The sequence below is a fragment of the Arvicanthis niloticus genome, chromosome X, assembly GCF_011762505.2.
Source record: "Arvicanthis niloticus isolate mArvNil1 chromosome X, mArvNil1.pat.X, whole genome shotgun sequence".
NCBI classification, from domain to species: Eukaryota; Metazoa; Chordata; class Mammalia; order Rodentia; family Muridae; genus Arvicanthis; species Arvicanthis niloticus.
Window position 1 is genome coordinate 15,500,086 of NC_047679.1, and position 72,089 is coordinate 15,572,174.

Genomic DNA, 72,089 nt, shown 5'->3' on the forward strand with positions numbered 1-72,089 from the left:
TCCTTTGCAAGTTCTGGTTTTTGTAGATTTCTGATTTTAGTAGAAATGCTTTGACTATTTCCCTATTATATGTTGTATCCCCATATAATATATCTCTATACAGTGTATATTATTTCATTTTCCAGTATGTGTTTATACTTATATTGTACCTTACTATAGGATCTATTTTAAATTGTTTCCCTAGACTGCTGAGATGGATAGAGTACTCTGTAGATGTTGTAAGTCTGTTTGATCTGTTATGTCATTTGACTCATGTTTTTCTCTATTTTTTATTTTTTGTTTTGTCATAAAGACCTTTCCATTGATGAAAGAAAGATATTGAAGCCACTTGGTATTATTGTGTTGGGACTAATCTTTTTTAAAAAACATTCAGTGATGGTTGTTTTTATGAATTTGGGTACACCAACGCATATTTAGAATTACAAGTTGTTCCTTTAATCAGTACGAAGTGACCTTTATTATTTCTTCTAGATAATTTTGGTTCCATGTTTATTTTGTCAAATATTAGAGCAGGAACTCCTGCTTACTTTCTATTTTCATTTGTTAGGAATGTCTTTTTCCATTTTTTCACCCTTTAGTTACATTTGTCTTTTTTCTTTCTTTTTTTCTTTCTTTCTTTCTTTTTTTGGTATGTGGGTACACTGTTGCTCTCTTCAGACACTCCAGAAGACAGCACTAGATCTTATTATGGATGCTTGTGAGCCACGATGCGGTTGCTGAGAATTGAACTCAGGACCTCTGGAAGATCAGTCAGCGCTCACAATTGTTGAGCCAGCTCTCCAGCCTCACATTTGTCTTTGTTAATACACTATTTCTCTGGTTTTTTAAATCAATCTGCTACTCTGTGACTTTTGGTTGGGAGAATTTAATTAACTAATATTCCAAGTTACTATTAGTAAGAGTGCATTAATTCTGTCACTGTGTTGATTTTGTAGTATTTGGTGTCTTTCTATTCTTCATTGGTTTATCTCTTGAAATGTGGCTTATTCTACCCTGATGTCTTCTAGATGTGTCTCTGTCTTCAATCTGAAGTATTCCTCTAAGTATCTACTCTACTGATGGTTTTGTGGTCATGAATTGCATTAGTTTGTTTCACTGATGAAAAATAATCTGTCTCTTTCGATCATAATGGATAGTTTTGCTCAGTATAGTAACCTGGGTCAGCCTAGGAATAAATATAGCCAAGGAAGACCAAGACACCTACAAGGAAACCTTGACATTTCTGAAGAAAGAGATTGAGAAAGAAAGGCACATAGAGAGTGGAACACCATCTCATGCTCGTGGATCAATAGAATTAATATTATGACAATGGCTATCCTACCAAAAGCAATTTACACACTCCATGTAATACCAATCAAACGCCCATGATATTCACAGAAATTGAAAAGAATCCTAAAATCAAATGTAAAGCCCAAATGATCTACATGTGTATTTATGTATTAGTACCACGATGTTTTTTAATACTATAGTTATATACTACAGCTTGAAATCTGGTATGGTAATCCCTCCAAAGCAGTCCTGAGCGAGAAAGGAAAAAAAAGGAAAGAAAAATTCTGGACGGATTACCATACCAGAGTTCAAGCTCTATTGTGTGGTACTAATACATAAATATACATGTAGATCGATAGAGAAAAAAACAAAACCATAAACAATTTTGTAACCACCTGAGATCTGACAAAGATATCAGAATTACACACTGGAAGAAATACTGTCTTCGACCACTGGAGCTGAGACAAATGAACTTCTACATGAAAGGATGGATTTAGACCCATATCTGCAACAGTGCACAAACATCAAATCCAAATCAATCAGAGAACTCAACATAAAGCCTGAAATGCTGAAACTGCTAGAAGAAAACCTAGGCAGTGCCCTTAGAGATATAGAGGTGCAGGAAAGGACTTTCCAAATAGGACATCTTTTACTCTGGAATTCAGGCCAACAATTGACAAATGGGAACTCATAAAACTAAAATGCCTCTGTACATCATAGGAAACAATCAACTGGCTGAAGAACAAGCCCAGCAAATGGGAGATAATATGTGCCAGCTATACATCTAGTAAGGGAATAATATTCACAATATACAAAGAACCCAAAAGAATTTAAAAATGATCAACTTTTAAAATGAGCTAAAGGAGGACACCAGGAGAACACAGTCACAGAATCAACTCACCAGGGCTCACAGGGGCTCACAGAGACTGGAGAGGCAATCACAGAGCCTGCATGGGTCTACATTAGGGATGACACAAAGCTGCTAGGGCAGCTCTATTGGGATTTGACGCTAGCATCCCACTCTGTGAAACTGGCACAATAACCCCAGTTCAACTATCTCTGTATCATATCCACTGATGAGAAGACGTGTATTTCTCTGACTACCTGGTCTAGAAGCAGCATCCTAAGGCAGAATGATGCAGGAGAGTGAGCAAATTGAGTCCTACTCTGAATCACAGGTGGACAAACTGAGACCCACAAAGGAGAAGGAGGTTGCTTGCATTGAGTAGAATCAGAGGAACTTTGATCTTGGAAATCCCTGCAGGAGCTACCTGTAGAAACCATGCCTAGGTGCTGTGATACATATACAATGGCTGGAATCCTCGCCATAACTCACCGCACTCCTAATCACAGACAACATCAAGAACCCTGCCTTGTCCTCTACCCCCATCAGCTCCTCACAACCTTATCATCCCATACTCAGCCGTGAGGCTGAGGCTTCCCAGCCCATGCTGACATAGCTGGGAAAGGGCAGCCCTGGGATCCTACTCCCATCGACACACTCAGTGCTCCTGACCCTGGTGCCCCATGAGCATTGTGCTGGTGTGGGAAGAAGTAAACCAGACCTCTGTCTTCAGGGAGCCCTCCAATCCTAACACTCTCAGCAAAAGGCCCGGAAATTGAAATGAGGGACACAGCCCTCCAGCAAAACAGATACTTTGTAGTAAGAGTAGTCGCTTGCTGCAACTTAGTCTTGAGGCTAAAACCTTTACCCAGCATAAGACAACTCACTTTCCTTTGTGTCGTTTGTTTGTTTAGAGCTTTACTGTCCACTGAGGTTTACGGACCATATACGGGTATGCTAACTTGACAGTGAAGTTTAAAAAATGGGGGTGGGGGGGAGTGAGATCTGAACTGAGAGTTCTCAAAAGGAAAAAAATAAAATGACTAAAATAAAATGACTAAGAGCAACAGTGAACACTTTTGGTGGGATAGCAAAATGGTGTAGCCGCTCTGGAAATCAGTGTGGAGAATTCTCTAACTGCTAACAATAGGTCCACCATATAAACAAGCTATGCCCCTCCTTGGCATATGTCAAAGGACTCCGCATCCTCCTCTGCAGACACTTGCTCACCTGTGTTCACTGTTGCTCTACTCACAAGAGCCAGAAAACTGTAAGCATGTTATTTCAGAAAGCAAAGTATAGCTGGCAATCTTCTCAAAATGTGTTGTAGGAAGCTTATATTTAATGGGTGCCATGGAGGCATTTTTTTTTTTTCTGTTTTAAAAATCGTGGGACAGTCTCCAAGAGTTAAGAAACCCAGTCTCCCGAGGAGAGCTTGCTGTGGGCCTGGCTCTGATTTTTAAGAGACCCATAGGCCTCAAGCAGGCATGATGTTCTGGAACTTTTTACTTACATCCTCTAAAGAGGATTTTGGAAAACTGTAATATCTGGTGTGTGTTCTAACTGCCATCTCGAATTCTTCCTGACATTTAATTAGTTGCATCTCATGGTAAACATTTCAAAACAGCTGCCACTTCTTGTAAACACCATCAGACATGTTATACCGTTTCTTCCTGAACTTGATTTACATTCCAATTTCCCCAAAGAATTTTATCTTCATGGATTTATTTGTGCACCATATAAAGTTGTCCCCTTATCATATTTTCTAAACAAGAAATATATATATATATAAAATGAAAGAGTCCAAATAACAAGGATTTTGTTAAGATTAGATAACTATTGGGGAAACTACCATGTAAAATTGATCAAAACAACATTTATTAATAATTTACAAAATATAGTATAAAACTACTATTGGAAATGTAACCCTTAATGAGAAAAATAGCCATTTTGAAAGAATAGTTAATGTGTCCATGGAGCAAAATATTTATCTACTATAAGAAGACAGCATTAAGTACCACTGATTTTCTGTCTTTGTGTATGTGTGTATATATATATATATATATATATATGCACTGAAAACAAAGAAGTACTTGAGAGTGAAAAGCATTGTGTTCTCACAGTATCATTCAGCTCTATGAACCCCTTCAAATTATCCTAAAATGCACATGCTTATCCATCATCAGAATTTTTTATAATGACATAAGCAGCTGCCAAACACACTGAGTTTCTTTTTATCGCTTTTCTTAAAAACAAAGATTTGGAAAGTCTGTGCATCCCAGAAGGCTTTCTTCCCTGGTAATAGAATCCCACACTTTCCCAACACGAAACCCAGTCTTTGGCATTTCTTCATCGTTGAACTTCTGGCTGGAGATTTTTGACACACAGAGGGCAGTGCACTCGTGTCAAATTTTGGATGGCTTGTAAGGTTTGCTTTTCTTTTACAAACAGATTGTGAAATGTGTGGTGGTGAAGTAGAACAGGTTTAGAAAAGAATAAACACAGAAGTTGAGAACATAAAAATTGATTTTCTTAAAATGAATCCCGTATGTCCATGAACTCCTTGTAAGGCTTTTCTGTCCCACCCATACACATACATACATCTTACATACATAAATACTCAATAGACTTAGTATAATGCCTAGATGAACAATATATTGGCACCAAAAGTATACTTGATCTTCCAGAATGTTCTCTCCTGCATTTCTTGCCATTATTCAGAGAACTAATCCTGGTGGCAAGACTGAGGGTCAGTGGCAGCTAAAAAACCTGTGACCAAGAAAATAGAAATAAGTGCTTTGTTGAAAACATTTCAACCAATAATACAGTTCCATTTGCAGGGTCAGAGATTATTGGGCCATTCAAATTTTCCCTTCAGTCAGCACCAGAACATGTCAAAAGTCAGTCACTCCCCTCAACCCAAGCATAGTGGCACATGCCTTTGATCCCAGCACTCAGGAAGCAAAAGGCAGGTGGATCTCTGAGTTCAAGGCCAGCCTGGGCTACAGAGTGAGTTCCAGAACAGCCAGAGCTACACAGAGAAACACTGTCTTGAAACAAAACAGAACAAAATGTCAGTCCCTCCATGCTCTGGCTTGTCAATGTCCATCAATTCCTTCTCAAAGCCTCCTAGAACCCTATGTTGTTGTAGAAGGTTGTCCGTTACAAGCACAGCTTTCCTTGCAGACAAACAGCACGTTTAATTTGTCTGTATCAGGCACCAAGATCAATTCACCAGTTCACAGCCCTTTCAAGAATCTCTATTTACAGTTAAGGGTTAAGATCTTTTTCATGATAAATGAGATGTCACCTCTCTCTCTCTCTCTCTCTCTCACAGAGAGAGAGAGAGAGAGAGAGAGAGAGAGAGAGAGAGAGAGAGAAATAGGTTAATTGTGTGGGGTAATGGATATACTGCTTTACTTCATAATACGGCTGTTGCTGTCTGTATGTATTATATGACATCGTGTTATAGACTTCACAATGAAAATTTTAATAAAAGAAGTATGTGCATTTTGTGAATGGTTAAGTGAAGCCAGTTTTCTTGCATATTGCACCCATCGTTCTGTAAGGAGAAGACTTAAAGTCTACTGTCTTAGGAATTTGCTTTTCATTTCATGTGATGGTTATTCCTTTTTCCTATTTTCATATATTTGAATCTTAAAATGTCAAAGCATAAAGTTAAATGTCATGATAGATGTTATCAATAGTCCACATTTCTTACATATGGAAACATTCTTTTAAGGATCTCAGTATAAAGAGCAATTGTTTATTTACTATGATAATGATAACAAAATAGACATAAACCAACTTATGTCTATTAAGTTGCTCAGTAGGAGATACAATGTCCCAAACTAGAACCAAAAAAAAATGATAAAATACCAAGTATTTGATTAATATAAACTCCAGTAATGATAACTCATCACAGCAGGAATTAATGATCATCTACCCTGGTTATCATCATCAGTTTTGAGTCTCAAATGACAACTTGAAAATATTGCTACCAGAATTCTTTTGTGATTCCAAAACTGAAAGTAATTTCCCAAGTGCAGTATGAAATCTACCCCAACAATGTACACCAATGGTTCTCAACCTCTCAACCTTCCTAATACTGAGACCCTCTAATACAGGTCCTCATGTAATGGTGCCCCCCAACCATGAAATTATTTTGTTGCTCTTTCATAACTGTAATGTTGCTACTGTCATGATTCATAATGTAAATATCTGATATGCAGGATATCTGATATGTGACCCCTGTGGGAGTTGTGACCTATAGGTTGAGAACCACTGATTTACAATGTAGCAGCTCCATTTGATATTAGAAGGACTGCCAAACATCTAAATATCTCAGGTCTTTCACAGAAAAACCCCATGATGCAGAAAACTTTGCCTTCACTTGTACAATCCTTTTCTTGGGATAAAGCCTATAAGGAAAGTCTCTTACACCCAGACTTCAGAACTAAGAACAAATCGGTGCATAGACTGTCTTATTCAGCTAGAATCAATGAGAAAAAGACTCTACTTTTAGCACAAATCATATAAATATAAACTTTGTCGATGTTTGTCTGAAGATGCAAAGCACGCACACTTCTCAGGAAGATGTCCTGCCTATATTCTACATAATAACCCTCAAATGGCATCTGAAACTCTCAAATAGTTCTTTCTGTTAATGTTGAACTTTCATGCAATTGTTCTCTTACTTTGGCATTTATGGTAGTTAAATTGAGCAATAAAAGGATTTTATATCTTGTGTTGGCATCTGGTACTATGCATTTTTTATGCATTCAAAAATCCACTGGCTCTTTTTAACAAATGAAGTTAAGAAAATCCTTAGTTTATCTGAAGCAGCTTGTTCCTTTAAATCTGAAACTGAGGACTCCAAAATTCTGGACTATTTTTAAAAATCCATTAAGCAAAGCCTACTTATTTCATGTTCTTGTCAATATCTCTTTAACAATAGAATTGCAAATGGAAGAAGACATGTCATTTAAGTAATTCTTGTCAGAAGGACTTGATCTCATTTTAAAAAAAACAATGAAAAATTTATTCATTTATGTGTCAAAGCTATTCTTGGAAGAAACATTTCTTACAAACAGGAAAAAAATGTGACTTAAAGTGAATAAGTATTTTGGCACTCGACATGATTATCATTTAAGGGAGACTTCATGTCTTGAAGAATGTGATACTTTTACATGGATATTACTAAATACTTTTGAACAAGTGGCATCATCATGTGCAATCATGAGAAAAGGCATAATTAGATGGTGCTGCTGTTCCATCAATGGGCAGCATATAAAAAATAAAAAGACATTGCTGGGTGGTGGTGGCACACACCTGTAATCCCAGCACTTGCAAAGCAGAGGCAGGTGGATCTCTGAGTTCAAGGCCAGTCTGGTGTATGGAGTGAGTTCCAGAACAACCAAGACTACACAGAGAAACCCTGTCTCAAATAAACAAATGAACACACACACAAACAAACAATGTTAATCAAGAAATGCAATGTAAGGGGCAGCCATGATGGTATATGCCTATAATCCCAAAACTCAGCAGGTGGAAGCAGGAGAATAGAGAACTTAAGGTAAGCCTGTGCTACATGAGACTCCGTCTCAAACAAGGGTTGGAGATGTAGCTCAGTGCATAGAGCGCTTACCTAGCATGCACAAAGTCCTGTATTTGATCCCCAGAACTGCTTACAACTGAGCATGGAGCACATACCTGTAATCTCAGAGTTGGAGACAGGAGGGTGAGAAAAGAAAAGCCATCCTTGGCTACACAGCAAGTTCCAAGCCAATGAACGACATGAAACCGCATCTCAAAGAGAAGGAGGGGAGAGAAAAAAAGAAAGAAGGAAGGGAGGGAAGAAGGACAGAAGGAAGAAAGAAAGGAAGGAAGGAAAGAAGGGAGGGAGGGAGGGAGGGAGAAGAAAAGAGTAATTTAATCTTGAAGAATAGAAAACAAATGAAGAATGCATATTAATAAATCAAAATTTATGAACAATTCTCAGGGTTGTTAACTTTATGGAAATTTGTGTTCAGTATAATAATCCATAATGCTACTAATAGCTAGTATGTTTTCTCACTCAAGAATGTCAATTGAATAAAACACCAAAATTAATTAGATGTGACTAGGGTAGCAGTTATTTTACAATGTGAATGAACACAGGCTACAACTCCAAAGACATTTTACAAGCAAATTCTTCAAATCTAAAACATTACAAACAAGCCATTGCATAAAATAAGTAAAGAATCATGCAATTTAGATGTATATAATTAACTTGGGCAATCAATGAATAATTTTTAATGTGAGTACATCCAGTACAAACATTTTCCTTTTGTATCAATACAGATATGCATATGCAGTAAGAATTCAAATTTCAGAGGGTAACTTGTATCTTTATTCAATAAATTCAACAATCCCATTCATATGGATAATAGATCCTAATCAAGCAGTCACATATAAAGCACACACTTGAAGAACTTTAGTATAAATGTAACTCTCAGAGAAGTTCCTTTCTTTGCCTCTCATGGAAACATGAAAGTGATTTAAGGTCACAATGCACAGATTGTACTAATGTAGTAGTCTTAACTTTATGGTATCAAGGAGTTTGCTTTAACTGAAAAGAAACACTCTGTGGAAACATGCTTGAATGAAATGTTGAGTAAACTCTAGTGTTGGCAAGGCCAAAGGAAACCACTAATTTGGGGAGGGCTAAGAAAGTCATTGTTTTCATGAAGAGCAAGGGAGGATGTAGAATAAAGGTAAAGAAACGCAGGATTTGAATTAGGAAAAAAATCTTTCTTCTGTCAAATTTAAAACGTATTTCAAACAGAGAGACATAGAAGGCAGTTGGGTATATAATATAGATTTGAAGCAAGAAAAGAGAAAGTCAATGTGTTATATGGTATCATAGTAATCAGTTGTGTCTGCAGTGCTATTGAAAACAGGACCCCTTCTCCCATGCTTCAACTCTCACTGTGTAACTATATACATTAGAGAAAAGCCCTTGTCTATGCCTGGCAGAATCCTACTGGCTTTCAAGGATGCTGGTATGGACCAAGATGAGTGGATTTGTTTATATCCTGTCTATAAAGCAATGGAGGGCTTGAGCCAAAGCAAGGGTGACCAGAAGTTTGAAATAGATAAGGGAAAGCCTGGGTTATGGATAGGAATTTCTGATTAAATAAGTGTAGAGTAACAAATTGAATTGCCATGGCCTGGTTCTACCAAGCAGGATCAGATTGATAGCTATCCTTGTTTGTACTGGGTAGAACAATGGCCTTGTTGTGGGTGAGGCCAGAACAAAAACTGTGTCTGTAGGTGTGACTTGAACAGTCACAAAAAAAAATGAGCTGAACAGAGAAGTAAAGGGCTCTTGAGACAAGTACGAGGTAGCCTTCTCACTACATGAGGGCAGCACTTCAGGGACATATTTGAGTTAGTGCAGGCTTGCTCAGGGATCAAGTTTCAAGGAAGATTTATTTTCTGTGATGTGCTTTTCTATGTAACTCAAACTAGTCTTGAATGTGTGGTAACTCCTGCCTCAGCATCATCACATATGCTGAGTTACAGACATGTGTCACCCCCTGCCTAGCTTAAGGAAGATGTTGTATGGGTTGTTAGAAATCTGGGTGTGTGCATTTCCGCAGAGACTTAGGACATCCAAGTCACAAGATATCACCAAGTCAAATGCTCTTGGTTTTCAGATGAAGAGCTAATAAGATGGCTCACCATCTCTTCAAATAGTTATTCATCAACATCAATTTGGTTTTAGGGGGCACTCCAGAAGTATAATGGGCACAGATAATTTAGTCAGGGTCCCTGCCTCTAAAAAAGTCACAGAGTTGAGGGTCAGACACAGGAGACAATTGCACTCATAGCTTGATTCTGGATCTCTAATTGGAGACTACATACGTAGGTCTTTCTCATCCATAAGCCATTTTCCCATATATCACAGCAACATATACATATGTGCGTGTATGCATACATATATAATAGGCATATGTCACCACATCCAGCTTTTTAAAAAACACCATTTTATCTATTCCATACTGAATAGAAATATAATCAGTGGGTGACAGACATTGTCTCATCTTTCGGACTCCTCGTTGATTTTGACATAGTACATTTGATTGCGAAGCTTGCACTCTTGTTCTCACAGAATATGGTCATCTTTGTGGCCACACTGGGCTTACTGTCAATGTCTCAAAGCAACGACAAAGTCAGTGTCAGCAGTTGTTAAGAGAACTCTTGTCCTCTGTTGGCCATCTGTGTACACACAAGATGAGAGAAGTGCTAAGTGGTGTAGAGGTTATTCCCAGTGCTCCCATCTCATTTTTATATTATTAGGTGGAAACTGAGGCTAGACTTCAAGGGAGCAAAGGTTTGCACCAAGATTGCACAAGCAAAGAAATTCATTCACTCTCATAGACTGAGAGAGACCAAGCCAGGACAATTACACGGCTGCTTCTAAGGAGTGATCGGTAAGGTAGTTGGAGGAGGGTGAGATATTTACAAGAAATTACCTAAAGAGCAGTTATGAAACTGATCTCAAGAATTTGAAAGGTATTTATGGGGCCAGCTCCAAGGAGTTATTCATAGGGCAGATACAAGGCTATCCCAAAAAAACAGTGGACAAAACAATTGAGTTTTCCTTATTTGTCCCTTATCTGGCTGAGCAGACAGATGTCACAGGGTGGACACAGTGTTTTTCCACTTAAGCTAAGACTCAAAGATGGGGTTAAAGTAAGAGGAAGGCATTTTACAGTTAACAAAGCTATTGTTTGGTTCTTTCAAACCCTCCTCTTGGAGTTTTAAAATGCACATTAACTGGAGAGTAAAGGCCAAAGATTAACTTTCTTTAGGCTGCTTCCTGATGATTAGGGATGTAGAGCTGCCCTTGCTGATCCTCACAGGGGAAATTTTGGAGAGAAGAGTTAATACTGGGCTGAGCTGCTGGAGTTTAGCTATCTATGCTGAAAGAGTTTGAGTTTTTACTTATGGAAGTCAAAAGGATAAAAGGCAGGATAAGGAGCAAGATAGAAATAAGACCTAGGAGGGGAGTTAATCAAGACTGAGTATTTGCCTTCCATTTGAACTAGTATGAGCCTCAAATTTTTGTAGTTTTCTAAATTATTGCCTTTTTTTTTTTTAATGATGACAGCAAGGCTTTATAGTACCTGCCCAGATTCACTGACATAAAAACCATTCTTCTTGTAGAACTTTACAGAACCCACCTTCACTGGATGTTATTAAATCTAGGGCCAGTCTCTTTGGAAGTACCATCCCTACCAAGGAGTGTATCTTCCATTGTGTTCCTTATGCCAAGAAAGTGGGCTTTCTTGCATGCTGGTTTGTACACAGGAAAAATGTTGTTTGGACTGAGTACCAAGACCCAAGCCAGACAGAACCTTTGAAAGAAAGAGTACTGAGACTTAGCTCATTTGCTACCAGGGACCATTAGGGATTGATTTTCCTCAAGTGTTTGTGAAGCCGCAATTGTACAGGGATGGTTGGGAAGGAAGTATTAGATAAACTAGTGTGCCGAGTCCCTGCCCAGTGGTGGAAAGATGCAAAATGCCTCCATTCCATAGAGAACATAGGCTCAGGAGGGTAAACCAAGACAAACAGAGATTAGCAGTACCCCTATCTATGCAAAGAGTGGTGGGAAAGGGTTTTGAATAGAAGGTAACATCCTCCTGTGGCCATAGCTCTCAGTGGAGGGACATAGGAGGGTGCTATGTCAGGTTTAAGCCTCTGGGTAGAAAAAGAGGTAAGAAAATCTCTAGGGAGATCTATTCCCAAGCATGAGCTAGTTTCTCTTCTATAGTATTTCTTACAGTTGATAGACTGTATTGTTTGGTTGGAAAAAGAAGTTAATTACCATAAAAACATAACAGACCTTGAGTTGTGGGACAATATGTTTTATGTTGTTCACAACACAAATGAGTTAAATTGTTGGTAAAGGTAACTAACCTTTACTGGGGTCATCTAGCCTTCTTATAGACTGGGGATGGCTTCAGAGTTTAAAGGGGATAATGAAAGGAACAACTAAAGATTCTATGGGACATGAGAAGAGGCCCAGAGTTGCATGTTTTAATACAAATGGGAACTGACTGGTTAATTTTAACCTGGGAGCATTGGTCCATATTCTAGTAGGGATTTATCAAAGTAGGTGAAGATTTGAACTTTTACATTAAAAAGTGGCATTTATATGCCTTTTGTCTGAATATGAAAGGTGGCATCTATATCAGGCTCCTGTCAACATGCATTTCCTGGCATCCACAACAGCGTCTGCCTTTGGTAACTGCACATGGGATGGATACCCAGATGGAATGGTCTCCAGACAGCCCCTCCTTCAGTTTCTGTCCCACACTTTATCTCCATATTTGCTCCTGTATTTTGTTACTCCTTCTAAGAAGGACCAAAGCATCCACACTTTGATCTTTCATCTTCATGAGCTTCATGTGGTCTATGAATTGTATCTTGGGTATTGCAAGCTTTTGGGCTAATATCTACTTATCACTGAGTGCATATCATATGTGCTCTTTTGTGATTGGGTTATGTCACTCAGGATGATATTTTCTAGTTCCATCCATTTACCTAGGAATTTCGTGAATTCATTTTTTAATAGCTGAGTAATACTCCATTGTGTAAATGTACCACATTTTCTGTATCCATTCCTCTGTTGAAGGACATCTGGGTTCTTTCCAACTTCTGGTTATTATAAATAAGGCTGCTATGAACATAGTAGAGCATATGTCCTTGTTATATGTTGGAGCATCTTCTGGGTATATGCCCAGAAGTTGTATAGCTGGGTCTTCAGGTAATACCATGTCCAATACCAGAGCCTGACATATACAGACGTGGATGCTCACAGCTAAACATTGAACTGATCACAGGGTTCCCAGTGGAGGAGTTAGTGAGAAGACTGAAGGAGCTGAAGAGGTTTGCTGCCCCATGGGGAGAGCAACAATATCAACCAACCAGAGCTCCCAGGGTCTAAACCACCAGTCTGGGAGCACATAGGGAGGGACCCATGACTCTAGCTGTATATGTAGGGGAGGATAGCCTTGTTGGGCATAGGTGGGAGAGGCAGTCCTTGGTCCAGTGAAGGCTGGATGCCCCAATGTGGGGGAGTTTGAGGGCGGGGAGGTGTGAGTGGGTGGGGGCACACTCTCATAGAAGCAGAAAGAGGGGGATGAGATGGGGGTTTCTTGGTGGGGGTATGGGGAAAGAAGATAACATCTGAAATGAAAGTTCTAAATCAAGAACCTATCCAAACAAATATAAGATGTCTTGTAATCTTTGGAGAAGGGCCATCCTTGAGCTGTTGGGGGCTATGGCTGTCAGGATTAGTCTGGGTGAGGGCAAAAATATCCAGAGACTCAAGAGACAGGACAATAGGGGATATGGGAAACAGCATCATTTTTGGTCTGACAGTGAAATAGGGTGTGGTGGAGAATGGTCCTGAGGAAAGGATATGGGATGGGGACAACCAGGTATAGAAGAAAATCTCATTAAGGATAGATCTTGAGCTAGATGAAAACAGCCATCAGAGTCCTTGACAGTGGGAATGGAAGGGTTTGCATTGGGAATTAGTGGGCATAAGGATGCTAGACTTTAAGAATCTGAAACAAGAAACAAGAGGGTTGTTGAGGAGGAAATAAGAGTGGTCTATTTAGTATATTGAAAATGGGAAGAATTTTAGAGGCACTGCCTGGAGTTTGTGTATACCAGACAGAAATAGAGTGCTATTATAATGGGGAGGATAACTGAAAGATAGAGAGGATTAGGAAGTCCTATTTGTTACAGTTAATAGGTCAAGGAAATGGGGATGAGGCAACACTCATGACCTAAATGTATTCTGCAGATTGGACATAATATCTCTTCATAACAAAAGAACTGAGCAGATGAGATGAGGAAGGACCATCAGAAAGCTGATCCTGCAGGGCCCAAGACAACAGATTAGCAAACATAGGTTGAGAGAAAACATCATTGACCCAAAGTATTGAGATAACACAGAAAAAGAAATTCAGGCAGGACAGAACAAGTGACCCTAATTTTCTAATAGAAAAAAAAAAAAAAAAAAACTCTTTACCTGCCATAGACAGAATTACCCTAGAATCAGCCAACCAGATGATGGGACCATGCTGGGGTATGAGTTTCTTATAGGAGGTCCAGCAGATAAATCACTGGAGAGTGAACCTCTTAACCAATGAAGTTTGGTCTTCATGTGTTTGATGGCTCTCCCCTTCTTTTGAGGGAGGTGCACTCATTCTTCTGACATGCATCTAATATTCCAAATGCTGTCTCCCTCTGAGTCCCTCCTCACAGAGACCCCACCCACCTCCCTTGTCTTCTCTGAGAGTGCCTTCCTCTGGGTATCTCCCCACCCTGGTGTATCAAGTCTCTGCCAGATTAGGTGCATCCTCTCCCACTGAGGCAAGATGAGAACCCCACAAGAAGACCAACAGAGTCAACTAACTTGGACCTCTGGGAGCTCTCAGAGACTGAGCCATGAACTAAAGAACATACGGAGGGCTGGCATATATGTAGCAGACATGCAGCTCAGTCTCCATGTGGACATACATCTAACTTATTGACTGGGCAAAGCATAAGAACAGGAAGCCTTGCACTGGGACAATTATTGTTCCAATGGTCATGCTAGTCATACATAAAACTGTAACCTGCAGATGTTCAGGATTGAACAAGGGCTGACATTTGTTCCTTGGGGTAACTGTCTTGCAGGAAGCAAGGGCAGAAATAGCAGAAGCAATAGGCCTAATTTTGGTCTTGGGTGTTCTTGTGGTCTCTCTGTTATCACCACTAAAAACAAGTATCCAGGATTGGAGGGATGACTAGTGGTTGAGAGGATCCAGGTTCAACTCCCAGCACCTACATGACAGCTCACCACTGTCTGGAACTCCAGTTCCAGGGGATCAAACGTCCTCTTCTGTCCTCTGTTGGCACCAGATATGCATATAGGCAAAACATCTGCACACATGCTTTTACTATAGACAGGTGTTGTGTGAAATGAAAATTATCTGCTGGAATTCCTTCAAAGTATGGCTTTTCTTCTAAGCTGTTAAAAAAAACTATGTTAAACTTTAAGGTAACTATATAAAAACTGATTTTTGAGGTATGGTTTTTATTTATATTTATTATAGTTGAAGTAGAGTGAGTTGTAGAGTGGGTAGAACTGACATTGCAAGTTCATTGCTTAAATGCTGGTTCCATGTATTTTAATGTGTCCTCCACCACCCATGGGACACAGAAGCTTACTGAATCCAGGCTCAGCCCAGCTGATGCTTCCTTTTATAGCATAGAAGGAAAGACAAAAGTTGTAAAATGGCTTTAATGGAAACACACACACACACACACACACACACACACCATCATGTGAGACAGGGTGGAAAGTCACCAGGGAACTGAACCTGTAGTTATTACCAAAATCTACACCTACTATCATCATTAAAAATAAACGTTACACTGACGCTCTTCCACAGGTATAAAATCATAATTTTTCACACTCTTGACTTGGTTCTTCATAGAACCTCTAAGTCCAGGGTCATCCTCCCTTGGAGACAGGCTAAATATAAAGTTGGGGGTTCCATCAGCCCTTCCATCTGGGCACAAGTCAGAGGTGGATAGAAACCAAACTTTGGTACAAACTTTGGAGGTGGACATGCCCTGACAGTTTCAAAGCTGTTTCTCCTGATAGGACAGGTAGAGGCTGTGGCAGTTTGAGTCCCACCTGTGAGTTGGTCACCAGGAAGGACGGGAAGAGCATAGGTGCATAGAGGTTAAGAGTACATGCATACCATTGTATCATGGTTATTAAAAAGTTACCTAAAACTACAAGCAAATGGGAAAAGTTCAGGATTCTACTGGAAATATTGCTAGGGATGATGAGTCACAAAAGGCTCTGCAGCCAAGGATGGCAAGAGCTCTCTGGTTTGGTTATCAACATATAAGAATCATGTCACTTGATTACATACAGAGTTAGAAGTGGCAGCCACTTGAGCTTAGTACAAGGAGATAAGAATGGATCGATTTGCATTCTTCTACATGCTGACCTCCAGTCAGCACCATTTGTTAAAAATGCTGTCCCTTTTTCCACTGGACAGTTTTAGCTCCTTTGTCAAAGATCAAGTAACCATATGTATGTGGGTTCATTTATGGGTCTTCAATTGGATTCCATTAATCTTCCTGCCTGTCTCTGTACGAATACCATGCAGTTTTTATCACTACTGCTCTGTAGTACAGCTTGAGATCAGGGATGGTGATTCCCCCAGAAGTTCTTTTATTGTTGAAAATAGTTTTGCTATCATGGGTTTTTTGTTATTCCAAATGAATTTGAGAATTTTTCTTTCTAACTCTGTGAAGAATTGAGTTGGGATTTTAATTGGGATTGCATTAAATCTGTAGATTGCTTTTAGCAAGATGGCCATTTTTACTATATTAATCTTGCCAATCCATGAACATGGGAGATCTTTCCATCTTCTGAGATCTTCTTCTATTTCTTTCTTCAGAGACTTGAAGTTCTTGTCATACAGATCTTTCACTTGCTTGGTTAGATTCACTCCAAGATATTTTATATTATTTGTGACTATTGTGAAGGGTGTCGTTTCCCTAATTTCTTTCTTAGCCTGTTTATCTTTAGAGTAGAAGAAGGGTACTGATTTGTTTGAGTTGATTTTATATCCAGCCACTTTGCTGAAGTTGTTTATCAGGTTTAGGAGTTCAAGTGGATAAAGGACCTTCACATAAAACCAGATACACTGAAACTAATAGAAGAAAAGGTGGGGAAGAACCTTGAATACTTGGGCACAGGGGGAAAGTTTTATGTTTAAACATAAGGGCTTATGTTTTAAGATCAAGAATTGGCAAATGGGACCTCATAAAATTGCGAAGTTTCTGTAAGGCAAAGGACACTGTCAATAGGACAAAATGGCAACCAACAGATTGGGAAAGATCTTTACCAATCCCACATCCAATAGAGGGTCAATATCCAATATATACAAAGAACTCAAGAAATTAGACTCCAGACAACCAAATAACTCTATTAAAAATGGTGAACAGAGCTAAACAAAGAATTCTCAACTGAGGAATCTCATATGGCCCAGAAGCACCTAAAGAAATGTTCAAAATCCTTAGTCATCAGGGAAATGCAAATCAAAACAACCCTAAGATTCCACCTCACACCAGTCAGAATGGCTAAGATCAAAAAATCAAGTGATAGTAGAAGCTGGTGAGGATGTGGAGAAAGAGGAACACTCCTCCATTTTTGGTGGGATTGCAAGTTGGTGCAACCACTCTGGAAATCAGTCTGGTGGTTCCTCAGAAAATTGGACATAGCATTACCTGAGGACCCAGCTATATCACTCCTGGGCATATACCCAGAAGATGCTCCAACATATAACAAGGACATATGCTCCACTATGTTCATAGCAGCCTTATTTATAATAGCCAGAAGCTGGAAAGAACCCAGAAGTCCTTCAACAGAGAAATAGATACAGAAAATGTGGTACATTTACACAATGGAATATTACTTGGCTATTAAAAACAATGAATTCGAGAAATTCTTAGATAAATAGCTGAAACTAGAAAATATCATCCTGAGTGAGGTAACCCAATCACAAAAGAACACATATGGTATTCACTCACTGATAATTGGATATGAGCCCAGAAGCTTGCAATACCCAAGATGCAACTCACAGACCACATGAAGGTCATGAAGAGGAAAGACCAAAGTGTGGGTGCTTTGGTCTTGCTTAGAAGAAGTAACAAAATACTGAAGGGAGCAAATATGGAGTCAAAGTGTGGAACAGAAACTGAAGGAGGGACCGTCTGGAGACCATTCCATCTGGGTATCCATCCCATATGCAGTCACCAAAGTTAGACACTGATGTGGATGTCAGGATGTGCATGCTGACAGGAGCCTGATATAGCTGTCTCCTTAGAGGTCTGCCAGAGTCTGACATATTCAGAGGCAGATGCTCACAGCTAACCATTGAACTGATCAAGGGGTTCCCAATGGAGGAGTTAGAGAGAAGCTGAAAAGGTTTGTGGCCTCATGGGGAAAGCAACAATACCAACCAACCAGAGCCCCCAGGGTCTAAACCACCAGCCTGGGAGCACATAAGGAGAGACCCATGGCTCCAGCTGTATATGTAGGGGAGGATGGCCTTGTCTGGCATAGGAGGGAGAGGAGGTCCTTGGTCCAGTGAAGGCTGGATGCCCCAGTGTGGAAGAATTTGAAAGCGGGGAGGTGGGAGTGAGGGGTAGGTGGGGGCACACCCTCATAGAAACAGGAGGAACAGGGCTAGAATAGGGGGTTCCTGGGCAGGGGGAAATGGGGTAAGGAGATAGCATCTGAAATGTAAATAAAATATTCAATTAAAAAATTAAATTAAAAAAAATGAAGTGGCAGCCACAGCTTTTGAACAGCCTAGGAATCCCATGGTGTAGTCCACCTCCCTCAGCTGGAGGTCAAAACAGACCCTGATGGCCTGAGTAGGTGAGTTGTGGGGTACTAGTGTATAAGGCCCAAGAAGGTAGCTGTGTTCTAGGGGCTGCTGAGACCTCACACCTGGGCCTTTCAAGGCACAGGCCCCTGTACAGACTGTAAAACGAACTAGATTTATTTTTTTTTATTTTTTATTATTTAATTTTATTTATTTTATTTTAATTTTGTGGATTTAAAAAAAACACAGGATTTCTCTGTGTAGCCCTTGGCTGTCCTGTAGTCCAGGCTAGTCTCAAACTCACAGAGATACACCTGCCTCTGCCTCCCTAGTGCTAGGACTAAAGATGCATGCCAACATGCCTAAGTTTTAATTTAAAAAAAAAAAAAACAGGTAAACTGATTCCCTCCTTCCAGCCTCTCCCAGGCACCCTCCCTCCAGGCTCTCCCCATCCAGCCCTTACTCTCAAGTTGATGGGCTATTTTTGTTATTATTGTTACATGCATATCTATGCATATATGTGAATGTATGATCCAAGATACTGAGTCCATTGTTGTTGTTTGAGTATATATATATGGTTTTTAGTCTGTCTGCCCAGTCTACATCAAACCACCAGTATATGGGCTTATCCTTGGGAGAGTCTAATTCTCCCAGAACTCTTTACTTGCCTATAGTTCTCTGTCTGGCGGTAGTATTTGGTGAAATTTTTTTTCTCCTGTGTTAAAATCTCCATTGATATTGGCATTGTTCTGGTTTTGTTTATACAGCTATCTCTAGAAGAAACTGTTTCACTGCAAGCTTCCAGGTATTCACACTTTTACAATCTTTCCACTCTCTTTTCCTCAATGTTTCCTGAGCCATAGATGCAAGAGCTGAGCTTTAGATGTGCCTGCTGGGCCTGAGCTCCCCCAGCCGCCAGTCTCTGAAGTGTGTCTAGTTGTGGTTTCCTGTGATGGTCTCCATTTGCAATAGAGAGAGGCTTCCTGATGGTAGCTACTTTTCTCTATGGGTATAAGGATAAGATTTAGAATGTATTAGGAAGGATGCTGGTCTAGCAAAGTGTCAGCAGTACATTCTTCTCTGTAGTCCATAATCTCACTAGCCTCATGAAGTTGACTAGGCTTCAAGTGCCAGGCATGATTTCCCTCCTATTGAGTGGGCTTTAAGTCTATGACAGAGCTGTTGGCTGCCACCAACATATGAGTGCCCGTTATTCTAGCTGCAGGTACATCTTTCATGACTGTAATTGTTCTGGTAATTGTTCATAGGTAAGACTAGGTAGGACTATGTAAGTGCTTCTCTTTTTGGCAGCTTCCATAGTATTTTCTGCAACAGTGGAAGCTAGACCCTAGGAAAGAGGTTTTCAGGTCACATCCAGTTCAAGATTGCATATCCTAAGTGTTTGGTGTCTTCAGCAATAGGAGTCTATCCTCAACCCCTGACAAGCAACCGAGGGCTACATGTATAAGCTATATTGTTTTCAGAGTCACTTGGACTACCCTAGCCAACCATTTGAACCAGGCTTGCTACTGGGCTATTTTTAATCAATGATTCTTTTGGGGAACATTGTCAGTCCAAGTGATATATATTCTGGAAGTCGGTATGGAGAATCCTCAAAAAGCTAAAAATAAGTCTACTAAATAATCCAGATAACACACACACACACACACACACACACACACACACACACACACACATTATATACATATACTTGTTCATATTATATATAATATTAGGTAAATATAAAATAATATAATTCTTTGAGGCTTTATCAAATAATATTTGTCTCACATTCTTTCTCTGTCTGTATTGACTTCCCTCTCTCCTCTCAAGTTGGACTCCTTCCCTATTTTTTTGTTGTTTCTCACTCCATATTACCTGTGTACTGCTTGCTATTCCCGTCTCAAGCCCAACACCCACCTACCCACTCCACCTATGGTTTATGTGATAGCTGTTCTTGACTGTCAATTTGACTATTTCTGGGATTAATTAAACTCAAGTGGCTATCCCTGTGAGAATTATTTTCTTAATTAAATAATTTGAAGTGAAAAAATCACTTTGAATTCAGATCTTTTGAGGCGTAAAGATCCACCTTTAATCTAGGCCACACCTTCTGTTGGCAGCCTATATAAAGGACATGGAAGGTGGCAGCTTGCTCTCTCTTTGCCTGCTCGCCCTCATCTTGTTAGCAAGCCCATGCCTTCACTAGCATTAGAGCCTACTTCGTCGGGTCTCTGGCATATACAGAAGACCAGCTGAGATATCCAACCTCTGGCACTAACAACTATTGGATTCTTAGACCTTCTGGAACCATATCTTCACTATTCATTTGTCAGTTGTCAGACATTTGATTTGTTTCCATTTCCTAGCTATAGAGCAATAGTGAACATGGCCGAGTAAGTATCTATGGAGCAGGATGCCCCTTGGGCATGTGCCAAAGGGGTAGAGCTGGGTTATTTAGTAGATTTATTTTTAGCTTTTTGAGGATTCTCCATACTGACTTCCAGAGTGGCTGCGCCAGTTTGCATTCCCACAGACATATCTACTGCAGCATTTGTTGCCAGTGGTCTTGTTAAGAATTGTCAGTGTTGGTTTACTTTACATTACCCTAATTACTAAGGAAGTTGAACATTATTTCTGAGTTATTTCTTAGCCCTTTCTATTTCTTCTGTTGAAACTGTCTACATCCCCAGCCCACTTTTTAATTGGGTTGTTTGTTTCCTTGACTCTTTGTCCTTTGAGTTCCTCATATACTGTGGATATTAGTCCTCTGACAGATGTGGAGCTGGCAACAATTCTCTCCCATTCTGTGGGCTTCCTCTTCACTTGATTATTTCCTTAGCCACACAGAAGCAGTTCAGTTTTATGAGGTCCCTGTTGTCAATTGGTGACCTTAATTCCTGAACAAATGTGATCCTATTGAGAAAGCCCTTTCCTTCATCTATTTCATGTAGGAAACTGCATATGTTTGCTTCTAGCAGCTTTGATGTTTCGAGTTTCAAAGTGAAGTCACTGGTACACTTGGATCTAATTTTTTGTGCAGGGTGACAAGTATAAGTCTAATCCATTCACCTGCACGTGGCCATACAGTCTTCACCTTTAACCACCACTTGTTAAAGATGCTCTGTCTTTTAACCAGGGTGTGTGTTTTGCCTCTTTATCAAATAGCAGATGGTTGCAGTTCCAAGTACTCATGTCTGGGTCCTCTATTTTGTCCCATTGACACACATGTTTGTTTGGTGCCAGTGTCATATTATCATTACTGTATTCTATAATATATGCTGAATTCTGAAGTAGCAAGCCCATTAGCATTGTTCTTTTTGTTCAGGGCTGCTTTGGTTGTGGATTTGAAGCTTAATTGGTGCCTGAACATCCTCCTCCTACAAACTCATCTGGATCAGAACCATTTCGTGGTCCTTCGAGAAGGGGTGATGGATGCGACAGAGAGCAATGAGTCAGGGCTTCAGTTCCTACAATTTTAAGCCCTTGGTCTTGCCCTTGTTGTTTGAGAAGAAATTCTTGAGGGACTCCTCTGACACCAAGGAAGGGATGTTGGCAAGGTACAGGGTGGTTGAGAGCAGGAAGAACTTCTGAAAAAACTTGGGGCCCAGCTTCTTGAAGCAGTGCAGTGGTGATCTGTCAGAGTCTTTGATGAAGCCCTGGTCTTCCTGGACCTCACGAGGCAGCAGTATACTTTGGTGCTTTGACATTGTAATGTACGTTGGTTTCCCATGCAGCTTGTTTGGGTGCCTCATGGCCAGCTGAGCCAAGCTGCTGTCTTCTCCTTGTTGAACAAGATCTGCATCTGCTTCATGTAACCATAGATACTGAAGAGAATAAAGGGGTTTGGCTGTGCAACTTCCAGGGTTCAAGTTGCTGACCAACAAGATGGAATCCCTGACACCATCAGACTAGAAATGGCGATGCAGCCTGCTACAGCTATAACTGCTGCTGATGGTATGCCTGGTGGAGGTTGGAGGGGAAGCAGACAGTAGACATTACAGTAAAAAAAGACAATGATGTCACCATAGCCCACTCTAAGAAGCTATCTGTTCCCCAAAGGCAGGTCTCAGAGAGCACAGTCATGACTCTTGTACTTGGTGTTGCAGACAGTTACGTGTCTGAGCTAGGATTCCAATGCTGTGATAAAGCATGACCAAGAGCAATGCGGGGAGGGAAGTTTACTTCAGCTTACACCTCTCAGGTCACCCTCTGCCACTACGGGAATCCAGGGCAGGAGCTCAAGGCAGGAAACTGGGAACAGGAACTAAAGTAGAGGTCATGGGCAAATGCTGTTTACTGAACTTGCATGTATGGCTTTCTCAGGCTGCTTTCTTGTATACACCAAGACCACCTGCCTACAAGTGGTACCACTCACAGTGGTCTGAGCCCTGCCACATGAATCATTAACACTGATTTACCTACAGGCTAAAGAGGCAGTTTTCAACTAAGATTCCCTCTTCCCAGATATAGGTCTAGGTTTATTGTCAAGTTGAGAAAAAAACCAATTGGCACTGTAAACTTGGAAAAGTTGACGTGTGGTGTGTAGCAAGCATTGTAGCTGTTCTGGCTGTCTAGAGACAGCCTAGCCTGCTAGATGCTCAAGTGGTGGGCATAGTTACAGCAGTACCTGAAACTGGTTGGTCTTAAGTGAAGATGATGGTACTGAGGTATAGCGACTGAGCTGCCGCACGTTGGGCGGCCAAACTGCAATGGCCCGCTCTGTTCCGCAGGTCCAGGTCTAGAGAGAGAGTGTGTGGGGCAAGCGACACGAAGAATGGAGACAAGACAGAGGATCTGATCAAGTCTCAAGTCTTGTTTATTGTGTCTCTCTCTCCTTTATTGTCTCTCTCATTGTCTCCCGTATATCTATTGAAGGGAAATCTGGGGTATTTATACACTTTGCCATCTGCCTCGTAGGCTCGTGGATATCACATGCCTTGCAGGTGTGGATATGACGTAAGCCTTACAGGGGTCTATAGCGTGGATAGCACGTGCACCATGCTCCTTGCAGGCTTGGATACCACGTGCGCCTTACAGGCATGTATGGCATGGACAGCACTTGGATAGCACATGAACCGCATGCCTTGCAGGCGTGGATACCACATGCGCCTTGCAGCTGGGGGCACTAAACAGCAAAACAAAATATGTGGGATATCAGAGTGTGCTTCAGCTGTTGTAGGCTGTTGCAAAACAAGTCTCATGCCAGGGTATATGGCTTGAGATGGCTTCAAAGCTGATAGCAGCTTTCTGCTAAAAGTCGGCTCCCAACACTGAGGACAGTGCCACACTTGGAGAAGGTCTGGTGCAGAGCATCCAGGATCACTGGGTAACAGGGATTTTCCCATGATGATCCTGAGTTTGGCATGCTGGTCAACCATCACCATCCTGGGTCTTCGGGCCACTGGAGACCATGAAGTCTAGGTTTCCCGGATGTTCTGACTTTACCACCTGCAAGGCACACACCTTGTTTGGGGAGCACCTTGTGCTTGGAGAACTAGATATAGTTGGGCTGGCAGCATGGCACTGATGCTGCTGACATGTGGTGTCCGCAACTTCCTGCATGTGCATCTCAATGAAGGCTTGGCTCTTCCCCTTCAGTCTGAGAAGGCTGGTGACCTTCCCAAACAGTAGTGACAGGTGTGGTGGTGCATAGCTACAATCCCAACACCTGGAAGGCAGAGGCAGAATGTTAAGATTTCAAAGCCATCCTTGATTACATCATTTCTCAAAAAAAGCAACAAACACAAAGAACAATTCAAGATTTAGACCAGGATAAGAATAGATTCTAAGGTTACACCATATGTAATTTTTAAATATTTGAGACAAGTTTCATGGATACACCTCAATTATTTGAGTCTTGATTTCATCATGATAGATCAGCTATTTCCTTGTTTAAAAGCTAATGGCTGAGCAAAATCCAGTTTTAGACACAAACCTGACCCGCAACATGTCCAGTAACAAGGTGAGATGAGATCCTCATGATCATCTATAACTCAGCATTATCAGGACCGTTTTCAGGAAACAGGTCTGAAAAGTAATTGTGTTTGAACTTATTTGCCAGTATTTTGTTAAAGAGTTCTATGGAGGGTTATTTTTAGCATACATACATAAAAATCGTTTTGCCTTAAATAACTAAATCATCTTAACAGCTGCCCTCGTTGTCTTATAGTTTGTTTCTCAAGGAAATGAAAACAAAGGTTTACTCAAGCTTGTAATAAAGATGACTAGGAATGTGATGGCAACAACGTCAGGGGTTCCAGGCCAGCCAGAGCTACATAGGAAGTTGGAGGCCAACCTGGACTACATGAGACCCTGTCTGAAATAAAAACAAAGATGCCTAAATCTACAGGGCTTTCCTGTCATTGTTGGTAGTGGTTCCTCAGGGTGGGGACATTGTTATTGCTCTGCTTATCTCAGGCCTTGTTACCTTTAGTTTGAAATGGGAAATAGCACAAAATATCTTCATGTGTTTTTTTCCTTTACACATTAGACTAAAGACAACGCCATGTGATGATATTCTTGACATTAACAATAAAATATCTTCTGAGGGAATCACTATCCCTGACCTCAAGCTGTACTACAGAGCAATAGTGATAAAAACTGCAAGGTATTGGTACAGAGACAGACTGGTAGATCAATGAAGTAGAATTGAAAACACAGAAATAAAACCAAACACTTACGGAAAGTTGATCTTTGACAAAGAAGCCAAAAATATACAATGGAAAAAAAAGACAGCATATTCAACAAATGGTGTTGGATCAAATCGTTGTCAGCATGTAGAAGAATGCAAATCTATCCATTCTTATCTCCTTGTACAAAGCTCAAGTCCAAGTGGATCAAGGACCTCCACATAAACCAGATACAGAGTCTAGTAGAAGAGAAAGTGGAGAAGAGCCTCGAAATCATTGGCACAGGGGGAAATTTCCTAAACAGAACTCCAATGTCTCAGGCTCTAAGATCAACAAGTGATAAAAAGGACCTCATGAAACTGAAAAGCTTCTATAAGGCAAAAGATACAGTCAATAGGACAAATCGGCAACCTACAGATTGGGAAAAAAATTCCTCACCAACCCCACATCCAATAGAGGGCTAATATCCAAAATATTTAAAGAATTCAAGAAGCTAACCTCCAAAAAACCAAATAACACAATTTAAAAATGGGATACAGAGCTAAACAGAGAATTCACAACTGAGGAATCTCAAATGGCTGAGAAGCACCTAAAGAAATGTTCAATACAATACATCAGGGAAATACAAATCAAAACAATCAGATGGCTAAGATCAAAACCTCAGGTAACAGCAAATGCTGGAGAGGATGTGGAGAAAGAGGAACACTTCTCCATTGCTTGTGAGATTGCAAGCTGATACAACCACTCTGGAAATCAATCTGGAGATCCCTCAAAAAAATTGGAAATAGTTCTACCTGAATATCCAAAAGAGCTGGGCGTATACCCAAAAGAGCTCCAACATATAAGGATGTGTGGTCCACTATGTTCATAGCAGCCTTATTTATAATAGCCAGAAGCTGGAAATAACTTAGATGTCCCTCAATAGAAGAATGGATACAGAAAATGTGCTACTTTACACAATGGAGTACTACTCAGTTATTAAAAACGACAACTTCACAAAATTGCAGGCAAATGAATAGAACTAGATAATATCATCTTGAGTGAGGTAACTCAGACCCAAAAGAACACACATGATATGTACTCACTGATAAGTGGATATTAGCCCAAAAGTTTAGAATACCCATGATACAACTCACATATCATATGAAGCTTAACAAGAAGGAAGGCCAAAGTGTGGGTGCTTCAATCCCACTTAGAAGGGGGAACAAAGCCGGGCGATGGTGGTGCACGCCTTTAATCCCAGCACTTGGGAGGCAGAGGCAGGGGGATTTCTGAGTTCAAGGCCAGCCTGGTCTACAGACTGAGTTCCAGGACAGCCAGGGCTACACAGAGAAACCCTGTTTCTAAAAACCAAAAAAAGTGGGGAGGGGAACAAAATAATCAAAGGAGGGAGGGAAAGTCCTGGTGGGAGAGGAGGAGGGGGTAAGGTGGGGCAGGTTCAGGTATGAGAAGAGACAGGAGAGAAGTCCAGAGATCCAGGAGAATGAATAGAAAGAAGTAGCAGTGGGGGACAGGGAACAAGGGAACCACTAGAATGTCCCAGACACCAGGGATGCAAGAGGCTCCCAGGACCCAATGGGGATGACATTAGCCGAAATACACAACAAAGGGGAGATAGAACCTGTAGAGACTGCCTCCAGTAGATAAACATGGCCCCCAATTGAAGAAAGGGACCACTCACCCATCTCAAAAAATTTTAACTCAGAATTGTTCCTGTCTAAAGGAAATACATGGACAAAAAAATGGAGCAGAGACTGAAGGAAAGGCCATTCAAAGACTGCCCCACCTGGGGATCCATCCCATCTGCAGACACCAAACCAGACACTATTGCTAATGCCAAGAAGTGCTTGCTGACAGGAGCCTGGTATGGCTGTCACCTGAGAGGCTCTGCCAGCACCTGATGAAAACAGATGTGGATACTCACAGCCAACCATTGGACTGAGCCTGGCGACCCCAATGGAGGAGTTAAGGGAAGGACTGAAGAAGCTGAAGGGATTTGCAACCCCATAGGAAGAACAACAATATTAACCAACCAGAACCCCCAGAGATCCCAGGGACTAAACCACCAACCAAAGAGTACACATGGAGAGACCCATGGCTCCAGCCACATATGTAGCAGAGGATTGCCTTGTTGGGCATCAATGGGAGGAGAGGTGCTTGGTCTTGTAAAGGCTCCATGTCCCAGCGAAGGGGGATGCTAGAGGGGTGAGGCTGGAGTAGGAGGGTGGGTGAGGGAGCACCCTCTTAGAGGCAAAGAGGAGGGGCATGGAATGAGGGGGTTGTGGAGGGGAGACTGGGAAGGGGGACATTTGAAATATAAATAAATAAAATAATAAAAAAGAAGATACAAGTACACATGAATTCAACATGTGGTTATGCAACAGGGATTCCTTATGCCTGCACTCTACTAAGTTGTCTGGAAGGAACTGTGTTTTCTGTCCCTCAGGAGTGTCAATGTAATATCCTCCATATTCTTTTACTTAATCATCCATAGACCTTTTTCTATTAGATGCATATTTTTTTCTGTGTGCTAATTGCATTTGATCAAATTGTGTCTTTGACCCTGCACACCAGCTTGACTTTGCTTTGGTTCCTGGGTTAATTAGTTGAAGTATGAATTTTCCATAGACTGTATTGTTCTTCTATGAAAACAATATGGTTTATCTGGTGGTGAGACAATAGGGTCTCTAAATATAAAAAGATCAATCTTACAGCAGGGGTCCCATACTTGGAGTTCTACCTGTAGGAGCTCAGGATAATTCTCACAACGATAATCAGGATTAAGTCCCCCTGCATTTCTGACAAGAAGATAGGAACAGGAGACATTTGGAATGTACAGGCACATTCTATTCTTATCAAGGATTTCCAGTAAGTCAAACTCTTCTCTCAGAGCCTAAGCTATTGATGTTTCAAGAGGGTCCAAGCGACCTGCAGGAAGGAAAATGTCGAACTGCTGTTCTGTTTATGAGGAGGTAAATCTTAAACTTCCAAGTTCAAAGACAGGCTCACAGAAAGACTGAATTCTAATCATAGAAGCTGATTACGTGTGACCTCCTTTCTCCATGCTTGACCCCCAAATCACTGAAGGACAGTTCACATAAGTTATAACCAGTTTTACAAGGTACACTGAAACAAAGAGACAAACACAGATTGAAGAGACGGGAAATGTAAGAAGCAGATGCAGATATGGCAATGACGTGGGTATTGTTAAAGCAGAATTTTTAAAACATTTATAAGTTTTAGTAATCAGTTTTGCATACCAACCTTGGGTGGAACAAGGGATGCCCAGAAATCTGATTATATCTTATTCTAAAAGGTGCTTTTTAAAGTGAAGCATATTTTCACAATCTTAATAGTGGGAACAGATTTTTATGAATACACACACACACACACACACACACACACACATATATATATATATATATATATGTTAAAACAGCACATTGTACACTTGAAAGATTGAAAGATGTGTAATTATTTATAAGCCAATTACACCTCAATAAGCAGCATAGTTGTTCTAGTAGAAGCAAGTTTCTTATGACCAAAGGATGAATTTACTGTATCTGTATTGCAATAGAATCATGGTTCAGAATTGTAGTTACTGGTATGACCCAGTGGAGAGAAAGACAGAAAGAAACAGATGTAGATGTGTACAAAAACATGGACATGGATTTTATTTATTAACTGAGAATGAAGCAATGTACCCCCAGAACACACCTAGTACTTGTGTATATATGTATATATATATATATATATATATATATATATATATATTTTTTTTTTTTTTTTGCTTGCTTTGTCTTGCTTCATTTAGTCCAGGCTGACCTAGAATTTGTTATGTGGTGATGCCTGGTCTTGAACACCTGATCCTCCTGTTTCCATCTCCCAAGTGCTGGGGCCACAGGAAGGTGTTCCCATACTTCCAAATATTCTTTAAGATTGCAACAAATGATAAGATTAAAAGTCTCAACAAATACATAGCAGATGCTTTAAAAACAAGTAGCAACTTTAAATATTTTTCACTTTAAAATTAAAATATTTCATTATTTCCCTCTTCCCTTTTCTTCCTCTACTCCTTCCCATATGCCCACCTTGCTCCATCTCTTTCATTTATCATCATTGTTACAGATGTATATAGATGCCTAAATATATAAATCCAACCTGCACAGTTGTGCTCTAAGATTCCCTGATATCGCTAGCTTCAAGTACTTAGCTAAGTATCCAATAGTAGGCATGACTTCCCTCCTATTGAGCTGGCCTTAATTTTCCAATCAGAGAGCTAATTGGTACCAACAGCATGGTACAATACACACCAGGGAATACAAAAACTCTCTTTGCCTGCTTTCTTCCATCCTCGCTAGCAAGTCTTCCTTGGGACTCTGACATATACTGAAGAGCAGCAGAGAGACCCAGCCTTGAGTAATGAACACCTACTTGAATCTTGGACCTTCCATACATAGGCAGCCATTGTTGGATTACTTGGACCACAGCCTGTAAATGAAATGCATAAAAACTCACAAAAATAAGAAAGGAACACCCACTTTTACAACTACTAGGCAACAAAACAGAAGTTCTAGGTAGTGAGATCTCTCCTCTCTCTCTCTCTCTCTCTCTCTCTCTCTCTCTCTCTCTCTCTCTCACACACACACACACACACACACACACACACACACACACACACATTATAGGATATTTGAACCTGTTTCTAGTTGTGTGGCTCAGCCTTAGCAGTCACCTTTAATCCCTCTGGCTGGAATACAAACACACCCTTAGTACGCGCCTTTAATCCCAAACAATTAATTTGTAGAAGGAAGCACTCACGTTTGAAAGTGTTGTCTAATTGAGTGGCAGACAAATCAGAGAAAGATTTGACAGAATAGTACATGCCTAACTCTCAGGAGACAAGAGAGAAAAGGGAAGCTACTTAAGTGAAAAAGGCAGACAGTACAAGAGAAGAAAGTACAGTCCAGGAATACAGCAGAGTTCATGGAGACCAGTGCAGTAGAGTTGAGAGGGAGGCTAGAGCATCGCAGAGAGGGAGGAGGAGGCAGGTGTATCAGGAGAGTTTTACAGAGACAGGTTGAAGAGAGAACAAGCTAGACACAGGTAAAGACAGAATGAGACAGAGAATGAGAGAGAGCCAGAGGATTTGAAAAACTTACTAGAGTTAGTATGAGGCCAAGTAGAGCAATTCAGGAGAAGCCAAGAGAAGCCAAGAGAAGCCAGATTGAATAAATCAGTTAGAAGAGGAGTTTGAGCCAAAACAGCTGAGTTGAACTAGCAAGCCACAATTCAGAAATAACTAGAAAAGGTGGGCTTATTCAGCAGTAAATATCAGAGTCTGAAAACACTCGAGGCCGAGATTACATTGTATGGAGTCTAGAAGCTTCCAGGACTAGGCCTAGGTTAGCAGATGGAGGCAGTAAGCCTGGGAAACAACAATTACAACAGGCAAATAAAAGTTACTTTTTATACACACACACACAAAATAAAATAAAAAATTAAATGCTAAACTTTCTTTTTAACTGGTGGCACACGCCTTTAATCCCCAGGACTTAGGATGCAGAGGCAGGCAGATCTCTTTGAGTCTAAGCCCATCCTGCTCTACATAGCAAGTTGCAGGCCAGCCAGGGCTAAACAGTGAGATAACTGTCTCAAAAGAAAGTCCAATTTAGAAATAAGAAAAATCACCTTTATTCTAGGCCAGTGTGACCCTTATTAAGAAAATTCCCAACAGTTTATCCAGGAAAAAAAAATCAGTCTATTAAAAAAAGAAGAAATTATTTCCCTGACTCTTATATAACACAATGTTATTGGAAATTCAAAATTTATTCTTAAAAACTAAAAATATAAATATTCAACTATTAAAATTTTATATTCAAGAAAAAGACATGAGACAGTGAGACAAGATAATCTATCTATCATAGTCTCAAAGCATGTATATTTCAAAGCTCTGTAAAAATCAGTTTTAAAATACTATAGAAAATCATAGACAAAACAGATGCTTAACAATAGGAGAAACTCAAATAATTGTCAAGGATTAAAACAAAAATTCATTGAAGTACAACACATTAACATTTAAGAAAAATTTCAAAAGTAATGTTTATTTTTGATAAATTTAAGAGCAAATGGACATAGCTATTGTTGAGTTATAATTTATATTTTTGTATAATTTATATTTTATAGTTTACTTTGAAGCTCTGAAATTATGTTGAAAGTGTCAATAATTTTTCTCACTAAACTTACCTTAAGTAATGAATTTTACTGATGTATTATTACTGATCAATAAGCTTATATATTATGGGGAATGTATATTGCAGCACACTTTTATAGCCAGAAATTTTAAGTAAAGTGTATTTATTTTTAAAAAGACCAGTAAATAAAGATGTGATGTAGTGTGAAAAAAAGATCAGTCTAATGAATGAATTTAAAAAGATGAAATGTTCAAAATGCAATTTGTAACAGCAGTGGATAGAACTCATCAAGGACTTAGTAGTGGTGGTGCACGCTTTTAATCCCAATACTTGGGAGACAGAGGCAGATCTCTGTGAGTTTGATGCCAGCCTGGTCTACAGAGCAAGTTCCAGAACAGCCAGGGCTACACAAAGAAACTCTGTCTCGAAAAAAAAAAAAAAGCAAAAAAAAAAAAAAAAGAGGAGGGGAGGAGGAAAGGAAGAAAGGAAAGGAAGAAAGGAAGGGAGAGGAAAGAAAGAAAGAAAGAAAGAAAGAAAGAAAGAAAGAAAGAAAGAAAGAAAGAAAGAAAGAAAGCATCAAGGATCTATAGAAAATGAAGGTGGACCACAACTTACCATTTTTCTCTGACTCTAATTCAGATCTTTAGAACAGTCAGTCCACTTGACATCAGAGTACAAATTCTTTCTAATTGTGCAAGAAACACTAGTCCAGTAAAACCATATCCTAGGTTATTAAATAATCCTTAACAAATCTAAAAGACTAGAAATCACACAAGGTAGCTTTTCAACAACTGAAGTACAAAGAAATAATAGAAAACATGAAATTTTGCAAATACTTATAAACAAAATACTTCTAAATAACTCATAGGTCAAAGAGCAATTTCTAATTCAAAGATTAATTAGAAAATATTTTGACCCTTATAAAAATGAAAATGCAGCATATTGCAACTTTTGTGGTGCCACTTACTAGGCAGAGCTGAAAGGCAAAAAAGAAAGAAACAATGCATCCAAATCAAGCTAGAGGGTAAGAAATAAAGCTAAGAAAAAAATTAAGTAAAATTTCAAACCAGAAGAATACTGAATAAAACCAGTAACAGGAAACAGTGATTTTCTGAAAAGATTAAAAATATTGATAAAGCTGACAAGAGTGACCAGTTTATCAAAATTCTGAGCGATGAGGGGCACATAATAGCATTACAGAGCCTGAGGATATTATATGTATAATTAGAGAATACTTCAAATATATTTTGCCCTTAAATTTGAAACTGAAATGAAATGGACTAAACTCTCAAATACCATAAATCACAAAAACTCAGCCAAGTGAAAATAAGTAACTTAAATCATTCTACTCTCTAAGTAGATAAAGAGGGTATAATGCCAATTCTTAACAGTCTCTACTAGAAAACAAAAGAAGATAACACTGCTCAGCAAAATGTGTGGGACCAACATTTGCTTAAATATACACAGACACTAGAGGAAAGAAAACTATAACAATACCTCCCACAATTATGAATACAGAAATCTTTAATTTTAAAAAAACCTGAGATTGCTTAGTGGTTAAGAGCACTGATTGCTCTTCCAGAGCTTCTGAGTTCAATTCCCAGCAACCACATGGTGGCTCACAACCATCTGTAATGGGATCTGATGCCCATTTCTGACATACTGGTGTCCATGCAGACAGAGCACTAATTTACATACAATAAATAATTCTTTTTTAAAAAGTGAAAAAAAAACTGTGGCTAATTACATACAGTAATATATAAAAATGGTACTATCTCACAGCCAGAGATTATCCTGGCAATACAAAGTTGGCTTAATATTCTAAAAGTAATCCATGCAATCCACATCATTATCAATCTAAATAAGTCAAAACACATAATCATATTAATTGGCACATAGAAGCTTTCTCTTTTTTGAATTTTTATTAGATATTTTGTTTATTTACATTTCAAATGTTAGCCCCTTTTCCGGTTTTCCCTCCAGAAACCTCCTATCCTACACCTCTCCCCCTGCTTCTATGAGGGTGCTCACCCCCCTGCCCACCCACTCCCACCTCACCACCCTGGCATTCCCCTACACCGTGGCATCAAGCCTCCACAGGACCCAGGGCCTTTTCTCCCGTTGATGCCAGATAAGGCCATCCTCTGCTACATATGTGGCTGGAGCCATGAGTCCCCCCATGTGTACTCTTTGGTTGGTGATTTAGTTCCTGGGAGCTCTGGGGAGTCTGGTTGGTTGATATTATTGCTCTTCCTATGGGTTGCAAACCCTTTCAGCTCCTTCAGTCCTTTCTCTAACTCCTCTGGCATAGAAGCTTTCAATAAAGCAAACATTTATTTATGAAGAAAAACCCTCAGCAAACTCAAAATAAATGAAAACTTCCTCCTCATTGTCATTCCGTAACTCTGCACCTCCTCATCCCTGGTACACACCTGGATTTTGGCCCTCTGCACTAAGGAAAGATGTGTCACATTTAATAATTTGAGCTCAAAAAGTAATCTGACAGTTGGAAAATCTATTTGAATGTTTGGTAGATCTTTCCTTGGGAACTTCCAAGGAAGTCGAAATGAAGAAGCAAGGATAAATGGGAAAGGGCCTGGCCTTTTACAAAGGGATGTACACCCGAGATAAAGCACAAGAAGTCTTAAGGAAAAGCACATACAAACCAAAGACAATATAAGGATAAAAGGAGAGCTGTTAAAGGTGGAGGATGGTGCAACCTTTCTGACCTTTCTTTGCATAAGATCTTGTTTCCTTTTTTTAGGTTTATTTATTACAGAAAAAATAGTGACTACAAGCCCAGTCACTCCCTCGTGCACATTGAGAATGTCGTCATTCTTCTTGATGACATAAACAATAGCTCCTTCCTAAAAGACAGCTTGTCTTCCTTGTCTTTTGTCTAAATTGCTACAACTAGCAGGGGCAGGAAACAAACAGGATGTGAAAGAGCCTACTATCCCTAGAAAAACAAAACTAAATAATCACTCAAACCCAACAACTTTCTAAACATAGACTAAAATTTATATGTTTGCATTTTCTATTTAATGACCATTGCTATAAAATAAAACTGATTTTCCAGAAGCTGGGTTCTAAATCAAGCATAAACACAAAAGAAAAGAAAGGAAAAAGAAAGAAAAAAGCTCTGCCAACACATTTAGTTATGCAGACCTTTCATAGATTATAAAGTATATTATTGTAGCGATAAGCACAATCTCAGAGTCATGAAAGATGCCCATTTCTTCGTGTAAGCTTGAAGCACTGTAATGTGTAAGGAAATGTTTAAACATTAGGATTATCCTGGTACTGTGAGATATGATGTGAGAGGCAAGTGAAAAATGAGACAGGCTATAGGACCAGCATAGTCTCCTTTCTGGAGTCCACATCTATTCGTTGAATCATGGTTAAAGTCCCACAAGTCAAATGCAAAAATAAAAGAAAATCTATTAGTTTTCACAAAGCTCAGAGTTTCCTCTGGAAAAAAAATACCCATTTTACAGACAAGGTTACTGAAAATCACATAAGCTAAGCAAGGGCTGTTGAATGTTATAATATAAACTATTGCTTCAGAACAGAAAGAGGAGACTTGGCTTTCTTGGTCCCAGGTATCTGTTGAATGCTTCCTGGAACATACATGAGTGGGGAAGGCCCAGCTGATCCCCCAACCCAGGCCTAGTCTTCTGTTCTCTAGAACTTCATTTGGAAACAGGGCCAGCTAGTCCAGAAACTTACAATGATTTGGACAAACAAGCCAGTGAAGATCCCATAATTACTGGAAGTTTTAATCAACTCATGCCAGTCAGTTGTCATTCATTTTGCACTGAGCCTCAGCGCTGACAAGGAGGGAAGGGCTGTCCTATAATAATAATTAAAGGTGGCTCACACCTTTAATCCCAGCACTTAGGAGGCAGAGGCAGGCGGATTTCTACGTTCGAGGCCAGCCTGGTCTACAGAGTGAGTTCCAGGACAGCCAGGGCTACACAGAGAAACCCTGTCTCAAAAAACCAAGAAAAAAAATTTAAAGAGATCAATAGTCCTTGACTATGGAACGATGGCTGTCCCCAACAGGGTCTGCCAGCCACAGAGTGTGAAAGACAGAACGTGCCTCAACTCCTGGGAGAATTCCAAGCACAAAGCCAAACCCCCATCCCACACAGGCACCTCCAAAGAGTTTCTATTCTCTACAGGATACAAGCTCTGGGTCCGTGTCCATATTCTGGTTGTCCCTGTCTCTCTAAAGAAACCAACATGCCCTATATTACAGCTCCTCTGGTACTGTTCTGTGCATCTCTTCCTGAACTTTGGCATCAGTTGTTCAGGAGACAAGAATCAATGGAGTCTAGTACAGAAGCAATGCTCCCCAGCTGTGCAACACCAGATAACTCATGCCCCTTCTCCTCTGCTAGATTTAAAATGGACCAGTTGATAAAGGATGGCCTGCTGTGGTCACAGGTAATATGTAGTACCACCACAGGGAATACACAATTATGATGCTTGTGCTCAGCCCCAAAAACAGAACCTACTATATATTCTTTCAAAACATATATCTAGGGGTTAGCAAGATAAATCAGTGGTTTAAAAAAAACTAGCTGCCAAGCCTATTACCTGAGTTCCATTCCAAGACCTGCATGGTGGAGAGAACCAACACCCACAATTAGTCCTCTCACCCCCACATGGGCTCCATGGCACATGTTCCCTAAAATGTAAATAAGTAAAATACAAAAATTAAAAACATATACTGCATTATGTCACCAATTTAGTATATCCACAACAATAGTGTGAATGTGCTAAGAGAACCAAGACACCTCCACAAGTTCTTCTGTGACTTTCCCCCCTTAAATTGCTTGCTATGGATCTTTAAACCATTAGCTCATACCCTTGGGACTCTCAGAGTCTGAACCATCAACCAAAGAACAATTTCCCTGAGCCTTAAAATCGGAGGGTGGATAATAAAAAAAGTAAAAATAAAAATAAAATAAAGCCCTTCCTCAACATTAAGCCAAGGAACATCAGACATCTTTTCAGTAGGCCAACTTTTGACAATGCTTCAGCCAACCATTCAAACTTTGACACCTTTTTTGTAAACTGTGCGAGCCTCCATATTAAACCTAGAATCTCCACTCAGTGGGCCCGTATCAATAAACTCAGGCAGACCTTGTTTTATGTTCTTTCCACCGCTATCCCACATCCTTAAAATGTATTCCCACACTTACTCCCCAGACGTCTTAAATCAATTAGCAAACTCATGAAGTTCTTGAGTAGTGTAGGGCACCTCCTTGTCGCCTACACTTTCTCCCTCCCCACTAGCAGTCTGCTTTGCCTTATGTCTGTCTACTTATAAGTCTAGAGGCAAGTATTGGTGAGCCCTGAGGGACATCAGTATTGTCTTACCTGGTAACTGCTTCAGAGAAAGTCACTGCTGGTTTGGCAGACAGTGGAGGATTAATTTACTCAGACAGAGGTGCAAGAGCAATATTACACAGTGTGGAGGCATGAGTACATCTGCTGCTGTGGATGGAGACACTACTTCCTCAGGTGAGAAAAACCCTTCAGAATCGGACAATTCAAAGTTATCAGCGTCAATAGGATCCGACCACACATCCCCACCCCAAGTTACCATTCCCTATCCTTTACCAATAAGTGCCCTTAGTTTGACCACCAACACCCTCTGAGGCTAAGAACTTGAACTTTCACTGTAATTTAGCCAGTCTTATAATGTGGGATTTGGTTTTGGTTTTTCTGCTACTCTAGCTGTGTGGCTGCTGGAGAAAAGCTTCTCTTTCTGAGCATACTCGGAAACCTTTAGACTGTGTCTGTGCCTCTGGAGCCAGTCACTTCCAACACCAAGTTCATTCTTTTCCTTTGACACTGTATCCTGTGCTACTAGAAGTTGGCTAATTTTCTACCAAATCTCTCTCTATTTTTTTTTACTTTATCAGTTTATCCAGAAATGCTAGAAACAACCAGCCAGTATCATTATTTTCCTTATTTTTCCACAGAGTTGTCACAAGTTTTATATACAGAGCCATTAAATTCCTTTTTCTCCACAGCAAACCCTTCAAATATTTCTAACCATGATCTTTTAGTGTTCTCACTTCTACCAGGGAAGACTTCAGTAACTGTGGGTGTTGACAAATTGCCAAACCTTCTCCAGATACTTAACAAAGTCACCCTCATAATTCTGTTTCTCTAGTGGCACTCCTGGTACCACAATCTGAACTGGTCATGGTTCTCTAAAGGTCCAAGTAGACAAACAATTGTCTCCTGACTGAAAGGCCAAGGATCCCATAGTTGTTCAGGCCACAAGACTGGTTGTCTAAGCTGTTCCGATCCAGTACTGGAGTCCTAGAGAAGTCCTAGAGAGATGGTGGGATTCAGTCAACATTTGAATCCCAAAGAATTGGCTTCTAACATGAATGAAGGAATGAAGGGAAGAGTCACATGTAGGAACCAGAGGTTGGGGAGAACTGCTTTGAAACTATTGGCTTCACACAGCAAGCCCATTGCACATAAGAACTCCCAGGCTGTGCCTGCACACCAGCCCTACATTAGGTTAGGATAATCAATAGTCCATCAATAGTGGGGGAGGGGTTCATGAGCTCCCATCCTTAGCTGAGGAAGTATTAACAATTGATGCCTTCTAGGGGAGGGAATGTCAGTTTTATTCAGGGGTGCAGCCTTAGGTAGGTTGCCCATGGTCCAAGAATGCATAGCTCTACACTTATGCCCATACTGGCAGCACCAACTGGATTCATTTTTTTAAGAGTACCTAACAAGAGAACAGTACATACTTTATCCAGACACAAATGGGAAGCTCACTGCCTCCTGCCTCACCAAGAAACTGCTAAAGTTCCTGAGGGATCAAAAAAATAAATAAAGACAGTGAATGAAGACAAGAGTCAGGGCAGCTTTGAAGGCTGTGATGTATGTCAAGTTATTATACTGTGATGGTCCTGAAATCATTGTAAAAAGAGAACACACGCTAACATCAGGAATGGTGAAGGCCATGTTGAATGGGCTCTCTCTTCCTTGAGTCCTTCTCCTTCCTAACAAAAGTTCAGTGGTATGCTGTCTGAAAGTACAAAATACTCGTAGTGCCAAAGAAACTATTCACAAATGCTGACATTCATAATAACAATGAGAATTACTCCTTTGACTGACGCAATCCTCCCAATCCTTTTACCAAATGGCTCCCATTCCTTTGCATTTAACAGAACTTAAGAAAGGCCTTAATAGAATTATCAGCTGACACATCATAAAAATGATTTTTGAAAACAAAATATTGATTGAGTTTTGGAAAACATGTGAGCTGGTTTTCATGAAGCATGGTCAATATTGTGAAAATTACAGTACCACATATAAATTGAGATGGATAGGATGAGTGGGTTTTTTTTTTTAACTTATTTGCCACACTTAAATTATTGCTGGACTACATAATTCCTGACAGTGTGTTTTCTAATATTTGACTGGCTTTGCTGACACTAAAATAGAATAACAAACATCCCACTTGTATTAAGAAAGAAGCCAGGATCCCATAAAAAATAAAATTCAATGTTCAGCCCTTAACAGGATCTCCATATAAAACCGTCTCCTCCCAAGGCTCAAGGACCATTGAAAAAGAGAAGACAGAGGAAACAGCCCTTTCCAAACATGGCATGGCAACCATGCATATGAATGCACAACAGTTGAGACAGCATGCAGAAGCCCTGTGCATGTTCAAGCCAGAGAGAATCCCAGCAGGAAGAGGAGAGGAGGTAGACATAGAGTCCCACTCCTAGATGAGATGCTGTTGGCAACTGATAGGTGCTAGGAGAGGAAAAGTTGGTTTTCCTTAAGAGAATGGCCTCTGGTAGAATGAATGCAGTCCAGGGGAAGGTCAGACATACAAGAGTAAGTGGGCAGCACAAGTTAGACTTGGCAGATTAAAAAACAAATGAGGACAAAAAGGTGAGTGAGTAAAAACGGAACACTAAAGATGGTTAGCACAAATGCAAAATGAAGACAACAGACAACAGATTCTACCTGTCAAGTTTTTCATAATAAAAATGGGCAAGAAGGGACTTGACATAAACTGGAGATAGCATTGCACACCTGAAAAACCTTCACTTTGAGAGTTAAATGATTTCAACTATCTTTCCATACCAACAGGGAAACTGAAGATGCTATGATTCTGCAGATTGTATACTTTATCCTGCTAAACAGAGTCAGGGTTCTTTGGGTGGTATTTAAAGAAAAGGACAACATGCCTAATAAGAAGGTACTTATCTAAATGTTTTTGGATCATTAAGGAAAAAAAATAGAACAAATTTTAAAACCGCATATTATTTAGCCCAATAATTCTACTTATAGGAATTTGTCTCACAAATATATTCAAATATGTACAAAAGGCAAAGAAATTCACAGAAACAATTTGCAGCACAAATACTGTTTTTCAAAGCCAGATGTGGTAGCACACACCTATAATTCCAGTGTTTAGGATATAGTCAGGAGGATTGGGAGTTCAAGGTCATCCCCAGCTACATAATGAGGCCTTTGCCTCATCAAAACAAGGGTGATGCTGGCAATGGTGGTCCACACCTTTAATCCCAGCACTTGGGAGGCAGAGGCAGGTGGATTTCTGAGTTCCAGGCCAGCCTGGTCTACAGAGTGAATTCCAGGACAGCCAGAGCTATACAGAGAAACCCTGTCTCGAAAAACAAAAATAAAAAAACCAGCAACAACAACAAAAAAGGGTCGAGGACATGGCTCCTGGTGATATGCTGGACCAGCATGTGTTGCAATCTATTAGATCCCTAGCAGTGAAAGCAGTTTGGAACCCACTGTACTAGCTGGTTTTGTGTCATCTTGACACAAGCTATTGTGATCAGAGAGGAAGGAGCCATGGTCAAGGAAATGCTTTCATGAGATCCAACTATAAGGCATTTTATCAGTTAGTTATCAGTGTGGAGGGCCCAGTCCATTGTGGGTTGTGCCATCACTAGGCTGATGGTCTTGAGTGCTATAAGAAAACAGGCTGAGCAAGCCATGGGGAGCAAGTCAGTAAACAGCATCTTTCCATGTCCTCTGCATCAGCTCCTGCCTACAGGTTCCTGCCCTGTTTGAGTGCCTATCCTGACTTCCTTTGATGATGAACAGTGATGTGGAAGTGTAAGCTGAATAAACTCTTTCTTCCTAACTTGCTTTTGGTCATGGTGTTTTGTTGTAGCAATGGAAATCCTAGCTAAGACACCTACCTAAATGTCTGAAATTTGAAGACTGGTTAAATAAATTGTGATGCACAGACATGTGTCTTAATCATGGAAACTCATTTTGGGGAAAAAAATGTGTTATCGGGCAGTTTCATTATTGGGCAGTCATAGAATGTGATCATATAAACCAAAATAGTATAAGTTAATCATTTTCAGTACTGTTTCTCTCCTCCTCCTTCTCCTCCCCTCCTCTTTTTTCTCCTTCTTTATGTATATCAGTACTCTGTCTGCATATTTGTCTGCATGCCTGAAAGGGCATCAGATTCCATTATAGATGGTTGTGCGCCAGCCACCATGTAGTTGCTGGGACCCCTGAAAGAGAAGCCATTGGTGTTAACCACTGAGCCACCTCTCCAGTCCTTAATGTGGTCTCTTGATGCAATCAAGAGGCATGACAGGCATGGGATGCACAAGGCTGGCCATTTTCCAGAAAAACCCTGCTTTGCTTGAGAGTTTCCTTTCTAGTCTTAGTTTAATTTTGTAGTGTGAGGAATTGAACCCAGGGCCTCACAGATGCAAGTAGACACTCTCCTACTGAGCTGCATACTCAGTTCTGAATTCTGTATATAAGTAGAAGCATACTTACAGACACTAATTTAAGTATTATATGTTAAATACATAATCAAGTATTGTGGTCATTGGTGATGGTAGATTTTCAAGTATTGTGTGCTATACATTACTGTATGTGCTACAGTTTTCTATATCTGGAAGCACAGTAGGTTCCTTTACACTAACATCCAAGACAAATACATGAATAATATATTGCACTGGAATGTCTTGATGATTAGTATCACTAGATGATGGAAATTATTCAGCTACAAGCATGGTGGCACATGCCTGTAATCCTAAGCACATGGGAGGCTACAGAAGAAAATCATGAATTTGAAGTCAGCCTGGGCTACATAATGAGACCTTAGGCTAAGATGGGCTATAAGACTTCATCTCCAGAAGAAAGAAAGAGAGAGAGAGAGAGAGAGAGAGAGAGAGAGAGAGAGAGAGAGAGAGAGAGAAAGGGAAGGTAGGTAGGTAGGTTGGTTTTTCAGCCCCATTATAATCTTACCAGATGATCATCTCAGGCCACATAACTATGATTATCAATGGAATACTATAAAGCCAGCAGATAAGAATCAAGAGTTCTATATGCACTTAAGTGGAAGCGCTCTAAGATATAACTGTTAAACTAAAAGAGAAAAGTGGGGCTAGGGCAACAGCTCTGCAGAAAAAAAATGCCAGTCACCCAGAACCCACTTCTAAAGCAGCACGTGGTAATACATATCTGTAATCTGAGCACCCCTACAGGTAATATGGCAGCTAGAGACAGGGAAAATCACCCTGGTGGGCCAGTGAGCTTGGAGTATCCAATACAATAGAAACAAGAGGGACCCTGACTAAATGAGGTAAGAGAGAATGGACTTTGGAAAGTTGTCTTCTCACTTCCATACTTGTGCCATGGCATACACATGCCTGCACTTACACACACAAATAAGTCAGAAAGAAAGAAAGAAAGAAAGAAAGAAAGAAAGAAAGAAAGAAAGAGAAAGAAAAAATTTTTTTAAAGAACTGTATATCAGTCCATCTAGAACACTAGCATTTCTGTGACCACAGGGGCTATATAAACTTGAACATGCTTGTATCTGTGAAGGAAGATGTTATGGATCAGAATCAAGGGCGTTTTGGAAAGTGGAAGTGAGGCATAGGACTGAGCAAGGAGATATTGGTTAAAAGTCTGTGTGCATGGTGACTAGCCATGCACAATATTAGTCACTTTTCTGGTTGCTATGACAAAACACCTGACAAAAGTCAACTGAGAAACAAGAGGTTGACTTTAGCTCATAGTTTGAAGTCATACACCATCATGGCAGGCAAAGCGCAGGGCCCAGAGCAGGAGGCAGCTGCTCACATAGCATTCACAGTCAGGAAGCAGAGATCAATGAAGGCCAGTGCTCAACTCCCTTTCTCCCTTTTATTTAGTCTGGGATCCCAGCCCATGGGATGGTGAAGTCCACAGTTATGTTGGGTCTTCCCGCCTTGATTAACATAAAAGAAACTCCCTCGAGAATCACCTAAGAGACAAACCTCTGGACATGTCTCAAGAGAATTTCTAGATTGTTGTAGAGTTGAGGAATAGTTGTTAATTTGCCAGGTAGGTTTTGATCAGCAACCACTGTCCCCCAACTCTGAACAATGCAAAGCTGAGAGACTTTAGACATGTAGACACCAAGCAGAGTAGAGACACTATTAAGACTGTACAGTTTTTTCAGTTGGTAAGAATAAAGATGTCAAACAAATTAGCAGTGGTGGCATATGCATTTAATCCTAGCACTCAGGAGGCAGAGGCAATCAATATCTGAGTTTAAAGCCAGCCTGGTCTACAGAGTGAGTTCCAGGACAGCCAGGGCTATACAGAAAAATCCTATTTCAAAAAACAGACAAACAAAAGACTTCCAGATACAAAGATTTGAGTATTCTCTTACTGCAAAAGCTATCCTGCCTACATCACACTGCCTGGGAGTCCAAAAACAATATTGGGCAATTTCTTGTCACCCACATGGAACTTTGCTTCAACACAGCTTCCTACAGAAATGGCAAGGCAAAATGAAGGCAGAAGAAACAGAGTAAAATTCAGAAGGCAGCAAATGAAAATTTCCAGATTTTTAATAAGTATCTTCAGAGAAGAAAAACACTGTGCCTCTAAAACTAGATTCATTAACAGTCTTAAATAAATAAGCAAGCCAGAAAAGAACTGAAGTACCATTATCAAAACAGAAGGAACTACTTCAGAAAAAAAGAGTAAAAGTATTTTAAAAGAATTATTTCCTTATATTGTTTATGTATGCAGGTGTTTGCCTTCATGTATGCTTCTGTATCACATGAATGCCTAGTGCCCATAGAAGAAAGGAGAGGGTATCTAATCCCCTGATGGTTAGTCATGAGTCCTTAGGTGGGTGCTGGAACTGACCATGTCCTCTGCAAGCACCCATAACCTCTGAGCCATCACTCCAAGCCCCTAAAATAAAACCCTTAAATGGAAAATAATAAATAAAATGTAAGGAAATAAAATTGTATACCCAGACAGTATATCAGTAACTAATAAACTTCCAGAAAAAGAGAACCAAGAAACTGGAGGCAAGAAAAAAATATAAATACGTGTGTGTGTGTGTGTGTGTGTGTGTGTGTAGTAGACCTGAAGGAGATAGTTCTCAAGATTGGTACATCGTATCTAAAGTTAATGGTTTTGATTCAAGACATGGTGGCATGTGCCTATAATCCCAGGTACCTGAGAGGCTGAAACAAGAGATTTACAGGCTTAAAGCTAGCTGGGACAGTATAATAAAACTCATTTCAATTAAATAGTTTAGGATTCAAAGAGTATTACAAGAAATTGAAATGAGAAAAATATTTGTAGTTTTTCCCCAGAGGACCTGGGTTCAATTCCCAGCATTTACATCAACTACATGGCAGGTCCCAACTGTCTGTAACTCCTGTTCCAGGGGATTCAACACCCTCACACAGAAATACATACAGTCAAATCTTCAACATACATAAAATAAAAATAAATTATATATATATATATATATATATGTATATATATATATATTTTATATATAAGCACTAATGAATATGCAGGGGGATATGTAAAAAACCACAGGCATGTGAAAATCTTCTCAGTATCATAAAACACAAGGGGAAAAAATAGAAATAACCAAGAGGTAGGAATTCCCATTCACTAGGATGGCTATAATATACCGTGTGGACACTGAGTAGCTCTGCTGAGGAGGCACAGAAATTGCGCCTGTAAAACAGTGCAGCCAATTTATTGGTAGCTACCTTAAAAAAATTAGATGGTTGCATGACCAAGAAATCCCAATCTTAGAAGAGAAAGCAAGCAATAAAGAAAATACTTATACATAAATATTTATAATAGCAGAAATGTAGACTGGTGTCCATAAATTGACAAATGGGTACACAAAATATGACATAATCATACAATGAAATATTATTGCCATTAAAGAGAATGAAGTACTGAAAATAGGGGGCAGGTTTTCATCTGACTTTTTTGACCAGGCATTCACAATTAGATTTAATTATTGCAGCTTTTTAAATTTATGCCCATGGCATTTGGGGGCTTCTCCATCTCTGTCCCTTGAATAAACTCTGGAGAAGGCCCTCAAATGCCATGGGCGTAAATTAAAAGGTGACATATTAGTGTCAATGCAATTTTTCATGCCCCTTCTTCATGGCTGCATTGATTTACACTCATACACGAGTGTAAGGACTCCCATTTTCATGCCAGCATTTGTATGAGGATAGGGTATTTATCACAGCCATTCTGTGGTTACAAGGAACATGCATTGTGTGCTTGATTTGTGTTTCCATAGTAACTAATAATATTGAGCAATTTTCATACATTTGTCAGTTTGTCATTCATATCTCTTCATTTGAGAAGTCACTATTGAGATTATTTGCTAATCTTTAAATTGCTTGGGGTTTTGTTCAGTTTGGGGGGGATAGAAACCCTGGCAGATAAATACCTGGCAGATATCCCCTTCTATTCTACAAACTATCTGCTCACTCTCCTGTTCCATTGCTGTGCTTGACGAAATCTCATTCAGTAATTTCTGCTTTTGCTCCCTACACTGTTCAAGTACTATCTAAAAAGACATTGTCTGTGTTTATATCTTGAAGTATTTTGTTTATGATTTCTAATAACAGTTTCAGAATTTCAGGCCTTATATTAAAGCCTAAAATGCCTCTTGAGTTAGTTTTAGTAGAGAATTATGGGAGTCAGTATGCCTGTTTTCTGCATGTCACTTTTCATTTTTCCCTATCTCAGTTTTGAAACAGGATGTCCTTTCTACAATGTCTCTTTTTACCAAAGTTTGTCAAAACTCACCTGGTTGTAAACTGCTTTGTTTGTTTGTTTGTTTGTTTGTGTGTGTGTTTGTGTGTTCTCTATTCTGTTACTTTGCTCTGTTTCATGCATTATGTTATTTTGGTACTAAAACTTGAAATAAGGTATTTTGACACCTACAGTTTTGAATCTCTCTCTTTCTCTGTGTATATGTGTTGCTCTTTTCACACAAACTTCGTTTGTTTGTTTGTTTGTTTGTTTGTTTGTTTGTTGTGACTAGGTTTCTCTGTGTAGCTCTGGCTGTCCTGGAACCCACTCTGTAGATAAGGCTGGCCTCGAACTCACCAAGAACTGCCTGCCTCTGCCTCCCAAGTGCTGAGATCAAAGGTATGCACCACCAACTCACAGCAATTTCTTTACACCTATATACATAAATTCTAAAAAAGCAAAATGGTGTGGTACTAACATTGAAACCAGGCATGCAGACCAATTGAACAGTATAGACTACCCAGAAGCAAACCCATACATTTCTAGCCAACTGATTGTTATAAATGTATCAATAACTTTCCATCAGAAAAGTATAGTTTTAAATAGGATAACTGAATATTCAAAGAGAAAGGAATGAAATTAGACATTGTCTCTCATCATGCATAAAAATCAACTGAGAGTGGAAGTTCTAAAACCTTAAAACAACCATGAGAAAACACAGAGGAAATGCTATATGCTATTGATCTGGTCAAGGATGTTTTTGAAAGAAAACCTCAAAAGCACAAATGGATAAACTTCAGGACTCAAACTTTCCGGGATAATAATAAAGGACCTTAATCAATACAGTAAAGACACAGGCAACAGAATAGGGGGAAATATCTCCAAATCCCACAAATAGCAAATGAGTAATATAAGAATAGATATAAGAAACTCCAATGACTCAACAGCAAAAAACCAATAAGCTAATTTCAGAATAGGTTAAAAGCATGAGCAAACACTTCAGAAAAGAAGACATACAAATGGCCAAACATCCAAGAAAATGCTCAATGTTAACCATCAGAGAAATGCAAATCAAAACCAGAGTACAAAATGATCTCAGCTCAGCTAAAATGGCTATTATCAGGAGGGCAAAAAAATATATAGTTTCTTGGTTAGGAAGTGGGACTTGATGTCCACTTCTCAGTTTTGGAAGTGTGTCTGGTTTAAACCTGCACAGGTCTTGTACATGTATGCTGTCACAGTCTCTGTGGATTCCTAGATGTATCAGTCTTGTGTCTATAAAACTGTTTCCTTGAAGACACAGCTGACACTTCTGATCCTTCCTATTCCATTCCATGAGGTTTGTGTGCTTTTGTTTGGGGTTTTGTTCTGTTTTATTTTGTTTGTCTTATTGGGTTTTTGTTAGTTTGTTTTGATTTTCATGTTTTTTGTAGTTGTTGTTGCTGTTTAGGGAGGGTTTTTTTTTGATAGAGAGAGAAAAAAACATGATGAAGTTGGCTGGGTAGGGAGATGGGGAAGGCCTGAGAGGAATGGGGAAGGGAAAATATGAACAAAATATATATTGTATAAAAAATCATAATAATAAAAAGATAAAAAAATAACAATTCCTCAAAAGGATGTGGAGAAAAAGAATGTTTGCACACTTTGGGTGTGAACAGAAATTAGCATAGTCATGTGAAAGTGAATATGGCAATTCATGAAAAAAAAAAATAAAAACACAATTGCTGTATAAGCCAACAGTCCTACCAGCCATGGGTTTTTATTGTCATGCTGTTTACAATAGCCAAAATATAAAATCAGTCTAGATGTTCATAAACAGATGAATGGATAAAGAAAATATGTTGTACATACATAATGAATTACCAGTTGGCAATAAAAAGAATGGAAGCCTATCATTTGCAATTATATGAATAGGAAAAAGACATGAAGCTAAGTGAAATAAAAAAGGCCCTGGGGGCTGGGAACTCACAGCAGTCCTAGCTGAATAATTGAAAAGTTGCTTTTATAAAATAGTGGTTAACAGAGGTTGAAGTAGGTGAGAAATGACCAAAATAGAGAAAATTTGTCAATGGGTACAATGCTACTGCTAGAAAGAATACGGTTTAGAGCCGGGTGTGATGGCACATGCCTTTAATCCCAGCACTCTGGCAGAGGCAGAGGCAGAGAGGCAGAGAGGCAGAGAGGCAGAGAGGCAGAGAGGCAGAGAGAGGCAGAGAGAGGCAGAGAGAGGCAGAGAGAGGCAGAGAGAGGCAGAGAGGCAGAGAGAGAGGCAGAGAGGGGCAGAGAGGGGCAGAGAGGGGCAGAGAGGGGCAGAGAGGGGCAGAGAGGGGCAGAGAGGGGCAGAGAGGGGCAGAGAGAGAGGCAGAGAGAGGCAGAGAGAGGCAGAGAGAGGCAGAGAGAGGCAGAGGCAAGCAGCTCTCTATGAATTCGAGGTCAGCCTGGTCTACAAAATGAGTTTCCGAACAACCAAGGTGATACAGAAAAAAAAAAAAAAACATGTCTAAAGAAAACAAATTTGCATGCTTGTAAAATCTTCAAATTACAAATATAAGAACACAGAATCGGGGATCCAAGTATCGACAAAACAAACAGAAAGAAGTTAACAAACAAAAAACTCTTCTGCTCTGTTCCATGGAAAACATTGTCTAGAGAATGAGAGAAAGGGCCCAAGATGAAACACGTACTTGCAAAAGGTATTCATTTGATAAATAACAGCTATTCAAAATAAGCAAAAAATATGCCAGCATGCAATTATAAGAATATATTTTTTTCTCTTGGACCACATGAATACACTTGCAAGTGCTCTACACCAGCCAAATTCCCCAGTCGTAATGACTGAGCTGTTTTGAACTGACAAAATGATGGGCTGGCAAAATGGTTCACTCGGTACCTGCCTTCAAGCCTCATACAACCTGTGTTTGATCTCCAAAATCCACACAGTGGAAGGACAGAACTGACAAATTGTCTTCTGACCTCTACATGCACGACCGCTTGCATCCACCTACACACACACATACACACACACATGAACACATACACACACACACACATACACACATATGCACACATGCACACACACATACACACATACACAGATAGATAATAAATGTAAAATAATGGAGCTTGCGACATGGCTTGGTGGTTAAGAGTGGTTACTGCATAACCTCGGTGGCTGGAGGGCTGGAGTTTGGATTCCAGCACTCACATAACACCTGGATGTCCCAAGCATATCTATAACCCCAGCTTCTAGCGAGGCAAAGACAGGAGGACTGTTAGTGCTTTGCTGGTTTCCACACAGGTTCAAAGAGAAATCATGCTTGAAAGGAATAGATCAAGTATAGTGATCAGTGACCAGTGACTTCTTCCCACTTATGAACACAGTTATGAGAACCTGCACATGTATGCACGCCCTCCATAATCTGATAAGTAGATAGATAGATAGATAGATAGATAGATAGATAGATAGATAAAATTGTAATTGGCAGAATGCCTGGAAAACACCTCATCAAAGATATTCAGGTAGCAACTTTCTGTTCTCTTCAGTACATGCTATCCATCTTCCTTTCATCCTTTTGCAGACCTCCCAGCTTCTGACTGTTCTAAATTCCTACCATTACTCTGCATTCAGATTCACTAGCACATACACAAGACAAAGCACAGTCCTTGTTTGTCGGGCATATTCTGCTCATTAGAGCAGTGAAAGTTCCAAAAATAATGAAACACCACTACACACTCTAAGAATGGTCCAAATCCAAAGTTTTGGAAGCACCAAGTGGTGCTGAGGAGACAGAATAACAAAACTCTCATACACTGCTGGAGGGGAGAGAAAAAAAAAAGCTTGGAGCCTTCAGAAGACACTTCAGCTATTTCTTACAAAGCTAAGCATCATGGTTACCTTATGACCCCAAAATCACACCCCTGCTGCTTACTCAAATGAATCAAAACTTATGTTTATATAAAACTCTGCACACAAACACTTAGAGAGGCTTTATTCATAATTGTTAAACCTTGAAAGAAATCAAGAGCCCCTTTAATGAGTAAACAAATTTTAGCACAAGAACTGAGCTCTTGAAACATCAAAGAGCCTTGGATAAAGCACATATTCCAAAACAAGTACCTAATTCTTAAAGAATGTTATTTCTAGCCAAATACCAGTATCAGGATAAATAATGAAATGTGAGAATTTTTAATAAAGTCAGGGAAGGGGTAAATCCTCATCGTCACCACGACGACTATTCTGGAAACAGTGCATAATACCACAGACAAAAGAATGAAAGGAGGCATTCACTTTGAACTAGACAACAATCTTATTTGTTGAAGGCATGGGCATAGACTGTGGAAGCATGGTGGAATGTGTAGAAAGCATATCCAAAGCAATAACAACAGCCTTGAATGGTGTACTAATAATCACCATTCCATAATGAGGACAGATAATACTGAGGGAAGTTTCTATACAGCAACAAGCAAAAATAGTCAGAAAGATTTCAGAAATATTCAGAAATACTCAGAAAATGGATCTAGGAAACTTGAAAATGCTGTTGAGAAACAGAAAGCACAGGAATAATTCGAAACCCAGACTTTCCTCTGGGCTAGGGAAACTCAACACTATCACAGCCAGATGACAGTCTTCTCCAAATTCACTGACAAATTCAATATTAAAAGCTCAGTGGGTATTTTGGAATAATCAGATTCACCTGGAAGAATATGCAGAAATATACCAAAAATGTTCTGGAAAGGAATCAAAAAGAAGTACTGCCCTCCCAAATATGAAAATGTATTATAAAGTTATGATGTTTAAAACAGGACGGCACTTGTGCAGGTGTAGACACCCAGATTGACAGAGTAGAAGACAAAGGACAGAAATGAACAGATAAGAACCCAATTCTATGGGCCCAGGGAATCACTCAATAGCTGTTGGACTGAAACAGCAGACCTGGCATTTGAAGGGCAAAGAAACTATAGCTCGTTCCAAATCCTACCCCAAAATAAGTTCCACACAGATCACGGGTTTAAAACTGTAAAAGTGGAACCATGAAAGTCCTAGCAGAAAGATTGGGTAAGTCACTTTTAATATTAATATTTGGGACTAAGAACATCTTCATAAGGCATAAAATGAAAGCCAGACTCCATAAAGGAAAGGGTCAACAAACATGACCAATATAACTTTAAATAGAGTTGAGCATCACATCTATGACAAGGAAAGTCAAAATACAGCAAATGGGTATGGGAAGCATTTGGGGAAATATGTATTTGACAAGAATATTTATTTATTCAATATCACTTCTTACAATAATAAGAGGAAATAATACCCACAAAGAAAAACTGGTTACATAATTTCTGGTATATACACATACTGTCATACAATAGTGTTATCATTTTAATGAGGTTCTGCTACACAAAGATGTTATTGATAAACTGTTATACTTTATAAAAACAAGTTGCAGAACGTCCAGTGGTTTTTTTAAAAAGTGATCATATTTATCTTTATAGGGAGATATATTCACATTTGTAGAGTCATACAAAATGCCTCAGAAAATAAAGAAGTAATTCATGGTGCCTCTGAAGAGACATTGAGAGAACAGAGTTGATGAAGAACTTTCTTTTTAGTTTGTACATTCATTCATTCATCAAATAGCAGTTTAAGTTGTTCTGTGGAGCATCTTTCAAGTCCCAAGGATACAGGTAGGGCTTCAGTTGCTATTTTTGAAGGGACGCTAGACAATAAGAAAATTATACAAATGAGCAAGATTTCAGACAGTGAGGTTGTGAGGTTGACCAAAGGCCTCTCTGAGGAGGTGACAAGCCGAGACTTAAATGACATGAAGGGGCCAACCACCAGAAAATCAAGAGAAAAAGCAGTCTAACTAGAAACTGAACGGGAGAGTTGGAGTAGCTGATTGACAGTTGGATCAGGTAAGATCAGATGAGATTAAGCCTGTATCCTCTTTTACTTTTTTATAAATAAAATACTGGTAGCAATTTTGAATAAGAAATTAAGAAATCAATTCAGAGAGACGAAGGTAGACTGGGTACCTCCCTTAGTCAAGCTAATCTCATTAAGCCTCAGTTTCTCCACTTCATAAAATGAGGAAAAGAACACTCACCTCTGAGGGGATGAAGCACAAATTAAATGGAATCTATGGAAAGGGTTGCTTGGATTGGGCCTCTTTTGGATGCAAGAAACAGAAACCAAATGAAGCAAGATCAGGAAGCAGAAATCCAAGAGTAGGAATTCAAATAGAGCTCATTGTACCTGGAGCTGGAGGAAATGTCTAGCTGTAGCATGAACCTCTCTGCTCTAGAGGCCTGTCGTTCATATGGCTCATCCATGTTACATGCCTGCTCCTCTCTGCCCCATGCTCCTTGCTTTGCCAACTACATTTAGCTGTTCAACAGGCACTTGACCTAGTCCATAGCACTCCCAACCCAACCAACATCTTGGTGTGCTAGACCTCTCAGCTTAGCTTCCCACAACTAACTGGCAACATCCCTGTGCATCTCTTATTTCACATTCCCAAGGAGAGCAGATCGGATTGGTCCACGTCATCTACTAAAGCTGGGCCATTCACTCACAGGTAGTGGGGCTGGCCTGGGGTTGGGTGCTGTGCCCTAAAGTGAAAGATGGACTGCACAGTTACTCCTTGCTTGGCTGTTTAGCAAGAGCTGTCTGTAAGTAGAACTCCTGGACTCCACACACAAAGAGATGTAAGGATGGAAAGCAAGAAGTGGCATCTCTGATGTATGTAGGTAACAGAGTAACTGTGGTACATGTGGCACAACAAATGGTTATAATTATTAACAGTAAAATTATGCCACCTCTTACAGGAAGCCTTCCTGGAACTCTGTCAAGCTCCCTAAGCTTTTCCTCTCGAGTCAGAGGCCCAACAACAGGAATCATCCAATGCTTTCAAAGTGGAAAGTACTGTGCTGGGACCTGAGAAGGAAACACACACACACACACACACACACACACACACACACACACACACACAAAGCAGGCCTTTATTCCAGCCTGAAGGAGCAGCTCCTGGGGCATACTGCAAGGTAACAGGCAACATACGCCACAGAGATCCAGACAGGGGGCCCTGGGAGTTCAGAGAAGGGCAGGCTGTTGTTTATCCATATGTACGCCTGTCTCCTAGCTACCTCCCCTTAGATGTCCCAAAGGCACTTAGAACTAAACATATTTAAAACTGATCTCATCTGCTCCCTCCCAAACCTGTTCCTCATCTCAGATTCCCTCTCAGCGAGGCAAATTCATCCAAGCCACTTGCTCAAGCCTGAAACATGAGCTGCAGTGGCTCATGTCAGCTGTCGCAGTTGCTAAAGTTGTCCCTGAACCTTTGGTGTGTGTTTGCCTTGCCCCAAAGGTCAAGACTAATAATAAAGTTGGGCTGAGCAGCAGGGCAGGAAAATTAAACCCAGCCTGGAGACAGACAAGCCCCAGCGTCACCAGAGTCAGTTTCTGATTTGACCTCTGATGTCAACCAGTATAATCCCTTTTGGGAAAGTGGGTTGACAAAAGCCTAAAAAAAAATGTTCATGGTATTTTTCCCAGAGATTCTGCTTCAGAATCAATGACCATTTATCTGTCTCCCCTCCTGAGAAACAAACATTCTAAACACAAAATTATCCCTTGTGGGGCCCTTTTTTTCTCTGATGAACTACTGGGAAGCGGTCTTAGCATCCAACAAAAGTAAAAGGGTTAAGCACAGTTGTCTACAACTATTACCTAGGGATGAAAGCTGTGGAGATTCTATAGCAACAAGGAAAATTATTATGCTGTAACTAAGGATACAGGGTTATGTGTATACTCTGATTGCAACAATGTAAAAATTGTGGGGGGCAAAGGATTGGCTAGGGGAGGCATTTAAATTTTCTTCTTTGTGAAGTTAAAAAATAAAGATCCAAACATTGTCATTTATGAATTATCCTCCAGCTGTTGACTTATTTAGCCAGTCTCATCTTTCAGTCAAGGGTCTTAATCATATGTCTGTTTTCTATCAAGTTCTTCACTGAGTTCTACTCTGACAAAGGCAAGTCACCCAGTATCCATTTTCTCTCTTATGTAGAAGCAAGAAAGGTAGGATAAAAAACAAACGCTTTCAAAACATATGGTGCAGACTGCGTGGAGCCCATTTGGAGTCTTTTGCAGGCATGGTCACCCCCTGGTGGCCACTCGCCTAGTTGCCTTTGGGTAGCTCTATGGCCGCTGGACAGCGGGCTCACCTCTCCCTGGCCCAGCCCCAGCTTTTTTCCTGGCGTCCAAGACTCCTCCCTTTCTGTCCTTCTGGGCGGGCTCTCAGCAGTCTGCGCCGCTGGCACGAAACCCCCACCAGGTTGCGCTCTCACACCTTCCTCCCCAAAGTCTCCTCCAGCTGCAATGACGTCTTCGTCACTGGTTCGCATGCGCCCTTGCCACCGACCAATGATGGAGCGTCACTGCCACTGGCCCCAGGGCCTCCCCTCTGATTTTTCCCCTTAATTGGAAAAAGAAAATGGAGAAAATCTAGTACTAAGGCGATCCTCCAAACTCGCGGTTCTAAAAGACAGTGACACACAATAAAAGCTACAGTCCCCAAGCCAACTACTTGTTTGTCCATCGCACCCACAGCTCTGCAGCACAGAACGCCCACCCTGCCTAAGCCTAGCTGCCCCCTCCTCCAAACATCCACATGAGGCCCCGCCCTCCTCGCAGCTAGCCAGCTGAGAGTGTGAACACCACGGCGGGCTAACGCTAGGCTGATGCAATCTGGAAGCCAGTGGAGCACAACTGGTGAAAGGGGTGCTGGGAAGGGAAAGAGTTCCTGCAGTAGCTCTCCCCTCTCCCCTCGGTAATCCCATTTCTGTAAATGCATACAAACGTCGGATGCCTACCTAAGGTAATGCTTCAGAATCACCTAGAGAGCTTGTCAAAACAAGACTGTTGGGAGTCATGAACTGACAGGGATTCTGTGTCCATTGGTTTAAAATATGCAGGAGGCTCACCGAGTTTGAGGCCAGTCTGGATGCAGGTTATGCTCCACACTTACAAATTGATATGGAGAGCTACTCTGTGATGGAGGCAGTACACTACCAAAATGATAGCTCAGACACTCAAAAGTCTCATTTCTCCATAGAAACACTGCAGGATATGCAGAAACTGATTTAAAAACCAACTTGTCAAAACACTAAGAACAAAGAAAAGGGTTTACAGCAATGAAACAAATGTTGAATTTAAAATGGTAGTAGGTGTCTTACTTAGGGTTACTATTGCTGTGATGAAACACCATGACCAAAAAGCAAGTTGGGGAGAAAAGAGTTTATTTGGCTTACACTCCATATCATCAAAGGAAGTCAGGATAGGAACTCAAGCAGGGCAGGAACCTGGAAGCCGGAGCTGACGCAGAGGCCATGGAGGGATGCTCCTTACTGGTGTGCTCATCATGGCTTGCTCAGCCTGCTTTCTCATAGAACTCAGGACCAGCAGCCCAGGATGGCACCACCCAAAATGGGCTGGGCCCTCCCCAGTTGATCACTAATTAAGAAAATGCTTTATAGCTGGATCTCATGGAGGTATTTCCTTGACTGAGGCTCCTTCCTTGCTGGTAACTCTAGCTTGTGTCAAGTTGGCACAAAACCAGTCAGCAGACTAGGAAAGCTTATCGGAATCTTTACTTGGTCCCCAGTACATAGGTCGTCTTGAAAAGAGAAGCCTGCATTCCCATGTAGAAGGCAGGCAGTTGGTTCTGGAGGGGAAAAAAGCAGACTATGGGTAAGTTACTGTGTGTTCTAACTTGCTTAGATTTGGAGGAGTAACAGAATACTGAGCTCTGTCTCACCCCACTCAGAATGCAGGCAGGGGAATGGGAAACGGATCAAAATAGGCAGTAGGAAATTTTTTAAATAAAAAGACTCTTCATAAACCAGGATGAAATTTTCAAAAAAAAAAAAATAAATGAATTTTTATTTGAAAAGTGAGATTGGACTCCTCAAAATTAATATAAGAAAAGCAAGGAATACATAGATGCCTGGAGTAAAAGACTGAGCCAAAATGTAAACTGGACCCTTAAAGTCTGGGAGCAAAGCTGAGGTAGGTTTCATTGAGAAATTGGAATATTCAAAAGAAAAAAACATAAGTGGCAGAATTCAGAAAATGTGTTCAGAAAAGAACTGAGCAGACCCCCAGCCATCACCATGAGCGATTCTGAAGGCAACACCGCCCTAAAACGGAGCAGTTTTTGCAAAAATATGAAGATAAATTTTCTCTATTACTTTTGACATTTTTTTGTAAATTTGGTTTTTGGTTTGCTGGAGGGTTTTGAGGGGGAGTGTATGTGTGTTTTGGCTCCTTATGTTTAGGAAATCTCTATAAAAACACCAACTAAGAAACAGAGACTTCAGAAAGTACACATAAGGAATACAGTGTTCACGAAATTAGTTTGGAAAAGTCACCTAACAAACACATTATTAAGGCCTTCAAAAACAGCAAACTCAGGGTGAGGGGAAGAGAACCTCTAATTTGCAGCATTAACATGTTAGGGTGTTCAAATGTATTCTCCTTTGTCTGGTCTTCAACTTACTATGAAGTCTGGGCTACCTCCAGTCTTTGGATCCTTCAGTCTCAGTCTCCATCTAAATGTAAGGTTTGCCACAAAAAATGAAAATCACAATGTGTGTAAAAAAGGGGGTGGGAGGAGGGGAGACAATAGCCCAGGTAAAGGAACAAAAATAAGGAGTCGGGAGATAACTTTAGTATTTAAGATTACCTGCTGCTCTAGGGGGGGCCTGAGATTAGTCTCCAGCAACCACGGCAAACACCTCGCAACTGCCTGTAACTCTAGCATCAAGTAGTCAAATGCCCTGGTCTGGTCCACATGGGTACCCACACACAAGTGTGCATATTCATACAAAGACGCACACGGACACATAAATAAAAATCAGTCTTTAAAAAAGGAACCAAATAAATTGGCAGAAGCCATCCGTTGGGAAGTACAAAGAATTCGGCTTAGCGAGTAAACACTTCAGCACAGTTGGTTCAAATACACTTAGATAGCTAAAGGAAAACATGGGCAAAAATTGAAAGAAAACAATGTTCTAATTGTGTGTTAATATAAATGTAAATAATAGAAAGTATGAAGAGAAACCAAAAGAAGTGTTGAATATGAAAACTACAGTAACTAAAAAGTCCATCAGAGACATTTGAACAAAAGCTCTAAGTATAAAGATTAGAACAGAAATAAAGTATAAAAGAGAAAAGATAAGAGTTGGTTTTTTGAGATGATAAATGCTTTACTAGACTAACAAACCTGAAATATATAAAATCCAACTGGAGGGCCCTTGAGATGGTTCAGCATCCAAAGGTGTTTGCAGCCAAGTCTGACAGCTTGAGGCCAATCCCTGGGCCATACATGGAAAAAGGAGAAAAGCAACTCCCTTTACTTTGTCCCCTGAACTCCATACATGTACCAAGGTGCATACAAACACAAATAAATAAGTAGATGGAAATTTTGTATCCAAAATTGAACTGGAGAAATCATCACAAAAAAATTAAGAGACCCTTATGGACAATTACATGGAAATATGATACTATCAAAGATATTGATGTATCCCTGAAGAAAAACACAACTTCCTATAGTGGAATAGGAAGAAATAGCAAGAACAGACAAATAGCATAGATCAAAGTAATAATTATAAAACTAACTCCCACTTCTCCAAAAAGTCCAGGGCAAGGTGACTTTACAGCTGACTTGTATCAAACTTTCAAATAAGAATTAAAACCATAACTAACAAGATGGCTCAGAAGGTTAAAAGGCACCTACTGTCTAGGATACAAACCTGTTCAATCCTCAGGGACCACGTGGTGGAAGAAGAGGACCAACACTTGAATGCCCTCTGACCTTCACATATACACTGCAGCATGCGCATGTGCACACACACACACACACACACACACACGAATACCAACGTCTTTTGAACAATTTCAAAAAAGAAATTTGAAGCATCTATTAGCAAAAGATGATGATTAACATGAAGACCCACAACTGGCCAAGGTGTTGAGGATAAGAGCTTGCAGAAGACTCAGCCCTGAAAGGAACATCTGTACTGCAGCCTGTCCTCACAAGTCTCAGGGATCTTTGTGGAAGAGGGGACAGAAAGGCTGTGAGGGCTGAGGATGGTGTGTGTCCTGCAGACACTAGAGGGCAACTGCACACACACGCTCCCAGCAGTTAGGACAGCATGCACAAATCCCAGCATGGAGAAGAGAGATGAATATTAAATTCCACCCTTAGCCAAGGAACTGTTGACAATTGAGAGCTAGAGTAAGTTTTCTTTAAGACCATAGCTACTGATCCACTGACCAGACCCCAGTGGGAGGTGATACATTCATGAAAATATGGGGACAAATTGGACTTGATGACTGAAGAGGAAAAGAAAGAACACAAAGTTGGGTGCATAGAGAAAGGTGGGAGATCTGGAAGAGGTTGGGGAAGAGGTGAATACAGCCAAAACCCACACTTTGAAATTCCCAAAGAACTAATTTAAATATTTAAATTACCATACACACACATACACAAAGATCTAGAGGCACTTCTTTCTAACACACTTCATGAAACCAATGTCACTTCATACCTTATGTGGACAAAGACATTACCCAAAAATATCTACAAAGCATGATCTCTGATAAATATTTATACAAAATTCTTTTTTAAGATTTATTTATTTATTTAATGTACATGAGTACACTGTAGCTGTCTTCAGATACATCAGAAGAGAACATCAGATCCCATTACAGATGGTTGTGAGCCACCATGTGGTTGCTGGGAATTGAACTCATGACCTCTGAAATAGAAGCCAGTGCTCTTAACTGCTGCGCAATCTTCCCAGCCCTACAAAATTCTTAAATAACATAAAACACGATGGTGATGGGGAGACAACTCATTAAGGTGCTTAAGGACCTGTGGTCAGATCTCCATCATTAACATAAAAGTAGGGAAAATGGCACTGAGTGGTAGTGGCACAAGTCTTAGTCCCAGCACTTGGGAGGCAGAGGCAGGTGGATATCTCTGAGTTCAAGGCCAGCCTGGTCTACAGAGAAAGTTCCAGGACAGCCAGAGCTACACAGAGAAACCCTGTCTCAAAACAACAACAAAAACATTGCAGCCAGCACCAGTAATCCCAGTGCTGGGGAAACAGATAAGAGGACGCCAGCAGCTTACTTGCCAGCTATTCTAAATAGTAGAATCAACAAGCTCCAGGTTTAGTGAAAGACCTGTCTCAAAATGGCTCTGTGGTTTAGAGTACATGTTGTTCTTACAAGGACCCAGGTTCAAGTCCCAGTACCTGCATGGTTGCTCAACTATTTGTAACTCTGGTCCCAGGGAGTCCAACACCCTCTGCCAGCACACATGTGGCACACATGCATACATATAGGCAAAATATTCATACATGTACACAAAGTAAAATGAATAAATGTTTTAAGAAGTTTAAATATCAAAATATATAGATATAAATTTAAAAAGAAAATTGGACAGTTTATACATTGAAAACTACAAAACACTAATGAAAAAAATTGAAAAAGACATAAATAAATGTTCAATGCTTGTAGATTGAGAGAATTAATATTGTTTAAATGTCCATATTTCCTGTAATAATACGTAAGTTGAATATCATCCCTACAAAATCTTCCATGTCTTCTTCATATAAACAAAGATAACTTTTAAAAAAAAAAAAAAGATTCATTTATTTATTTCATGAGTATACTGCAGCTCTCTTCAGACACACCAGACGAGGGCGCCAGATACCACTACAGATGGTTGTGAGCCACCATGTGGTTGTTAGGAATTGAAGTCAAGACCTCTTGAAGAGCAATCTGTGCTCTTAACCGCTGAGCCATCTCTCCAGCTCCAAGGTATGGCTACTTAAGGAACATTTTGGGGAATAAGGAGTCTTACTGTGTACTTCTAGTTGGCCTAGAACTCACTATATAAACCAGGCTGGCCTTAAACTCAGAGATCTACCTGCCTCTGTCTCTCAAGTGCTGAGATTGATGGTCTGTGCTGCTATGACTACAACAATAACTTTTCATTAGCATGTATGAACTTTACATATAGTAAGTTTAGTGTTATATGTCCATATACATACTGTCTGTACTGATCAAATCCTATTGTGGGGTACCCAGCAGAGAAGAATGTTTAGGCATGGGTTTAAGCCAATAGCAAGTCTTTATTAACTGGCCAACAACTACACAGGTGTTTGATATCCCAGCCAAGCCCTGTGCCTTTCCTCAATCTGAATCCTCATGAGAACAATCCTTGCTATCAACATTTGTATACATATTCTGGTCTTCTCCCAACCAAGATGGCCTGTTACTCTCTGCTTATAGCTCTCTAGGGCTTCTCTAGCTCACAGCTCCAAAATCTTTTCCACATTCCTTGATAACAAGTGTCAAGGGCCTGTAATTCATAGGGTCAACTTAAGAGAGAGAGAACTTATAATAATTTCAGAAATTTCAGTCCATCACAGCAGGGAAGGGATGGCATCTAGAATGGCAAAGCAGAAAATGCAGACTGAAACCACAGGACAATATAAGGTTGAGGCCTGTACCCAGTGACTTAGTTCTTCCAGCAGCCCCTCTTCTGGGTGCCATATATGGAGCCATGGCCATACATGAACTCCATTATACCTCCCCCATGATGGTTTAAAATCTCTGATGATATATATATATATATATATATATATATATATATATATATATATATATATCATAACATCCTCTGTCTAATATGACCAATATCCTCATCAGAATAGATGCTGTAGATACACAAAGGGAGATGAGGCTATATAAGACATAAGAAGAAATGATTCCTTCTGGCACCACGACCTTGGATCTCAGCCTTCAGAATTATTTTTAAAAAATCTGCTCTTCCAGCTTCCTAAGCTGTAGCTTTTTAGTATTACAGCCATAGGAAACTAAAGCAGAAAGGAAGATGTAAATTATCTCTATAACTGGAATTATTTATAGAGTTTCATAAATGAAACTCCCAAAGAATTCCTAAGAAAGCTATTGGAGTGCCTAAAAAAAATTCAGTAAAGTTACTAAGCTCAAGATACACACACACACACACACACACACACACACACACACACACACACATTTTCTCTATGCTTCTAATGAATGAAAATTAAGAAAACAATTTCATTCACAACCACAACTAAAGAATAAAATAGTTGGGGCTGGAGAGAAGGCTCAGTGGTTAAAAGTACTGGCTGTTCTTCCAGAGGACCCAGGTTTGATTCCCAGCTCACAATTCCCAGCTGATATGGCAGCTCACAACCATTTATAACTCCAATTCCAGGGGATTTGATGCCCTCTTCTGGCCTCCATGGGCACCAGGCACTCATGCAGTACATATTCATACATGCAGCAAAAACACTCATACACAGAAAATAAAAATTAAAAAAAAAATACTAAGAAACAGATTTAATCAAGGGTATGAAAGGCCTGTAAAGTAAGAACTACAAAGCATTACTGAAAGGAATGAAGTAACATCCTGTGTTGAGGAAGACTTAACTGTTCTTTTAGAAATTTATCATTTTGAGACAAGGTCTTGCTATGAAGCCATGGCTGACCTGGTATCACCATGAAGTCAAAGCACCCAACTTAAGATGCCAACCTTATCCAATGCAATTCCAGATTCACATAATCATTATTAAAATTCTCTCAGCATAGGATTAATATGTCTCTTACGGATCAGATTCAGAGAAATCATCTCAAGAAACAGTCCTGTGAGAACAGCAATCAATTAACTACTCAAATAGGGAAAGAGCCCCTTGGACAGAGGGAGCAAACAACGGGGGTGGGAGTGGACTTGGCCTGTTTGGAGAGCAGGGAGAAAGCTTGTGGGACAACAGAGAACAGATCACACACTTGTCTGTGTGAGGACTGTGATTTTTTTAATTGAGTTGGGAGTCGTATACATGTTTTAAGAAAAGGAGAGACAGTATTGGATTCCAGTTTTAGCAGAGTTTTACCTCTCTGATCAAGTGTAGTAGAAATTATTTTAATCCTGGCCCAGGGCTTCTACCCTGCCTTGAACATTGACTTCCTGGATGAAAGACACACTCATACCCTTGATATTATCTGGGCAGCTGCCTACCCTCCATGTTATTAGAATCTACTTTACTATAGATAATTCCAAGTTATTACTTACTAGTTACTATGTTTCATCTGGGCTGCTCTTAACTCCAATTGGGCAGCCCTCGGGGCCATGATCTCCTGACCTTTATCCCATGGTGGCTTTGATCAAAGCAATAGTTAAGAATGTGCTGCAAAATGGTAATCATTGGTTTGGTTTGGTTTTTGAAAAGCCAGCATGTAGTTGAATGCCTCCAAGATGTATCACTGGTAGACAGGAGGTAGGAGATGAGGAAGGAGGTGACAGATATCAGGTCAAAACAGACTTTGAATTCCAACCACAGAAGCTTAATGTCTAACTTATAGACAGGAAAGGGTTATAGAATTCTGTGGATAGGAGAAATTCTGTCATATCTGGATGCTAGAACCACCCCACAAGAGCTAATATGAAGAGCAGGCTGCCTATCTAAGTCACAGATAAAGGATACAACCCAAGGTGGTTGAGATGTGAGGATGAATAAAAGGGGTACGATTTGCAAGCTCTTAAATAGGCAAAATGGACGACATTTGAGAAATACATATAGAGATGAAGACTTGGTGATCTTTTATTCATTCAACAAACTCCAGCCTTCAAATGCCCCAGTTAAACTAGTATACATAGCATATTCTATTGCCCTTACCCTGCTTTATTTTTCTCTGTAGTATTCATCACTGCCTTACACAATACTATCAAGTCATTCCTCCACATCTGCAATTTCTACAGCTACAGGTTCAAATAGCCACAGATTGGAAACATTTGAAGAAATGTTTCAATACTACATATGTATAGATTTTTCACCCTAAACAATATAGTACAACTGCTATTTATATGGTATTTACATTGTGTTAACTATTATAAGCAATTTTAAAATGATTTAAAATATACAGAAGAGCCAGAAAGGACAGCACAGAAGATCATTTGAATACATCATTTGGGGGCCATCCTGGGAAAGACAGTAAGACCTTGTCTCAAAATTAAATTTGTCTGGCCGGGTGACTCAGACCTGTAATGTCAGCAACTTAAGAAGTTGGGGCAGAGGGATCCCAGTTTCTAAGCCTGCCAGGGCTACAGTGAGTGTAAGTTTAGCCAGAGTAACTTCAGTGAGACCATATCTCAATATAAAAAAATCAAAAGAAGGTTCTTGCCTAGCATGTACAAGAAACCACAATAAAAACCATGAGTGCCATGTTTCACATGTAGAATCTTGGTTTATGTGACATGAAAACAGAAGAGGAACTATTTGGACAAAGAAATGAGTGAACAGAAGGGGAGAGAAAGAGAACAACTAGGGGGCAGATATGAGCAAACTTTACTTGTATATATGGATGAAGATGTCATACATAAAGCCATTATTTTTTTTTTTGGTTTTTCAAGACAGGGTTTCTCTGTGTAGCCCTGGCTGTCCTGGAACTCACTCTGTAGACCAGGCTGGCCTCAAACTCAGAAATCCGCCTGCCTATGCCTCCCAAGTGCTGGGATTAAAGGCGTGCGCCACCACCGCCCAGCAAGCCATTGTTTTGTATCCTAACTAAAATAACAAAGTATGCAGTAGGATATGTAAAGTCTATATGCAAATGTCATCCATTTTTATAAAACAGTCTTAAGCATGCATGGATTTTGGTATTTGCAAAAAGGCCTGGAATCAAGTCTCTAGGGATACCTAGGGACAACTGTGTTTTCTTAATGACTGTGGTCGACTTTTGTTAATCTGTGCAGATTGTGTCTGCTGGACCTGAGATCTGAGAACCTAAAAGAGGGTGAATTATAGTCTGATGCTGTAGACAACCTTACTTCAGTTTTACATGAATGTAACCAAAAAAGGTAATGATCCAAGGAAGATTATTCAAGTTAAAAAAATATGATCAGAAAAACATGTAAATAAATGCCAGTAAGCACACACTAAGTATTAACAAAGCAGTCCCTTTCCAGAACTTCCTGAAGACAGACGAATTTAAACACAACTGCCTGGTGACGCACACTACAGATTATATCTGGGAAAGCACGAAAGCAAGGCAGAAGGCCATATCCAGGTTCAGGATATACTGTTGACCAGATTGGGTTCTGGTATGATAGCTATAATCTGACGCCCACCATGAATAAAAATGCTTTATTTTAAACTGAAAGTAAATGTATTTCCCAGGAATCACGAAATCATGTCCATAGACAATCCAGGGAACAGACTGCACCTCAGGTAAAGGCCCTCTGCCTTTTTTCCCTGGAGCCTCTCTCAACAGTTCCTCAAGGCATTGCTCACCGTGCGTCATTCTTTCGACTGTGTTCCGATATCTCCCCCTTTTTTTGTTTGTTTCTATGTTAAGCTATTTGCTCTTGTTTGGAGCCATAGCAATCCTAAGAGAAGTGAAGTATGAACAGATACATGATACGTGTAAGAATATTGTACATGGTACTTTACCACCAGACAGGAATATCCCCTTCTACGATTGCTTCTCCTAAAATTCCAAGCAACTGTTTAGAAAATATCTGAAAATTTTCATCCTGGTACCCAGTTGTCTAGTTCTTTATACCATATGGGACAGGACAATGGCTGCATGGCTCAGTATCCTGAAAATCCCAGGAAGCCCAAGTAATAGGTACATCTTGAGGCAAAAGTTTTAAGTAAATAAGGTAACAGCAAGGGGAATATCTTGGGAAGTAGTTCCCTGCCCCCTTTTATTTTTAAAAATTGTTCCCTTTTTATATACTCATTTTTATTTTATGTGCATTGGTGTTTGACTGCACGTATGTCTGTGTGAGGGTGTTGGATTCCCTGAGGGTGAAAGATCTCCCAGAATAAGAGTTGCAGACACTTATGAGTCACCATGTGGATACTGGGAACTGAACCCAGGTCCTCTAGAAGAGCAGCCAGTGCTGTCTCTCAACTGCTAAGTCATCTCTCCAGCCCCTAAAAGTTGTTTCTTACAGGTAGAATGTGTAGGTTCTATAAATGTTTGACCTTATAGGTTATAAAGGATTCTAATGATGTGTTGAATTTGCCATTCTTCATAAAATTTCTTAAAATTCCTACAAGTAAAAATTCTACCGCTGGGCAGTGATGGTGCACGTCTTTAATCCCAGCACTTGGGAGGCAGAGGCAGGCAGATTTCTGAGTTCGAGGCCAGCCTGGTCTACAGAGTAAGTTCCAGGACAGCCAGGGCTACACAGAGAAACCCTGTCTCAAAAAAACAAACAAAAAAAAATTGGACCATTATCAGTTTTTAACTGTGTAGGAATACCCATAACAGTGAATGTCTGCAATAAGATGGGAAATAAAAGCTTTGGAGGAGGGTAATTTATCAAACTTCGAAACTGAATAGTTACTAAGTAAGCCTTGAGCATCAATACTTAAACTGGCAAGTGATCATCTTTTCTTGAGGAACAATATGATTAGCAATGGGGGTACCCAAGATTTCAGAATCAGTGGCATAAACTGGGATGTTTAGTCTCTTCCCAATTAACAAAGTGAAGCACAAGAGGATCAGGTACATAAGCCCAGTGTGTCTAGAGCAACAAATGCATTCAACAGAGACAACATAACAAAGAACAGCCATTTTGCCATCTCACCCTTCCATGAGAATTCATCAACTCTCTTTCCTCAGTCACTAAATTCTTCATCTGAGTTTCTGTCCCCTGGGTTTGACAACTCTGTCATTCCATTCTCTATCTTTTCCTCGGGTGTATCCTTTTGCAGACACTTTGGAACGTCTTTGCCCACCTGCCATAGGTCAAGTCAGTCTTTTAGATATTGACACTGGCTTTTCAGCAGTCTGAGGACAAAACACAAACACAGCCTTGGCTCAGCTGAATTAGTGGAGCCAGGCACCTCAATTGGCCACATATAACATCTCTCCAAAGAATTATGACACTGAACTTTTTCGGAGGGACCCCAAAACATTCTGCAGCAGTAAGGCCATCCTTGCCAAAAATTTTTTTTTAAGTATATAAAATAAAAGATATTTTGAAGAATAGTCAAACTACCCCCTATCTCCTCCTTCATTTTTAAATAGTGTTCAAGCTGTCCATTAGCTCTTCCCACAAAAGATTGACCAGTATAAGAAATGCCTGTGATATGGGCTATATCAAACTGTTGACAAAATTCCTGTAAAAGATTAGCAATGTATATAGGAACATTGTTAGTTTTTAAATGTTTTACAGGGGCATAAAATAGCAGAACCCAGTGTTAAGTCATCCGAAGTATTTAACAAAAATTTTAATTTTTAAATGAGGAATACAAAGGGTTAATCTAATATTTATTTTTATAAGCAAATCCTTTAGCATTTTATTATTTTCTGTAGAAAGCACAATATCATCTACATGGTGTATAATAAAAGCAAGAAGAAACAGCTCTTCAGCTCTTTCTAAAGCAGTAACAACCAACTTTTGAGTTAACCCTTGAGTATAGGAAGGCCTACTATCAGCACAGAGGCAGATGTCATTAACACCTCCTTTCTTTCTAAAGGGATGGATGAGAGGCTGGGATGCCACATTAGCATTCTCATATGCCAGTTGTGTAATAATAAGTCTTTCTGCCTCTCCAACTATAAGACATTTGACCAGTTGTAGGGGATGAGAAACAAAATCTTGATGTGACCCATAATTTCCAAAAGTTCCACTATCATTTTTCCAGAATCTAGTATCTCATGCCATGTGTCCTCACTCCCAGAAAGCAAAGGCACTCCTCACCTCCCTCTCGCCCCCATGCCCTCCAATTAACATTATAGTAGTCAGGCCAGGGAGCAGACAATGATGGCGCTCATTCTCAAATGGAGCCAACAGTTGTGCTTTTGATTTTGCTCCACTGGGTCCTTTATGACACTGCACTGTAAAAAGAAATTCTTTCTAGCTTGTAAGGGGTGTGTGTGTGTGTGTGTGTGTGTGTGTGTGTGTGTGTTTCATTATCTGTCTCATCCTCACATAAAACATCTGTCATGGCCTTTTCTAAATCCACTGGCTTGTCCCCATTAATTGTTTGTATCTCAATATGAACCAATACTCAAGTCACCCAGGATTGTATTGGAATACTTCTTCCTTGTCTATGGGGTTTCACTATCTTTTCTTTAATTTGATCCCATACTCCGGAATCTAGGATGGCCTTTTCAGGAAACTAAAGATTATATTCTGTTATTAAATCCCAACAGTCTTCCAGCTGGGATTTAGACATGGCAGCACTAGTCTTTTTAAAGAAATGATATATCAACTCATACATATGGTGCCGTCTTCCTACTTTTAGCCCCATATTAATCCCTGCTTACTTCCTCCTGCTGGGGTCCTCATGTCCTGTCATAGCTTTTCCGTTAGATCCCTGAATCAACCCCTTGTCGACTTTTTGGCCAACCTGTGCAGATTGTATCTGCTGGATCTGAGATCTGAGGACCTGAAAGAATGGGGTGAACCACCATCTGATGCTGTAGACAACCTTACTTCAGTTTTAGAGTACTTTTTACACAAATGTAACCAAGAAAAGAATGATCCAAGGAAGGCTACCCAAGTTCAGAAAATATGATCAGAAAAAAAAAACATTTAAATAAATGCCAGTAAGCACACACTAAGAATTAACAAAGCAGTCCCTTTCCAGAACTTCCTGAAGACAGACAAATTTAAACACAACTGCCTGGTGACGCATACTATAGATTATATCTGGGAAAGCACAAAAGCAAGGCAGAAGGCCGCATCCAGGATCAGGGTACACTATTGACCAGATTGGGTTTTATAGCTCTGTTCTGACATCCAACAAGAGTTGACATGTTCTATAAATTGAATGTAAATGTTTGTCCAAAATCATGGACAATCCAGGGAACAGACTGCACCTCAGGTAAAGGCCCTCTGCCTTTTTTTCCCTGGAGCCTCTCTCAACAGTTCCTCAAGGCATTGCTCACCGTGCGTCATTCTTTCGACTGTTCCGACAACTATGCACCCATAAGACTGACCAGTCCACCATTTTATCTTTAACCCACTGAAGTGTGGCTAAAGTGTAGAAAGGACTAGAGATGGCCTTTGGAATATTGGAAAACCACATGAGGATCTCAAGATTATTTCCGAGGTCCCTCAATCTCTAAGTCATCAATTGTCGTATGATTAAATAACACAACCATGTTATTAATACAAGCTAGCAAGTCACTGTTTTTTGTTTTAGGGGACAGGGTCGCATATAATCCATGTTTTAACCTCAGACTCTATATAACTGAAACTAACCTTGAACTCATGATCTGCCTGCCACTACCTCCCAAGCACTGGGATTACAGGCATGTAACACCACATGCAGGATCACCCAGCATCATTTCATCCCTAAAGGTAGGAAAGAAAGCATTCTGAGAGCAAGCTGAAATGAAAATGGTAAGGTGGGTGTGGTAGCTCACACCCAGTACTTGAGAGGCAGAGGCATGAGGATCACTGAAAGTCTGAGGCTAGTGTGTGTACAGTGAGATCCAGGCCAGCTAAAGAGAAGATACAATATTTAATAACAGTAAAAAGAAAGTGTTTCGATTTGACCACCTACATGGTCTTAAATACCCATCATGAAGGATTAAAATGATCAGCATGTTTCCTTAACAGTTCAAGTGACTGCAGTCCTTGGATATTACTTAACTATATAAAATGTTATTTGAACAACTATTTTTCAATAAAGATTCTCTTCTTGAGATGAAAGGGTTTGCAGCCCCATGGGGAGAGCAACAATATCAACCAACCAGAGCTCCCAGGGTCTAAACCACCAGCCTGGGAGCACAAAGGGAGGGACCCATGGCCCCAGCTGTATACATAGGGGTGGATGGCCTTATCGGGCATAGGTGGGAGAGGAGATCTTTGGTCCAGTGAAGGCTGGACGCCCCAGTGTGGGGGAAATTGTGGATGGGAAGGTAGGAGTGGGACGGTGGGTGGGGCATAGCCTCATAGAAGCAGGAGGAGGGAGGATGGGATAGGGGGTTCCTGGGTTGTGGGAAATGGGGAAAGGGGATAACATCTGAAATGTAAATAAAATATCCAATAAAAATTTAAAAGAAAAAAAAGATTCTCTTCTTAATAAAAATATATATTGCCCAGATATAGGAAAAGACTTTGGCTCACTTCAGCACTGCAGTGTCTATCTGAGGCTGAGAAAAACAGGCCTATCTTCTCAAATACGGAAACCAAATCTAAAAGGAAACAAAGTAAGAAAAAAAAAACCTGTATTTACCAACAATGGAACAAGGACCCCACTATCACTTTCAGGAAGAGTATTTTTCAGGGCTGTAATGTATCCTTCAGTACCCGAAGCACCCATGTTCAGTGATTAAAGGAGGCCCCAGATAACTCTGTGGAACTCATAGGTTTGGAGGAAATTATTCAGGATATCCAAGTGGTATCCCTGGGACAGTACTAAGAAATCCTATTTTTTAAAAAGACATGATAGGATCACATTTTCTTTTAGATTGCCAATTAGATGCTAGTGTCTGGTGGTAGCCTCAACAAATGGAATCTGGATCTCACTCAGGTTTGGCCCATACTGTCCACTCCCATTGGACATGACATCTGCACACAGAGGCTTTTGCTGTGAAGGAACAGTTGTTTTAATTAACTTTCCACGTTTCCAAGCATTCCTTCCTAATGCAGGAGTCTGATGCTGACAGCCGATCGTACAGTTACACTCCAATCTGTCAAACGCAATTTATGTCAATCTAGATAAAAGACAAGACCATTTCTCTGACCTTCTACAGGGCTCTGGTACACAGAACAGCACGCTGCACAATTATCCTTCCCCTTACAAAATCAAGAGTTCTGTTAATAATAACGCTGAAGAATTTTCCCCATTAACGTTGTCTCTTAATATTCACCATGATTTTGTAATTGAGGAGACGAGGGCCAACTTCTGAACTTACAGTAGCCAATAAAAAGTATCCTGAACTCTCATTTCAAACCAAGCCTACTCCATGGTGTACATCATGTAGTGCACAATGGTGACAAAAAGTCATCAACCTTGCAAACGCCTATGACAAAGCTTGCCGAAATTTCATTGGATGGTCTTGTTGCCTGTTCTCTTCCTCTAATAAGGGTAAAACTGCCCCAATCCTGTTTTTCCAAGAATTCTAGTGGCACCAACAATGTCACTTTTCACATGTTACAGATGCTACCTTGTACACACACCAAGGATCCATAATATAATCACAGGGCATTCTTATGTTCTGGATCTTTGTTATCTACTAAGTTTTATCATGGCCTCTTAGACTGACCCTTCTCTGACACACTCAAACCTCTTCTACACCATGGTCTCTTCAGTCAGTTCAGAAGCAGTTAGGAGTCTGTGCCCAAAACCCCTAACAGCAGTAGGGTGACCTCTAAGAAGGGATCGGGGACTAGGAGTTGGACAGACTCCCTGGTAGGCAGGCAGACAGGTAGCATGGCCATAGCTAGGAAATTAAAGGTAGTGAGCTTCCAACATGGCTGGCTCCCTGCTCACCCTCCTGACCTGAGACAAAAGCCTGACAGCTTAAAACAAAAGCCTTGTGGGCTTTTCCTCCTGCCAGTTCCCAAACTGATGGACTGGCTCAACAAGTTCAAAGCAAGATAAGGACATGTTTACACAGCAGTTGGGCCAATCAGCCATCCCGTCTTCCTTCAAATTGACGAACTGTAAATTAGGGGAGAAAGACCCTTCAAAGGCTTTTTTTAAAAAGCCAATGCAAGGAGAAGTTACACTTTAGCTTCCCAAGACAATCCCTGTGTGTGTGTGTGTTCTTTTCTCTGTGTGTTCATGTGTGGTTCCTCATACCTAATAAAAAGCTTTTCTTGACTGCTTGGGGAAAAATATACCGTCTCAAAACAAGGTTGTATGTTATAGTAGTGGTGGTGGTACTTGTGAAATCCAAGCCACTGAACATGCTAAGCAAGTATGCTAGCATTGAGTGACATGCCCAGCCCTCATCTTGTTGTGATTTGTTTTGAATTTTATTTCACATGTATTAGTATTTTCCCTGCATGTAGGTATATATACCATGTGCATGCCTGACATTCTGGAAGAGTCAGACAAGGGTTTTAGATCTCCATGGTTGTGAGCTACTGGGAATCAAACCTGGTCCTCAGCAAGAGTTACAAGTAATCTTAGCCACTGTGCCATCTATCCACCCAGCCCTCATTTTATGTTTCATTTATTAAAATCCCATCATTGGAAATATATATATATACACACACACTCACAAAAGAAACTGCTGTAAAAGAAGCCAGACATCTATGACTCAAGGAAGAAGGGACAAAAGTTGTAAGAGCCAGGAATAGACATGAATGCATACGAAAGCCTGGAACAAAAGCCATATCAACAGATAGGCCAACACTAAAGGGGAAAATTTCACTGGGTTCCATCCCTATAAAAAGAACTACAAGCAATCAATGGCTACTCAAAGAAGGAGAATTAGCCTTTCCCAAGAATGAGGCCCTTAATTGGTTATCTGATACAAATCATATACACACAAACAACAAAAACATATTCAATGGGCTCTCTCTCTCTGTGTCTCCAAGAGAAAACCTGCTGAATATATATTTACACACACACACACACACACACACACACACACACACACACACACACATGTATACCATCCTGTCTTCCTTCAAACTGATCAACTCTAAATTAGGGGAGAAAGACCCTTCAAAGGCTTTTTAAAAAGCCAATCCAAGAAATATAATCAAGAAAAAAGAAACTGTTGACTTGAATTTGCAGGAGGGATTTGAGGAAGACTCTAGAGGGAGGAAAGGGAGGGGGAAGTAATGTAATATTATTTAAACTAAAAACATTTTAAAAGTTAAAAAAATAATTTTTATCTAGAGAATATGCTTAGCCACAAAAGACATCATAGTCATCAAAGTTACCTTTAAATATGTAACTTTGGAATTGTATTGATTTTTATATTTACTTTCATTAAAAATATTTTCTTTTTTTCAGTACACAAAGAATGAATACATAAGAAAACTTTCAAATAAAATCCAAAACAAACAAAAGTATGGTGTTGGGTGTGGTGGCACACGCCTTTTTTCCCAGCACTTGGGAGGCAGAGGCAGATGGATCTTTTTGAGTTTGAGGCCAGCCTGGTCTACAGAGTGAGTTCCAAGACACCCAGGCCTACACAGAGAAACCCTATCTTGAAAAAACAAAACAACAACAACAACAACAAAATAAAAGAGAGTGCATTATCTTTTTTATTAAATTTTTTTGGATATTTTATTTACATTTCAGATGTTATCCCTTTACCCCATTTCTACCCGCCCTGCCCAGGAACCCCCTATCCCATCCCCCCTCCTCCTGCTTCTATGAGGATGTGTCCCCACCTACCCCCCACTCCCACCTTCCCACCTCCCCACTCACGAATTCCTCCACACTGGGGCATCCAGCCTTCACTGGACCAAGGACCTCCTCTCCCACCTATGCCTGACAATGCCATTCTCCCCTAAATATATAGCTGGGGTCATGGGTTCCTCCCTGT

General features: G+C 40.1%; 1 long non-coding RNA gene across 6 annotated transcripts; it reads right to left on the reverse strand.

Moving 5' to 3' along the window:
• Window positions 1–23,377: 23,377 nt before the first annotated feature.
• On the reverse strand, window positions 23,378–51,980 carry LOC143435457 (uncharacterized). 6 transcript variants are annotated; one of them, XR_013105777.1, is made up of 6 exons: window positions 51,592–51,978; window positions 36,791–36,946; window positions 36,005–36,095; window positions 29,643–29,699; window positions 24,515–24,606; window positions 23,378–24,247 (listed from the first exon to the last, which is right to left on the reverse strand). It is a non-coding gene; the product is annotated as an uncharacterized LOC143435457 (long non-coding RNA). The 6 variants fall into 6 exon arrangements; XR_013105778.1 differs by lacking the exon at window positions 24,515–24,606 and having other exon boundaries at window positions 29,522–29,699; XR_013105779.1 differs by lacking the exon at window positions 24,515–24,606 and having other exon boundaries at window positions 51,592–51,977.
• Between the last annotated feature and the right edge of the window lie 20,109 nt (window positions 51,981–72,089).